At 42.4% G+C, this 72,089-nt stretch overlaps 3 protein-coding genes across 8 annotated transcripts; 1 reads left to right on the top strand and 2 right to left on the bottom strand.

Moving 5' to 3' along the window:
* Positions 1-7,298: 7,298 nt before the first annotated feature.
* LOC117740308 (retinol dehydrogenase 7-like) lies at positions 7,299-9,445 on the bottom strand. Its single transcript, XM_034546634.1, has 4 exons — positions 8,747-9,445; positions 8,265-8,417; positions 8,043-8,176; positions 7,299-7,664 (listed from the first exon to the last, which is right to left on the bottom strand). The coding sequence occupies exons 1-4, from the start codon at positions 9,102-9,104 to the stop codon at positions 7,299-7,301; spliced, it is 1,011 nt and encodes a 336-aa protein (XP_034402525.1). The 5' UTR covers positions 9,105-9,445.
* Positions 9,446-18,093: 8,648 nt separating this feature from the next.
* On the bottom strand, positions 18,094-47,838 carry LOC117740797 (inositol polyphosphate-4-phosphatase type I A-like). Of its 6 annotated transcripts, none has more exons than XM_034547389.1 (25): positions 47,719-47,838; positions 39,068-39,284; positions 38,269-38,313; positions 37,977-38,095; positions 37,428-37,544; positions 32,497-32,576; positions 32,058-32,169; positions 31,738-31,828; positions 31,259-31,406; positions 30,744-30,874; positions 30,536-30,640; positions 30,346-30,454; positions 29,400-29,586; positions 29,068-29,283; positions 28,228-28,369; positions 27,797-27,928; positions 27,269-27,301; positions 26,428-26,600; positions 25,515-25,638; positions 25,357-25,424; positions 24,634-24,833; positions 24,455-24,552; positions 24,240-24,352; positions 23,968-24,122; positions 18,804-19,047 (listed from the first exon to the last, which is right to left on the bottom strand). In XM_034547389.1, the coding sequence occupies exons 2-25, from the start codon at positions 39,171-39,173 to the stop codon at positions 18,915-18,917; spliced, it is 2,937 nt and encodes a 978-aa protein (XP_034403280.1). In that variant the 5' UTR covers positions 39,174-39,284; positions 47,719-47,838; the 3' UTR covers positions 18,804-18,914. The 6 variants fall into 6 exon arrangements, with proteins under 6 accessions (XP_034403289.1, XP_034403280.1, XP_034403298.1 ...); XM_034547407.1 differs by having other exon boundaries at positions 18,804-19,042; XM_034547361.1 differs by lacking the exon at positions 18,804-19,047 and adding an exon at positions 19,304-22,016.
* Positions 47,839-48,442: 604 nt separating this feature from the next.
* On the top strand, positions 48,443-55,806 carry LOC117743990 (sodium/hydrogen exchanger 2-like). Its single transcript, XM_034552032.1, has 13 exons — positions 48,443-48,978; positions 49,454-49,779; positions 50,119-50,256; positions 51,443-51,693; positions 52,406-52,623; positions 52,702-52,901; positions 53,123-53,212; positions 53,305-53,375; positions 53,472-53,639; positions 54,005-54,110; positions 54,581-54,697; positions 54,786-54,879; positions 54,951-55,806. The coding sequence occupies exons 1-13, from the start codon at positions 48,708-48,710 to the stop codon at positions 55,349-55,351; spliced, it is 2,451 nt and encodes an 816-aa protein (XP_034407923.1). The 5' UTR covers positions 48,443-48,707; the 3' UTR covers positions 55,352-55,806.
* Positions 55,807-72,089: the final 16,283 nt, after the last annotated feature.

Below are 72,089 nucleotides of genomic sequence, written 5' to 3'. Positions count from 1 at the left end.
GGAGCTGTAACAGTTTCTAATTTCGTTGCCACCATCTCGCTCTTGGGGACTGTTGTTGTGATGACGAGCTGCAGCGATGCGCTCGGCCGACCAGAGGGAGGTGATGGAAAGCGTGGAGTGATCAGGCCAGGAGCAAACAAACCCTCCGCGGGAGGCTCTGTGGATGCAACGGGGCCGACGAAGGAGTCCGAGCGCCCCGATGGCCGAGACGAACGGAGGAGCAGAGAAGCTGTTGAGCCCGAGTAGCTGCGAGGTGGAACACTGCAGAACCATGCCAGCCGGGGAGGATGCAATCGCCAACCATGGACCGGACCACCAGGACCGCTGAGAGGCGACCAGCCTCAGAGCAACAGCATGGAGCAGGGAGTCGGCCGGCTCGCCCGCAGCTGCCGGCCAGCAAGAGACCGTCGGCCAGTGTTGAGTTGTAGTGGATTTTATATATACTTGCACAGAGAAGTTTATGTTTTAAATTAATACGTAAAGAAAGTTATGATAATTAATTTGGGATATTATGAGGAATATTCTGGAGGAATGTATTATGAAACATAGGAGAGGATCACTGTTTTATTATTCTGTTTTAATGACAAATGTAATGATTAACTGTATGATGCATGAGAATGAATGAATGTTTTATTGTTTAGACAATAGTTAAAATGGATGCCGATTGAAACCTGATCTGTTGCTTTTATTCTGAAGGCAGGATAGTAGGTTTTATTCTGAAGGGGAACTTCCTGTCCTTGACCGGAAGTGTGAGCTTTGACCTCGCCAGCTTATCAATTGGCTAAGCCAACAGAACTGCGGCATCCTTTGAACTGACCAATAGAACTAACCTTTAGGTGTGAATTCATTTGCATGACCATACTAACGACCGAGCATTTGTTCTGGGGACATGGTTCTACTGGTCTGGAAGACTCGAGACAGCCCCGGTCTGTGGCTTCTTGGGAGCTGCAGTCCGTCTGTGGAGAGTTTCTCCTTTCTGGCCCCACGATCGTGAACGCTACATGAGTATTATCTTTGCCATTTAAATATTGTTAAACTTTAACTCATTGAATCCTGAATTTCCTGCGGCCACGGGACCCGGAGCTCTGAACACAAATCTTACAACTGCCAGCAAGAGACTGTCAGCTAGCCAGCCAACGCCAGTTGTCCAGGATTGTCCAGGCGGCAGCGGTGGAGAGCATCCAGCAGGGAGTCGGCTGGCTCATTGGTAGCCGCCGGCCAGCAAGAGACTGTCGGCTAGCCAGCCAACTTCAGTTGACCAGATCGCAGCGGTGGAGAGCAGGAGCCAACGGCAATCACAAAATAACAAATAATCCAAGATTAGCAGAATAATTATGTCAGAAGAATGGCTACACTGTTAAATAAAAATTTAAATAATTTAAATGAATGTTAAATTGTAAAAAAGGTAGAAAAATAAAAATAAAAACAGTCCAAGACGGAGCGGCGTTAAGTTTCGCCAGCGTCCCCGTTGCCAGGACTACTAAATGTAAGGCCTCGTTATCCCATTGCATGGTGGAGCACGCTGTCTCCAGTTGTTGGATGCGGAGGTCAGTGTCAATGGCATTGTCTTCCAAGGAAGATATTCGCTGCCCATGGTCAGCGACCTTTGTGTGCAGGGTGTCCAACGTTGAAGTCAACGAGTCGAATGATGTTTTAAAGTCGGCAGCAAGCGCACGCCTGTGCTCCTCCAGTAGTGAGCCAATCTCCGCCATGCTAATGCTAGCGCTAGCCGACGTAGAGGACGGTGCAGGATGACTTTGATCTACTTTGCCCTTAGTTTTGGACATTGTAAGGTTGCCTGTATGGTCAACGCTATTTCTAAAACTTGTTGCAAAAGAATATTATGAAAAAGGACTAGCATGAAAAGGTAGATGAAACGTCTAGATGTGGGACCGAGCAGCATACACGTCTACCCTGCTCGCTGCATTCTGGAAGACCCCGGCGTGGGACACTCCTAGCCCATCAGAAGCTATTGCTCTTCCCAGGAAGACAACTTCTCTTCTTCCACATTGTACTTTTTCTCTTTTGACTTTGTAGCCTTTGTCTGCCTCGACAGCCAATGTGGTGTCGAGGCATAGACTAGTTGTAGAGGCGGCCAGTAGAAGATCATCTACGTATTGGATCAGAACCAGATCTAGCAGATGTGTTTTCAGGGCTTTGTTGAAGAGTCCAGGTGAGCACCTGTAGCCTTGGGGTAGGCACGAGTAGGTGTATTGCTGTCCGTTGAACGTGAATGCGAACAGGTGTTGACTCTTTTCGTCAAGGGGAATGCTGAAAAAGGCATTTGCAAGACCAATCACTGTGAAATAGGTGAGACTTGGGGACAGATTGATCAGTGAGATGTGAGGATGTGGCACTGGATGAGTGTCTGGAACAGTCAGACTCTGTGGGATATATTACTCCTGCTGATAATAATCCCTCGATGGTGGGAGAGATCCCTTCCACTTGTTCTAGTTTCAGACGGTATTGTGGGCGGAATATGGGCCTCATCTGTGGGTCTGTCAGGGTGATCGTGATGGGTTCAATTTTGAGTCTTCCTATGTGATATGGAGATGTGGTCCATATGGATGATGGGACTGAATCCAGCATTCGTTTTGTGTCTGGGTGATCCGTGCATGAGAGACCATGATGTCTGGGCAGGGGCAGATGTTCAGGAATGGTGGTGTCTTCTGTGTTGACGTTAGTGAATCTCCACATTTCTTCTTCTTTCGTTCTTTGTAAGGCAGGGTCTTTTTATCATGGGGCCAAGACTTCTAGCTTCATGGCCAAATCCCATGGCGAGTGTGACATGGGGTGCAGAATCTTCGGACAGTTTATACCAGTCTTGGAGGAAAGGGGTTAGTTGGACGCTTGCAGCTACACCTTCTTTTCCACAACACAAGTGTTGACATGTCAGTTTTGGTTTCAAGTGGGACATGTTTTCATCACAATCTTCTTGATATGGCTCATCAGGGTTTGAGACAACATTGAGGGTACAGTGTACATGATCAAGGGGTGTCTTGTATGGGTGGAGAGAGAAGATCTTTGATTTCAGAGTGTTGAAACAATATTGAATGGCAGGTGTCAGTGGTCCTGTGGGGATGAGTCTTAACCAGAACACTTCTTGGTCAGTCTGCAGTGGAGGGGCGGACATGTATAGCATGCGGACTGGTCTTTGTAGAGTGGAGGACGGAACTTGCAATGAGACATGGACACCATCTTCATCTAGGTATATGCGCATGCGTAGTTTACACATCAGGTCTCTGCCTAGGAGGTTGACTGGGCAGGATTTGGCTGAGAGGAATGAATGAGTGACTGATGTGTTTTGCCATATGACTGGCAATGGGACTGTAAAAGTTTGTCGGACTGGAGACCCTGAGACCCCTACCACCATTGTTGAGTCTGTGGACAGTGGTTGTGGCGTTCGGAGACAAGAGAAGGTTGCACCAGAATCTGCAAGTAGCACATGGGTCTTTTCTCCAATAGTGCATTCAATCAGTGGTTATGTGGATATTGAGAACTGCATGGTCTGTGTCTCTGACGTCATCTGTGGCGGGCCCCGTCAATACTGCTGCTGATCGTACCACTGTCTTTGAGGGGCTTGAAGGGCATGTTCTCCGGTGGCAGGGTCAAAGGCTTGTGGTGGGGGAAAATTACGACCAAGAAACACTCCCAGATGGTGACATGGTCCCCAACTGCAGAAGAAGCGTTTGGCAACCTGAAGAGGCCCTGTGTTCAAAACCGGTCCTTACTGCCCCCGACTTCAGCAAGGAGTTTGTGTTCCAGGCAGACGCCTCTGAGGTGGGTCTGGACGCTGCGCTAGCCCAGATCAAGGAAGGTGAGGAACAGCCCATTCTTTATTTGAGTCGGAAGTTGCTTCCCAGAGAGAAGAACTATGCCACCGAGTGCCTAGCCTTAAAATGGGCCCTGGAAACCCTAAAATATTACCTGCTAGGAAGGAGGCTCACTCTGGTGACAGATCATTCACCTTTGCAATGGATGGCAAAAAACAAAGACAAACAGCAGGGTAACTGGGTGGTTCTTAAGCCTCCAGCCTTTTAATTTCTGTTGTTCACAGGCCAGGACGGTGCCATGGAAACATAGATGTCCTTCCCCCGAGAAAAGGACAGCCCTGAGGAGGAGGTCCCCGTAATTCGGACATGGACTTGCTAAGTTTTTTGTTTAAGGAAATACTTTCTCCTCCGGGACACTTTATGTTTAATTATGGACTCTTTTTGATTTTGGAATAAATTAACCTTTGGCAGGGAACAATAAACCTGACCCTTTAATTTAAACCTTCTGATTGTGACTGTTTCTAACGCTCTCTTGCACTGCTCCACCCTGGGCAGCCCTAGGGACAGCCCGTGACACAACAATATTAATATACTGAATTATATGAATAAGATGTCCTTATGTCAGTGTTGGAATAAATGTTAAATATTTAACTACAAAGTAGAAATGCGTGTTTGATACTTTTTTTTGCATTGAATCATACTGGGATGTTTGCTGAAATTGTTTGGATGGCCCTACCAAAAAAAATTCCACCCGCTGCCACTGGATTTAGGTCAAATCTCTGTTTTTGGTCTCCACCAACTCCTAAGGAAAATATCTCTCTTTTTAGCTGCTAAACGCTCTACTGTTCACCAGCTAGACTCTAACTGCCGTCTAGTGAGTTTGTTTAAAAAAAGGTCACAGAGAAAGTATCATGTTGGCACTAATGTCTACTGTTGCCTCAGGCGGTGCCACCTGACCAATAGACTCCTCCATCTCCGGACCCCAGGCCTCGCCCACAGCTCGTCCACCTGGACTCAGGAGTCTGACATCGATCTCCACGGTTACCAGGAGGACGATGACAACGGCTGCCACAGCAGCCACCGTCTCGACAACTTGGACGGCGGAGACGAGACGTGCTACTGCGATCTGCGAGGTTTGGGGTGGTTTGGGGTGGAGGTAGCTGGCCGGCCGAGGATCTCTCCTCTCTCTCCTCATCTCCATCCATCTCTGGGCTACATCCTCCTCCCACAGAGGCTCCCTGCCCTCAGCCTGGACTGGGACACCCCTCCCGTGGGAATTGGTTCGACCCAGAGCCCGTCGGCCTCCGCTCTGTCTCCTGCGGTGGTGGCGGCCCTGGAGGGGGTGACCTGCATCTCAGAGCTGAGGACGCAGACTTCTCAGTGAGTGCTGACGTGGCCGCAGGAAGTGATTTATTTCAACTCCCGTCATCTTTTTTTTCCGTCTTCTTCGTCTCTGCAGGTGAAGGAGGACTGGAAGTATGTCGCCATGGTTGTTGATCTGATCTTCCTGTGGATGTTCATTATAGTGTGTCTGCTGGGGACCGTCGGACTCTTCCTGTCTCCGTGGCTCTGGGGGATGTTTTAAAAACCAAACTGGAAATCAGAAAGAATCAATACCGCAAGATTAAGAAATAGATTAGAACAAGATCAATCAGTCACAGACGTTTTAGTTGTTTCTAGTACAAAAATCGTAAAAAAAATAAAGTAACTCCCCTGAAAAAAGTTGATTAAAAGGTGCTTTCTGTACTTTTTTATACTGTGATACATCTTTAGATTTGATTCTTACTCCTGTGACATTGGAAGGCTAAATCGATGATGCCAAAGTCAATCAGCACTCAAAACTGTCAAAAGGTCTGTGTGGAAGACTGATAAGGATGAAGTATTTCATGTTTTAGGACAGAAATCTAAATTGTGAAGGCTTTTTAGCTCTTTCCTCTGCACACCTCAATTCAAACATACAAAAACAGCAATACAAAATCGCGATTCATCCCAAAACGTGCACCTTTAAACATGCACGTGAGGATTATCTTAACTCATTTTGTTTTGTTGCTGACTAGTGTAAGAAAAAATGTCATTGCTGTACTGAAAAGGTGCAGTCATATTGTGGAAATGCGGAGTATGTATATAATTATATTCCAGGAGCACATTATTATAATGTGTTTTCTCAACTAATTTAACTGTAAAAATTTGAGCCAACATTTCAGTATTAATTCATTTTACAGTACGTGGCTCAAAAAGGATGTGCAGGATTGTTATGTTTCCAGACTGACGGCAGAGGCACCAAGTCACAAGATTTAGTTTATTCAGCCTCTTCCGATCAATATTTGAAATAAGCGTTTTTATTCAGAAAAGGAAAAGACACCCTCTCAGTTTTAAAAGGCAGACATGTGAGCAATGATCAAATAGAGCACCCTCAAGTGTAGTTTAGTGCCTGTTAAAAAACAATAACAATTTAAATAAATTATACCTTTGTCACATTTTCTTTGAATGGACAAAACAGAGTCGGTTTCTCTTTACACCTTTTGTCCTGCACTAAAGTAACTAAAACAAGAGAACGCTCCTCTTGTCTCCAACCCCATAAATCATTGTCTCACCTCATTACACGCTTTTGTATTAAAGTAGCATTTAAAAAAAAAAATTGTGACAACAGATGCCCTCATTGTGCAGTTTAGAGCGTCGGTATGCGAAAATGTGGAGAGTGAGACTTCAAAGATCACTCATTACGCAACAGATGGAAGCAACTCAAACACAGCGGCGCATTCCTGTTGTGCATATCTGGACGTTGCACAACGGGTCGATAAAGCTGTCTGGACTCTCCACACAGTGGATGTAAGAGAAAAAAGGACTTGAATGAAGTGAAACTAAAGCCAAATAAACAGATAATTTCATGTAAAGTGCCCAAAATCCATGAATGTATAAGACGTCATTAACAGAATAAATCTTCCTCCACCTTGACCCCAAACTACTGGCCACCGCGTGACCGGTTTGAATTTCACCGTTGTCTCTTGTATCTTCAGTGCATCGATGATTCACAGTGAACAGTTTCCCATTAACCCAAATCCTGATTTCATTGGACAGGGCGTCTTCATTCACACTAAGGACGTAACCTTCATCACGCTTCATGACGTCGTATACTGAGGCATACTTGTAGTACAGTGGTTTCTTTCTTTTTAAAGATTCTAGTCGTAATATGTATGCAATGGCTCAAATTGATTTTCTTTTCTGTCCTTCTGAAACACTTTGTTGTTGTTTTTCAATGTTTGAACAATCGACAGGAAGCAGCAGAGCAACAATAAACACCGGTCACATGTTCAGTCACGTGTTTTCTTAAGTATTCTAATCTAATGTTTCATGTTCATCCTTCGATAATAAAATAAGAAATAAGCTCAAAAGATGAATCGTGATAAAAGTAATTTTATTTTATTACAAGAGAGAGAGAGAATAAGACTTTTTTTTAACAAATGTGCACCATGTTCCTAAAAAAAAAAAGGGACAGAAAACACTGAACGCGGATTCTTGCGCAACCTATTTGGCGTAAAGCATGTCTACTCTTTTGGCGTACATGGAGCTGAAGGACATCACGGCGTCGGTGAGCACGGTGGGGAGGTACGGGAATAGCATGAAGAAAAAGGTGTCCGTGGCCGAGGCCAGCAGGTATCGGTATTTGGGCCGAGCGGCCGTGACCGCGTGCAGCATTGCGTCGATGACCATGTCGGCGTTCTTGAACCCGCTCTGGCACGTGGCCGTATAGTACTGGTTGGCCAGGTCGATGTACTGTCGGTTAAAGATTTGCTTACGTTCCTCGTCCAATTTCTCCCAAATTTCCAAACTGGTTTTAATCTTCAGGATGTTGGTGGCTTGGCCGAAATTACCCGGCTGGATGATGCTGACCTGACAGCGGAAAGGAAAGAGTTATTAACTCCGCCATGTTTTCTGATTTTCAGCCTAATCGTGAGAATTATTTATACTGTTGGGACTCAAAGGTATCCCACAATGCATAGCGACAGGAAGTGTAGGACCATCATGCATTGCACTGAAGAAAAAATGGTGGAGGTTCATAAAATAATTTTTTTAAACGACTCAAAATGCATGTTTTGAATGTTGCCTATAAGAGACAGCAGCCTGTTTTCAATCTTAATCTGATTTCTTGTAATCTTTAGATCATGTATAGTGTATTCTGTGCATTAAAAAGTGCCATAAAAAGCGCATTCATTAATTTCTTCATTAACGGTTGGTTTCATCCCAAATGTTATGGCAACATGACCGTACCTTCACACCAAAACTGGCCATTTCCACCCGGAGGCAGTCTGCGAACGCCTCCAGCCCTCTCTTTGACACGCTGTAGGCGCCCATGTTCAGGCAGGTGAAGAATGCAAATATGCTGGACATGTAGACCATGCGACCTGAAACATAAACCAGTCACTCTAAACATCCGCACGGTAAAGAAGGCGACCTGAAGCATAAAACCAGTCACTCTAAACATCACCACACCTCTGGAGGCACGAATCAAAGGCAGGAACGCAGACGAGGTCCTGATGGCGCCAAACAGGTTGATATCCACCATGTTGCGAAAATCTCCGATAGAGCTCCACTCGATCTCGGCCCAGTCCGTGACGCCTGCGTTGTTCACGACCGCCCACAACCCTGGCGGAGCATAAAGGTTATTACGGAAAAATTTGTCAAAATTATTAGAGTAAATCTAATTTTAAGTTCTCGTCATGACTAAATATTGAAATATTTTCGACAAAATTTAAAATTACAAGATTTTTAAATCAAATAATTGAAATAATTGAGCTAAAACATTACTTAATATCTCAGAGTTTTAATTTAATAAGAAAATTAATTGAAATTCATAGATAGAAGTAAGAAATACTAACATTATTAATTGATTAGACTGATTTTGTTTTACCAAGAGTATTTTTCCCAGAGATCTGTGAAAGTGGGTAATTTTTTACAGTGTGCTAAACTCTCACCTTTATCGGGCAGGTTCTCCTGGACTATCTTCTTCGCCCGCTGCACATCTTCATCACTGGTGACGTCCAGCTTGAGGATTTTCAGATTACTGGAGCTCTCCGTGGCCAGAGTCTGAGCGCCGGCTCCTTCTGGAGACAAACACCCAGCGAAGACCACGAACCCTTTGTGGTCCAAACACTGAGCCAGCTCGTAGCCGAAGCCACTGTCACAGCCCGTTATCAGCACCGCGTAGCCGTAGCCGTCCTGCACATGGCCGCCGCCGCCGTGGCGGGAAAACAGCTTGGCGAGAGCGAAAAGGAACATGGCGGAGATGGTGACGATGCCGGTGATCAGGCCCACAAAGAAAATTGCATTCATGTTGATGAAGCGTCTGTGAACCACATCGTCTGAAGAGTGTCTGGTGATGCCGCCCACTGCACAATATATATCCTCATTCACAACACACCATTGTGGAGGCGGTTCTTTTTGTGAGGCTCAAACAATTTGTTCAGGTTTTCATGTGACTTACAAGGACACCTCTGTTGCTCAACATGCCGTTTTTTTTACTGGATGTGTCAACAATCAATATATGAGGAATGGAAAAATCAAGACCTTAACTAATCAGTTATGAAGGCTGAGACTTTTTGGAAGAGCACACGGTCATTTGTGGAAAGCCGACTGGGGCACTAATTCAGCATGGAGGCCAAAGATGCACTCCTGAATAGGGCTTTATGCTCTGTTTAATAAACATTTCTAAAGGTATCCGTGATATTTACTCTACAAACAGCTGGGATTGTTCCAGTTTCCTCAAAGTCGCTTTAAGCAAAGTTTTGAGGTACTTTAATTGATTTTATATACTTCTATTTCGCTTCACTTTGGAGGCAAATATTGTACTTTTTACTCCACTACATTTAGATAGCTAAAATAACTTATTAATTATATATACTTATAAAATATACATTCAGATACTCAGCGGTATAGTAAAGTATATTCAAATGTCTCCACCTTTACCAGCTGCATACCAGTGATGAATGCATCACTAATTATAATTTAATACATATGAATCTGAAATGGGCCCTTCTGCATTATATTTTCTAACGTATATTTCATTATAAATTGGCGCATTTTTTCTACTATGCAGGACTTTTGTAAGTCATGCTGAAAGTTATGGGTCAAAAGTGATAATCTGGCAACCTAATGTGATCAGCTGCTTTGGGTGGGGGGGAGTTACCACCGAATATTAAAGATCTTCCTTTGATTCCCCTGTAAATATAATGTCTCAGTGGTCACATATCATTTGACCTTTTCAGATGAATAACGCTCCATCATGTGAACACACAAGCAGGAGGTTATTATCCGTCCTCTTCCTCCACATCATGTGATACAGACGCTCACTGGCGCTTTGGGATGGAGAGGCTGCATACTCTACATCTCATGCACACTTCCTTTGTAATTGTGCACAACACAACTCTCTTATGGTGGCAAACCACAGCTCCAAGTGGTCTGGATTTTGCAGGTCAGGGGACATCTTCTTGGGTCTCTATTCGTTGGCTTGGTCGGACCATCCTCAGCCCGATGCCAAGTCGCAGTCCTTCTTTCTTGGAGACCACTTACTCTTAATCTTCAAGCCACCACGGAACCAAATTTAATATACTTAGCACACCAATCAATAAAACATGCAAGAACTGTATTTAATATCATCAATCAATCATGCTTTTAGGCACATTTATATAAAATAACCAAATGAACAACCATTAGGATTGAGGCCTGGGAGGAAGGAGAGCATTGAGACTGTGTTTGTATGATGGTGTGAGAACAACTCTCTCTCTATATCTCTGTCTCTCTGTCTCTCTCTGGGACAAACAAGCCTCAGTGCTGTGAAAGACGTCACAGTGCAGTGGGTATGGTGTGACTTTGTGGCCGAGTTTTATTATTGTCATTCTATGAAAATACTCACATAACTCATGTGGCTCAGGGGAGAGATCATCAGTGTGGAAGTAAACTTTGTTTCTCTGAGACTAAGTCGTTGCTGCATTATATAAACACTAATGATACCGTCACTGGTCAGAGAAAACCTCACTTGAAATGAGAAGAATTGGTTTGGATGACAAGTTCCCTACTGAGGAGGAAAGAAAGATTTTAAACCAGTCTTCTATGAATGTTAAGAGAAGAAACGTATTAAGAGTACTCATGTCTACATACATACATGGTGTTGACAGCAATGATGATGGAAAAACACACTGTTCATCCCCAAAAATATGTAATTATCAGCAGAAATATTGCAATATTACTGCTTAGTAACTATTATTGTTTGAATTTACAGGCACAATGAACACACTGTGTGCTATGGACACATAGTGACTCTGCAGACAATTATTTAAATGAATATCTTCATTATTATTACTTGCTCCTGTCGCCATGCCAAACAAAGCTAAAATGAGCTAAAATGAGGCCGAAGTTCTTTTGAGATGCTAAGAAAGTAATACAATTTATAAATTAGCTTTTATATAGATACAAGTTTCTCCTTATTTCTTTTACCTAGATACATTTATTTTTATTTTATTTTCTAAATATTTAAAAAACTAAAATACATTTCATATTTATTTCAGCGTCATATATCGACAAGTAGCAGTATATAGCACGATTCAAACAGGGAATGACACAAACAGGGTTTAAATACACAGGGCTGGTGCAGGTGATTAAACACAGGAGGAAACAATCAGGGACATGGCAGACAATCACAGGGACAGGAAGTGCAGAGAAACAGAAGACACGAGAGACGGGGACTTCAAAATAAAACAAGAAACACGACACACAACTACAGATCCTGACAGGTTCACCAGGGCAGTGGCTCTCCCGTGTGGTTCAGACAGGTCATTGCAAATACATGTGGCAGTTAAATACACAGAAGTGATAGAACGCAAACTAATGTGCTCCTTTGTCCACCACCTCAGGTAGAAAATAGTATTTATTAATAACTCGGTTTAGCTGCTTCGGATTTTCTTATTTTTGTTGAAAATAAATCACATAAGCAGCAAATTGCATAGACACAACAGGTGGAATGAAGAGGTGCAACACCTTAATATTTAATCGATTTATGTATCATTTAATCGTAGTAAAGGAACCTATTGTATTTCGAGGAATTCTTATTAGGGTCCTTGTGGCGACTTCGTCGTAGAGGAACATATTGTTTTTCTAGAAATTATAATTATTTTCTCTAAGGAATGTTGCCCTTTTGGGGCCTTTATCATATCCCAAAAGTTGTTAAATTTGACATGCATATCAAGACTTGCGAAAAACACAACATTTTGGGGGCCTCGCATTTTGGGTATCAAACAAATTCTCTATAGCGCTCCCTTGAGGCAGAAAGCCCACGCTTTTTGCTAACAATGACCGATTGACTTCAAATTTGGTACACATGTCCACTTGGACCTGCTCTACAAAAGAAGTCAATGGTGGCCATTAAATGCGCCTACTTAGATCTTTAGCCATTTTGAATTTTGTAAAAAACACGTTTTTTCATTCTCTCCTAAACGCTGTGACCGATTGTTACGAACATTTCTGTGGTTCATTATTGGTTCAATGTCATCAGAAGTTAAAACGCTTGTTGATATCTCATTGCATTCAGAGGGTATGGGCCAATGAATCTCTAAGGGTTCATTGGCCCATTGGCCAACTATCTGGTAATGTGGTTTCTGTAGATGGCATTGCCCTGGCATCCAACACCACTGTAAAGAATCTCAGCGTTATCTTTGACTGGGACTTGTCGTTTAACTCCCATGTAAAGCAAATCTCAAGGACTGCACTTTTTCATCTACGTAATGTGGTGTTGGTCTGTGACGACGGACATGTAGCGTGTTTAGCCCGCGAGTAAAAGAGTGACTTGTACCGCATCCTCGTCTCCGTGCATTTGTGACTAACGGTGAGTTAGTTAACCCACGATTAGTACAGCTATAACAGTGTACTATACTAGTAGCATAAAGATACAACATGGTGTCAGAAGACGGAGTTACGGAATAATTCGAGGACGGTATTTTAGAAGTTAGCTTAAAAAAAAAAAAAAAGTGCTACCACGTGCGAACATGGAGCAGTTCAAGCCGCCACCACCGCTGATACTTACCGGGAATATAGCTGAAAACTGGAGAAGATGGGAACAACGTTTCCAGCTGTATATGACCGCTTCCGGTGCGTTGGATAAGGAAGAGACAGTTAAAATAGCCATTCTGCTCCACACTGTCGGCGAGGAGGCGCTGGAAGTGTACAACACACTTACCATCATCCCAGATGGAGACGACGTAATGATGGAGGAAGTTCTCCAAGCCTTCACGGACTACTGCAGCCCTCACAAGAACGTGGTTTTCGAACGCCATCAATTCTGGTCGCACGCGATATCAGCAGGAATATCGGTGGACAGGTTCATCACAGAGCTACGCCAGAAGAGCAAAGACTGTGAGTTTGGCAGAAATGAAGATGACATGATTAGGGATAAATTAGTGTTTAGCATAAACGATATTCGTCTGAAGGAGAGACTGTTGCGTGATAATGAGCTCACTTTGCGCAGAGCGATGGACACATGCAGATCAGCAGAGCTCGCTAAGTCACAAATACAAGCGATGCAGACGTCACAGGTTGTCCAAGACACCTCAGTAGATGCTTTAAGGAAAGCAACAGGGCAAACGCGCACGGGCAACTGGAATGTGAGCAAAACAAACAGCAAGAGGCATGTAACAACAACTGTCTGCCATAAATGTGGAAACAAGCATGAGCCTCGTCAATGCCCAGCTTATGGTGCAGTGTGCCATAAATGTGGTAAGAACAACCATTTTTCTAAGGTATGTAAAGCTGGCACTGAGAAAAGCAGCAACTACAAGACAAAGACAATAAATAATTTGGAGAGTGAAGTTGACTCCTTATACATAGGCATGATTGGAAAATACAAAAAGAAAGGAGCTCACCAAGCTAAAGGCACTGTATGGCATGAAACAGCCACAGTCAGAGGCGTAGCAATTGATTTCAAGCTGGACACCGGCGCCGATGCAAATGTACTTCCCATGCACATGTACCGGCAGCTACCTGGTCCCATTCAGCTACGGCCCACAGAGACTGTCCTAATTGCATTTGGTGGAGCCCGCCTACCCACAGATGGTGTTGCATCTCTAGAATGCAGGACGACCAAACATAAAGCTATGCTGGACTTTCACGTGTCAAGCCGGGCCAACAAGCCGATTCTGGGTGGAGATGCATGTGAGGAGCTGCAGCTGGTGAGAAGAGTTGAGGCACTCACAGCAAGATCCCCGCAACCAGGAAAAGCTCCAGCTACCAAAGAAGAGATGCTACAGAGGTATGCAGAAGTCTTCACTGGATTGGGCGAGTTCCCCGGTGTTCATCACATACACATTGACCCCAGCTTCACGCCTGTGATTCATGCATGCCGAAATGTGCCCCTCTCCATCATGGACCCACTGAGAGAGACACTCAAAGACTTACAGAACAGAAAAGTGATAACCCCTGTCAATGAACCGACAGAATGGGTGAACAGTCTTGTTGCCATAAAGAAAAAGAACGGCGCGCTAAGGGTATGTTTGGATCCTTGCAACCTGAACGAGGCCGTTAAGCGTCAGCACTATTCCATTCCTACACCGGAAGACATACGCAGCAGATTAGCAGGAAAATCCATCTTCTCCATCCTAGATGAGAAGGATGGATACTGGCAGATCAAGCTAGACGAGCCATCGTCTAAGCTATGCACCTTCAATACGCCGTGGGGCCGGTTCCGCTTCCTCAGACTCCCATTCGGGATCAGGTCTGCCAGCGAAGTGTTCCAACAGAAGAACTCTGAGACCTTCGGCGACATCCCAGGTGTGTATGTCATAGCAGACGACATGATCATCGCAGCGTCATCGGAGAGGGAACATGATGACATCCTGCACAAAGTGTTAGAGAGAGCAAAGACTGCACATGTGAAGTTTAACAAAGACAAGATCCAGTTCAAAATTGATACAGTAAAGTATATGGGACACATCATCACGGCAGCAGGACAAAGGGCTGACGACACAAAGATCGAAGCAATTGTCGAGATGCCAACCCCAGAAGACAAACAAAGTCTCCAACGTCTGCCGGGAATGACAAAATTCCTGGCGCAGTACATACCAAATGAAGCCTCACTCACAGCACCCCTCAGACAGCTGCTTAAGAAGGATATAGTGTGGCAGTGGTGCCCAAACCACAGCTCAGCACTACAGACACTGAAGACCACCCTCACACAAGCTCCAGTGCTGAGGTACTATGATCACAAGCAGCCGCTGACTCTACAAGCTGATTCCTCGAAAGACGGACTAGGAGCCTGTCTGCTGCAGGACGGCCGCCCAGTGTGCTATGCCTCACGGGCGCTCACCAACACAGAAAAGAGGTACGCGCAGATAGAGAAAGAGTTGCTGGCCATAGTGTTTGCTGCTAAGAGATTCCACCAGTATGTCTACGGTAGACCAGTAATCGTGCAGTCCGATCATAAGCCTCTGGAGGTCATCGTGTGCAAGCCGCTGAGCAAAGCACCTGCGCGGCTGCAAGGAATGCTTCTACAACTGCAGAGCTATGATCTACACGTAACATACACACCAGGCAAGCACATGTACATTGCCGACGCACTTTCACGCGCCACGGCAAGCAGAGAAGGTGAAAACATTAACGAAAACCCCTGTGATGAGAGAGTTGTGTATGCCTTGGAGGCCACTGATTCCTTGAGCGAGGAAACACTCAGCCAAATAAAAAAGGCAACAGCAGCAGATAGCGTGTTACAAGCTGTGTGTGAGAAACACAAGAATGGCTGGCCCATGAAAAAGAAAAGCTTGGACAAGAAACTACACGACTACTGGTCGGTCAAGGACAATATAAGCATCGATAATGACATTGTCATGGTCGGAGACAAAATCATCATTACCCACGATTTTGGAGAAGCTGCACCTTGCTCACCAAGGAGTGCAGCGCACAAAAGCCAAAGCAAGAAAATCCCTCTACTGGCCCGGCATGGCACGAGACATCAAGGCAATGGTGGAGAAGTGCATGCAGTGCCAGCAGCTACAGCCCAAACACCAGGCTGAGCCACTCATACCACATCAGATTCCAGAACTGCCATGGATGAAAGTCGGAGCCGACATCTTCGAGCTACATGGTCAATCATATCTGTTGTTAGTTGATTACCTGACCAAATATCCTGAAGTGCTTAACCTGTCTGATAAAACAGCCTACACAGTGATCCAAAAGATGAAGTCTGTTTTTGCCAGGCACGGGATTCCTAGGGAGATAGTGAGTGATCATGTCCCATTTGCCAGCTATGAGATGAAGTCATTTGCAGTGTCATGGGAATTCAAACTCGCACACCCCAGCCCAGGTTTTCCCTCTTCAAATGGAATGGCTGAGAGAGCCATAAAGACTGTAAAACATGCGCTGAAGAAGGCAACGCAGACCGGCACCGACCCACATCTAGTGTTGCTGTCACTGAGGAACACACCGGTGACGGGACTGAATGAGTCACCTGCACAGATGTTGATGGGAAGAGTTCTACGGAGCACACTTCCGTGTTCCAGTGCCGTGCTGACGCAGTCAGTCCCACAGCATCTTCACAGCAAAATACAGAACCTACAGTTCCGCCAAAAGCAACACTACAATCAGCGTGCAAAACCCCTGCCAGTGTTGACCTCGGGAGACACCGTACACATGCACACACGGCGCGGCTGGGAGCCTGCTGTTCTCATCCGACAGCGAGATGAACCACACTCCGACACTGTGCAGACGCCGGCAGGTAGGACGCAAAGGAGGAACCGGCGACATCTGAGGAAGATACACCCGAGTCTGTTCATAGACACTGACCGTGATGAACAGTTGGACTCGGAGGTACAACCCTCTCAAGTGCCTGTGTCAGTGGACTCACCACCACATGACCTGCCACCACACAACCCTCCTCCTGTGACTACGGGCAGTACACCCACATGCTACACAAGGAGTGGCAGAGCGGTTAGACGCCCTGCCAGATTCAATGACTGATTTCAGGAATGTTTATATACTCATTCACATGTTTGTTAATAAAAAAAAAAGAGAGAATGAGGACTGTTTAACCTGAAATGTTTCAAGAATGTTGAATGTTCTAAATGCTTAAATGTTTCTCCAGAATGCTTAGCAGGAAAGTGATTTGTAATGTTTAATGAAAGCCATTAGTATTGAGAACATGCTTTATTAATCATTGAAGTATGCAAGTAGAAAAGACAAGTTTAATGTTGATGCCATAGCGTTAATGGTAAGCAAAGAGTTAACTGTTGAGGTAACTGATACGTATGCCACTTCTCAGTCGGAAAAGAGGGATGTGGTATATTGGATCGAGCACTCGGTGCTCGATGGTGTTGGTCTGTGACGACGGACATAGCGTGTTTAGCCCGCGAGTAAAAGAGTGACTTGTACCGCATCCTCGTCTCCGTGCATTTGTAACTAACGGTGAGTTAGTTAACCCACGATTAGTACAGCTATAACAGTGTACTATACTAGTAGCATAAAGATACAACACGTAACATTTCAAAAATCGGACACATCTTGTCTCAAAAAGATGCAGAAAAGCTGGTTCACGCGTTTGTTACTTCTAGACTAGATTACTGCAACTCCTTATTATCAGGCTGCTCTAATAAGTATCTTAAGTCCCTTCAGTTGATCCAGAATGATGCAGCTCGTGTACTCACAAAAACTAAGAGAAGAGATCACATTACTCCTGTATTAGCTGCTCTGCACTCGCTCCCTGTAAAATCAAGAATCACATTTAAAATTCTTCTCCTCACCTACAAAGCCTTGATTGGTGATGCACCATCATATCTTAAGGAGCTTGTAGTACCATATTGCCCCACTAGAGAGCTGCGCTAAATGCGTGGCTACTTGTGGTTCCTAGAGTCCTAAAAAGTAGGATGCGAGCAAGAGCCTTCAGTTATCAAGCTCCTCTTTTATGGAACCAGCTTCCACTTTCAGTCCGGGAGGCAGACACAGTCACCTCATTTAAGAATAGACTTAAGACTTTCCTGTTTGATAGTGCTTATAGTTAGGGCTGAATCAGGTTTGCCCTGGTCGAGCCCCTAGATATGCTGCTATAGGCTTATAGGCTGCTGGGGGATGTTTTAGGAGACTGAGCACCTATCTCCTCTTCTCTCTCCATTGCACCTGGGGAGTTTTTCCTGATCCGATGTGAGGTCCTGGGACAGGGATGTTGTATGTGTACAGATTGTAAAGCCCTCTAAGGCAAATTTGTAATTTGTGATATTGGGCTATACAAAATAAACTGAATTGAGAGTTTCAGTCCAGTTTTCTTCACACAACATAGAGTTACAGTTCCTCATTGTCCTGAAACGAGCTGTAATGTTTTTATTGATCACAGCGGACGATATTAAACAGTGCATGAACAGAAATGTGAGCAGGAGAAAAGAGCTGGAAACATTTCAGTCTGTGAAGTGACACATTTTACATTTTCAAGAGCTTTGTTGACAAGAAATAAAACACAATCCTTCCCCTCAATATAAATATTATCCCCTGAATATTTCATCAAAGGCTTCAAGACATCCTAACTTCAAAATGTGTCCAAACACGGTGGGTTGGCAACAGATAATTGTCTGTTTTATTTGTATATAATTGGATTTAAAAGACTGGTAGGAGGCCCCGGGGGAAGACCGAGGACACGCTGGAGGGATTATATCTCCCGGCTGGCCTTGGAACGCCTCGGGATCCCCCAGAATGAGCTGGAAAGTGCTGCGGGTGAGAGGGAAGCCTGGGTCGGCCTGCTGAACCTGCTGCCACCGCGACCCGACCCCGGATAAGCGGGTGATAATGGATGGATGGATGGATGGATTTAAAAGATGTACTTAATGATTTTTCCCTTGATTTTCATCGTGGAGCATAAATATAAATGTGTGCGTGGTCGCTATTGATCAGCTCGATCATACATTTCCCCAATGAGAAATAAAAACATGAACATGCAGCGTGTTTGTTGTGCATAATATGGAACAAACAACTAATATTTTTTTTTAAAACTGCTGAGTTTTTTCAGGAAGGCCTTATTTATTCTAAACCCTCAAACAGAAACCCGGTGTCCGATCCCGGCCTTCACCAAAAACACAGCAGGCGTACGGTCCGATAATAAAGGCGGAGGTCCCGGTGGTCCCATCAGGTCTCCACCTTCCCGTAGGTGCCGTCGGGGGGGCGGTAGTGTTTGGGGAAGGCCTTGAGCTGCAGCGAGTTAAACGCGTACTTCCTGCAGCCGACGTTCTTCACAGTGTTTTCTCGTCTGCATCCTTCACTGAGGAGAGACAACGGGGAGCGGTGAGGACACAATAATAGAGGCGTGGTTGCCGTGCGTGACGCAGGAATGTGTGGTGTGTCTGTCCTTGAATGATACTCACTCTGCTGGGGGGGGGGGGGCTTGAACAGTCAACAAAAGACGACATTACGTAATGTGCTGAAAGTCTCAAATGACCAATGAACAAATTAATTATCACATTTAGTTTGTTAAAGAATGACCAGCAGACTTATCACACACACACACACACACACACTTAATTCTGCAGCCGGAGGCACAGGACGTTTATTACGGCGGGGTGTGGCGTTCAGGGACACACTGACTGGACGTTTATTACAGCAGGGTGTGGCGTTCAGGGACACACTGACTGGAGGTTTTCGCTCCAGTCTCAGAGAAGACGCACCGACTGCTAATTGATCGAATCGGGATCAAACTGATTACTTTTGACAGCAAAAAGCCAGATTTTAGAATAAAAAACGAATACATTCCACTTTGACAATAATGACATAATAAAACAGCTTTAGGTAATTAATTATTCTCAATGAACATAAATACCTGTTCACACAATATGATTTATATTGTAAACATGCGGTTTAGGGGAAGTGCAAATTGTTGTCATCTCAGTATGAAAAGTAAATTAAATCAACAGTAATTACACACAAAAACAAATACATCTGCATTTTAAACAAGACAAACTGAACTGTGATATAAAGTGACAGCGTGGCGGTGATGGCACAAGGAAAAATAAATAAATATATATATATATATATATTAAAAAAATCTGTTTTGGATTCATTTAAGATATAGCAAACAAATACAACTTATGTACAGCAATACAAATATATTCTCTGATACATCTGGATTCTTAAGAATAAACAAGGAAAAGAAAAATATGTTTTATCCATCAGTGATTTTAATTCAAATCTAAGGAAGCACTTTAGTGTAGTTACACATATGTATAAGTATTGAATTAAGGATAATTATATTAGAAATTTAACATATTACTTCATTTTAAAACAAAGTTTTATATATTTTACATAAAATAGTTCCCATTCTTTCACATCCCTGCTGCTAAGCAATTATGTAATTACATATTTCTATATTGGATGTATTCATATATTAATATCTACTTCTTTATATTCAACTCTAACGTATAACTTGTCTCACAGAGGTAGATCTAAACTGGAGCGACGAGATACACACATTTCCTGAAATAAAAAAGGTTAAAAATAACCTTTTTTTTTTTTTTTAGGAAATGTTCTTTTTCAATAAATTTTTTACATTTTTTTTTTAGGAAATATTATTTTTTAGTGTGTTTCTACTGGACGATAAACACAAAAACAAGCACTGCAAACTGGTTTGAGAAGTCAGAGATATTGAATCCCTCACTGGGAAGAAAAGACTCATCGCTGGCGGATTGGCGAGTTCAGGGGTCACGAGAGGGGGCCACGCTCCCAAAGGAGGCTATTTATGGTCCGATTCCTTCCCTTCCTGGGTCGATATTAATGAGACGCAGCCTAGAAACTCTGGAGAGGAGGCCGATGCTCTCCTTCAGCTTCACAGGCGAATATATCGATTTCTACACAGCCGGTTTCCAACGTGTAAAGAAGTTGTATAATAATTCAACAAACCTGGATTAATTCGTTAAAAGCCTAGTGATGCATTTTGGCACAATGCTACATTCCTCATTCGTTATAAATAAAATCAGTTACTTCACTCGACTCATTAAAGCTATATATGTATAACCTAACTTAAAATAAAAGCTTTCGTTTGAGGGGTGCAAAAAGCACATGGAAGACAATGATAAACCAAACAAATTGCACAAACAAAGATAAATAGATTTCCATTATAATAGTTAGCATCAACAATAACTCTTTCCTGAAAGCAATATTTATATATAAATCGGCATGTTTCTTTTATACATATTCACAACAAACTGGCCCTTTTGTGTTTTGTCGTCAGTGGATGAAGAATAAGGCAGAGCGGTCGCTGACAGTCACACAGACCTTAGATCTGTCCAGTAGAGGGCGCAATCCACCACATAGGTATCAGAGAGATTTAGATGCGAATGCACCTTTTAAAACCATTGGGGGGGGTAGGGGGGGGGGACCTCTGGAAGCGCCACCTTGACGTTATAGAACCGTCTGGGACAACACAGCATAAACATTAAGCAGCTTTTCTCACCCAGAAATGGACATAAATAGTCTCACACGGGGGTAAAGACATGGAGAATGAGTCGCTGCTCAATCGAGGCTGCGGTCTGTGTGACCTTTAAAACATGTAATCACCTCTGACCTCTCTCTGGTCACTCATTTTAAATGTCAATATGGCAAATGACAACACACAGGTGCGGTCATTAAGTTACGTTTAGTTGGACCACTTTCTGATCATAACGTTTAGATTTAATGGCATTTCAGTGACACAATTTAAGCTTGTTTGCTTGTCTGACAACAGGAACAGAAAGTACGTCAATGAAGACGGAAGAGGAACAGATTTCATCTTGAAAACACGAACGTGGTTCAGATTCATCTGGCTTATAGTGTGAACGTCATGAACTGTCTCAAAGAGTGCACCATAACGTCTGTGTTGTTATTTTTCCATATCAACACATGTACCTTTTTGCAGCTCAATAAAAAGGAAAAACACCAAACAGGAAGTGCTTACAAACAAAATAAAACAAAAACAAGGGAGGTGGGGTTTTGCTGCACCCTCAGGAGTCAGCGAGGAGCTTCCCAATGCCTCCACATATACGTCTGCAGCCAGAAGAGAGAGCGGCTCCGAGGCCCGTTCAGCTGCAGCGGAGCTTGGCCAGGAAATAGGCCATGCTGAGGAAGATCCACACCACCAGGAGGTTCGGGCTGAGGGCCAGCAGGGGCAGCGAGTACAGGAGGCTGGGGTCCAATCGGAAGTCACGCACCGGAAGCAAGCCGCTCAGGTTCTTCTGTATCACCCCCTCCCTCGTCCCAATTCTGCCGAGTCACGTGAAGGCGGGAGGAAGAGGAGGAGGTGGTGTGCAGCGGCAAACAAAAAAGGTTGGAGGAAGGTGGTGGAGGAGAGGGTTGAAAAGGAGGAGGAGGAGGAACAGATGAGGAAAAAACATAAGGGCAAAAAGAGATGGAGGAAGGAGGAGAGGAAATAGGAAAGGAAAGATGGCAAGAAGGAAGAAGAGAGAGCCAAAATAACCAGATGGCAGGTGAAATGTCAAAGTAACGGGTGACACCGGCGAGAAATCACAAAGAAGCCACGGCCACAGACAGCAGTTTTCACACAACAACAACAATAATAATAATAATAATAATACAAATCGTATAGAGGTCACAATAAATGGAAATGAATCAACCAGAATAAAAGAATCCCGCAAAAAAATTAGCCAAATCATGACGAAGTCAAACACGCGGGAAAACAGAGGAAGAAAGGGGGAGGGGGGGGGACGAGAAAGAGAAAGAGAAAAAAGAGAAAATTAAGAAAGATGTTTCTCCGTCTTTCGGAAAAGGAGAGAAGATAATAAAAAACAGCAACGGCTCACCATGTTTATATATTCTAAGACATGAGATGAGGGGAAAAGGCAAAAATACCCTTTAAATTTCAGGAGATTTGTCATCTGCACTCAAAATGTGGCCACATGCGTCACAGGAACGTGCTAACATGCAGATTTAACTGCCACTCGGTATGCAAGAGGGGAAAAAATGGCGTCATGGAGGAGAAGGGTACAATATCTCTAAGCTTTGTCCAACATGCATCCCAGTTTAAAACCACTAGGCAGCAATTTAAGCTCCAATAATGATCAAAAAGCAGATTTCATGCTCGTCGGCTGATGAGGGAGAGAGGCAGGAACGAGGGAGAGACATGAGGAGGAGAAAGAGGGGGAGGAGAAGGTGAAGAGATGTCGTTTCATGCAGCAGTGAAACTTTATTGAGCACAAGTACAACGCAGACAGCTGTTACATCCGTTTTACATGGGCTTAACAACAAAATAACACAAATGTTTTTGGACACAAAGAAACAAACACAGAGCTATCAGACCTTTTCTGTCCTCGTGAGCAAAACTAATAAAACTATTCTTTTCTATTGGTTATTTTTGTGAGTGGATGTCTTTTTCCAGAGAACAAAATATGGTTAATAAACAGAGTTAAATATGGTTCAGAAAGTATTTTAAACGAGACACTTTCTGGAAATGTGATGATTTCAGATGCTGGCATTCAGTTTTGCACACATAAAAGGTATATTTAAAACACTGTAAAACTGCACCTTTACCTATTTTTATTCCAACTTATCTGTTATTTCTGCAACATGCTGCAAGACACATTTCCCATGCGGAAAAAAAAACTAAAACAAAAAAGCCTTTTGACTTAAACCCTCTGCGGTGGAGAGGAAAACTAAATATTTCTTTATTCTCAACAGAATGTCAGACAAAATGTAAAAAATGAATGAAGAAAAAAAAAAGGACAACGACAAATCCAGTAAAATAAAAATACTCTGCAGCTCAGACTATAAGCAGCTTTAAGGAAATGACCCACAAGCGTTCCAGACACACAACCAAAAGAGGATCCTCCGCTCTCCTCCAGACCATAAAGAAGATCAACTGAACGCAAACCTTTTGGACAAGAGTCCGGTGAAGTCAGCAACGGACTGAATATCACAATATACGAGTATCCACTCCAAGATGAACCGGCCACTACGGACCGGTTTGTTTCAGTGAGGAAGCAGGCAGTGGTTCTTAAAGTCACACGTGGGCAAAACATCCTTTTCCATTAATTTGTTTCCCTTTACTTTATGTGTGTAAAAAGTACCATATGTGTCCATATTTAAAAGGTTTCTTAAACCCAATGTTGGAACCTTTGCAGACAGGAAGTGTTTTGCCCAGGTATGATTCTCAGGTGTGTGTGTTTCTCTCATTCAGGCACTGTGAGGGGCGTCCTACCTGCGCATGCAGTCGAGGGCCTGCGTGAAGACCTGCGGCGCCATGCCATGCTCGTGCTGCAGGATCAGGCACTGCTCCAGGGTCACCGACATGGCCGTGCGGTCTTTGGCGCTTTTGCAGCTGGTGAAGCGAACCCCGTTCAGTCGCCGGCAGATCTGAGAACGGAGAGGGGAAGAGACGCTCAGGATCTGCGGGTATATCTAACTTTAAAAATCATGGCAAACACATTACGAAGCTCGCTTTTCATGCACGCCAAAAGCAGAGAGCATCACCTCGGCTGACTGCCAGAGGACATCCACGTTCTTGTTTTTCCTGGCGTGGACGTTCTGCCCCAGAAACCTCAGCAGCTCAGGGAGACAAGTCTGAGAACGAGACCTTGGGAGACCTGAGGGGTCAATGAAGAGGGGGAAGATGGAGAATGTAGGTGAGGAGAAACAAAGGGGGATGGATGGTACTTGTGTACCGCTCAGGAACATTTTGTACTTACAGTCCTCAGGCAGGACTTCTTTGAACTGCTCGTAATACGAATTTAGCCTGGAGAGACTCTCCAAGTTGATGATCTCCTGCAGGGACGTGTCTCCAAACCTGCACAACAGAGAAAAAACATGAGTTCCTTCCTCTGCTCTGTCCGCGTCGCGTCTCCTTTTCAGTCTCCGGCTCTCTCACTTCTCCGCTAGCGTCTGCTGCTCGTTGATGCCCACGTTGAAGTGTACCGGCTGCACCCTCAGCAGCATGCCGCTCTGGATCTCCCGCGGCAGCGCATCGAACATGGTTCCCGGCAGCGGGATGCGGACGTTGAAGCCGTCCCGGTTCCCCGTGATGATCGGCAACATGTCGGGGGCGGAGCTGCCGGTGGCCTGGGTCACCTGAGAGGGAAGTGAAGGACGTGAGGGAACGTCTATATTTTGTAATAATATAACACATTTTTCACATCCAGCAGTTTCAAAGTATTTGCATTGTTAACACAATGTTATATACCCAGTATTTAACTTCTTTAACACAAACAAATATAGGGCTGCAATGGTCATTTTTATTATCGATTAATCTGCTGATTATATTTTTAAGGGTCAAAAAGTCCTTTCCCAAATAGATAATAGAAATAGATTAAAATTGTATTTAACAAATCAAAATGTAAACATATTCAGTTTTCTTTGTCATGGCAAAGCATCACATCTAGATCTGATGGGTGGAACAAGTCAATGTTTGTCATTTTTGCTTGAAAAATTACAAATAATTTAAATGATTTGATCATTGTTGCATTTCAATAGACGTAAAAATAGAGAAGAACCAAAAGGACCAACGTTAATTAAGGTCAGTGAAAAAATTCCAAGAAACTAATAGGCACAATTAACAGTTATTTCTCATCAGGATTATTAAAAGTCTTCCTACCTTAAAGGTGACGTTGCGGAGATCCATGATGCCGACACTCATGTCCTCCAGCATGGCCAGCTCCTCACCTTGGACCACACGGTTAACGGAGATAACGTCGTCAATCTCTAACTGTTGGGGGGGTTTAACAGTGCGTGTGTGTGTGCGTGTGTTCGTACCGTAGGTGCTGAGCAGGGACTCAAACTGAGCCAGCAGGCCGATGGTGTACAGCTGTCGGAGGAATCCGTTGTCACGGAGACAGTTCCTCAGTTTGATAATGAAGCCACAGATTAGAGCGGTGAGCTGCAACACACACTCACACATGAAGCGCTACAAAGTATCACAATTAAAAAAAATAGTTTTTAGGGCATAGAGTGGGACAAAGTTCTCTTTTTTAGAAGTTATTTTTTTCCTCATTTAATGCAAATTATTTCCAGTTAAATCATGTCTGATGTCATATCCCTCAACTCCGTTTAATATTTAAAGCTCAGCTGCTTCTTCATGTTGTTGGTTTCTGTGCATTCGGGTGTGAAGGGAAGCCTGAGTTATATATATATATAGATGGTTGTGTGCCATTATGCTCCTTTCTCAGTGTGTACTGAAGAAGACGAAGCTAATACAACTATTTACTCCCCTGGATTATGTATTTGTTTAATCTTCTGTACTTTTGACTTGTAACTACGTGGATTAGATACCAGAGTTTAAACTCAATGCTGTTGTACAGACAATAAACCTGCCGTGTAAGCGTTGTTGTAACCGAGGCAAATAAACTCCAGAAAGCTTATTCTTATTTTAACGTTGGGCCAAAGAGCAAAGCGTCTGGAGAGTAGGAGTATGTGGGTCTGCAGGTGAAGAAATCCCTTCTGCCGTCTCATTTTATGACATTTTCTTTTTACCGGCTCTTACCTCTCTACACAAAAGGTTCAGCCATGATGTAAATATTGCAGAGCCACTAAGCGTTGGACCTTTGCACCCTCCGGCTTTTGTAATATTTACAGATTTATGAACAATCGATTCCCTCGCTGGGTCGAGCTGATGTATGTGTGTGTGTGTGTGTGTGTGTGCCACGCCTCTCCGTGTGTCGGTCCTGACCGTCTGGCAGAAGACGACATCGCGGCGGTACTGCAGCGACAGGTCCATGGCTATCGTGGGGGCGCTGTCCTGCATCAGCAGGAACACCATGGACTTCTTGGCCTTGTCGCTCATCATGGCAACGCACTCGGTGAGCGTGGTGAGGAGAGGGTACAAGGCCTCGCTCCACTCGCCTGTAAGACAAGGAAGAGGTCGGACGACCCCGAGGTGAGGCCCCACACAACGCTGAAGTGATATTTAGTATGAATTATGCAACAGAAAGTTAATTTATTAGTTAATTAGTTAGTTAGTGGAACAGAGACCAGATGGAACAGAGAAGCAACAGGAAAAGCAGAAGCGCTGATGGAGATTATACTTCACTGGGTAAAGCTCCAGGACGTTTAGTCTCTTTCTCTACAGGAATACAATAAAGATAATAAAATAAAAAATACTTGATTTAAAACCAAAGATGCATTGCATTTCCTAACTGGACATTTTAGTAGTTACTTAATTATGTCAGCGACTTTATTCTGCTATAACGTGCTGTTACGTACATATTTACTCCAGTTTTGGCAATTCCCCCCACTTTAAAAATAAAATGCAAGTATTAACAAGAATTTATAGAAGTGTAGTTACATTATGCAAAAGAGTTCCCTGGGTTTCAATATGCGAGAGGAACACCTTCAAGCTAGAACAGTGTGTTAAGCTGCTCTTTATTAAAGATAATTTGCATTAAAATAAAGGAGTGACTTTTCTAGCAATCACACAAACATTTTATTTATTTATATATATATATATATATATATATATATATATATATATATAGTGTGTCCTGGAGCATGGGAGGGATAGCAGCTCTTACCCGGGTAGGCCTCCTCAGCACTGGGGCTCCCATCTGGAAGAGGGTGTGGAGGTGCAACATGCATAATTAGCGGGCGCTGTAAGCCACACGAGGCAGCAGAGACACACACAGAAAAGACTACAAAACCAGGGTCAGAGATTTATCAAAAAAAAACACCCAGCTTAGATTATAAATCTTGTTTCTTTGGCCTCGAGACCAAGTCTTTTTTCCCAGCTTATTCCTCCACGTTTCTGAACCGCCATCATTTTGAAGGTTTGGAGGGACGTGACCCTGGTCCATAAGCACAACGTCCTCAATACAAACCGCGTCGTTTCCTGCTGAAGAACGCTGCAACATTGTGGACTGACCCCAACACACAGCAACAAAGATAGCGCACGAGACAAAATGCTTTTACATGAGACGGTTTGTTTTGGTGAGTAATTTAAAAAAGGTACCAGCTTTCCTTTAAGTAAAGACAGTTATCAAAAAAGAGCCGATCTAAAAACACGAGGAGAAGCATTAGAAATATAAGAAATCAAGTAAACCTACAAAATTCCTGTGCAGAGGAAAGGGCAGGCAGAGAGGAAGAGGATGGTGGTGGTGATGATGATGATGGTAATGATGGAGATTCCTGTGGCATACTTTCTGGGTTGATCCAGAAAGCTCGTCTTTTTCCTTCACCTTTTCACAGCCACACAGCGCTGTTAATTCATACTCTTAAAACTGAAAATTAAACATATTTCATGTGCTACAGTTGTTTATTTATTGACGTTTGTTTATTAGTTACAGGGCTGTGGAAACTGGGTTTAGAAGCTGCATATTATACTTTTTATTGTTAAAGATAATTAAAACAAATTCAAAAAAATTCTGTGAAATTCACGCACAAATCATGTCACATTTATACCCTGAAAATTAAAATTACAATCCATGGTATGAAACACAAAGAACAGAAAAGTGTATTTTGAGTGTGCGTGCATCACCTTTCGTATTGGCGCCGCCCTGCAGGTCAGATTGGGTACTGTCCTGACTGCTGACGCTGGGCCTCCTCTCCTTCTGAAGTAGCTTGTCCACACGCTGGATGATGCACTCCAGAGACTTGTCCACGTTCACCCAGACCTTCTCCTGAAAGGACAAGAGCACAAGGCGCGATCAATGCGATCAATGCACCTCGGCAAAAAGGGCTAATGGACAAATTACAGCGGGGGAAAAGACCGGAGCCAGAGGGGAGAGAAGATGAGATGAATCACACCAGTATGCAAAGCAGAGAGCACCCCAACCTTTTGCTTGACGAAGGTTTTATGTAATGCTACGACTCCATTACATAACCCCAAACTCCTGTCTCAGACTGCCGGGGGATACGGAGGCTAAACATTGGTGGTTTAGACCAACTGAACTCTTCTGATATATAATCTGATAAATACACACGTTTTATAGGAAAATAACAATACAATGCGTTTAAATTAGAAGTTCAGTATTTGAATGCGTGTCCACGTCGTTTCCTTTGACCCATTGCAACATTTTTTTATGAAAAACAAACAAAAGCGTTTGTGTCATATTGTGTACAGCAGTTGTAAAGACTTCGTACGACATCCTGCTATTTTAAAAATAAAACCCATTACAGTGGAACATTTTCTGGCAATTCACAATGAGGATTATGAATAAATAAAATAACCGGATGGATATCAGCAATGGGGAATATGATATAACTCAAATATTGTGAATCGTAAAACTAAGCAGTTCCTGTCTAAATGGAGAACAACAATTGAATGACACCAGAAAAAACTCAAACCTCTTTGGTTATTCCTCACTAACTAACTCACCCACTCCTCTTCATGCCAGTCCACGTGCAGCGAGGATCGGCTGTTGGAGCCGCTCCACTTGGCGAGCAGCGTGTCCTGGTCATTGCGCAGGACTACTTGTTCCGAGTCAGCGGAAGGAGATGCCTCGGAGGCGACGTACTCGGGCCGCGCTGCGTTGAGGGCCTGAATAGCAGAAGCCAGCAGCTTGCAGTCGCACACCGTCACCAACTGACGAGTCTGGGAGAGAGAGGAGGCATCCGTCACATCTCACTCTCACGTGACCAAACTCACGTGAAAATACTTCCATTGAGTCCTGATGAATGATTTAGAGTGTGAAAGTAAGTAAAAGAAACCTTATCGGCCAGAATGGCGAGCGTCCGCTCCACTCCGCTGGCCGATCGGTCCTTGGCGGCTCGGGATAGCCTCTCCGCGTAGTAGCTGACTTGAGTCTTCAGCGTGTTGATGTGGGCGATGATCTCTTTGGCTCGGACGATGTCCTGAGGTATGTAGACGATGGATTGAGAGCTGGAGAGGGCGCTGCTGCAGAAAGCAAAGAGCCAAGAGGATGCTGAGGACACACTGTAAAGAACTGACATTGTTTTATGTCAACATCAGAGCGTTTGCATGCACATGCCTGTTCCCAACAACAGGTAAACACAGAGACAACAATACACTTCAATAAACAGGACTCAAATAGATCTTTAAGTCATCTTTAAAGTCGTCTTTGTTTTTACTGAATTGGTATGTCATCAAACGTTGTGTTCTGTGTTGTTAAATATCTGTGTGCTTGTTTTTTTAGGACAACATACATCTTAGTACAACACTGTTAAAGCATCTTGTGTCAACACAAGCGATGAGAAGTCTTGCAAACCGACTCACCTGCACATCCAAAACTCTTGAAAATCACGAGAAACAGTGGAAGTCATGTTGTTGTGGTGAGACACACAAATGAAGACAAGCAAAGCAGTGCAACAACTCACCATTCCTCCTCATATACGCTGATCAATAGAAAAGTAACAAAAACAAAATCAAGAGGAAGCCAGTTAATGCAATAGTTCAAGAAACAATGCATTCATCTTGTATGTAGAAACGACTCCTGAGCAGCCAGATACAGATACATCTTTCATGTGGAGTTAAAGTTAAAACAGCAGAAGGAAAAGAATGAATAAATCAACAAAAACAGAAATTATCACTGTGGCTGAGGGGAGAAAAACAAAACATGCAAATGCACTTTCTTTTTTCTTCTATTAAACCGGCATCGTGGATCTGTTTTCCACGCCCGTCCCCCTCTCGACTTACTGTTTCTTTGCCTCCTCAAACTTCTGAATGAGTTTCCTCAAACCGCTGTTTTTGAAGCCCTGGCAGTGAGCCGCTGGAGCCCCGATGGTAATCACGTCGTACGTGTGTTCTGGAGAGGAGGAAAACACCGGCATCAGCAGAGGGAAAAAGTTGTGTGTGCGTTCGTATCGGCGCGTTCTTGCGTTCTCACCGAAGCCCAGCTCGTCCTGAACCCTCATCCTCTGCACGTGCAGGTTGGTCGGCATGAACTCGAGCTTCCTCTCCGCCTTCAGGTTGCTGGCTTTGAACGATGGACCTGATGCGGATAATCAAAAATAACGGCACAACCAGAACAGACGTTGCTGCAGCTCGTTTTAAAATGATGCTTTTCTAAAGTAGAGGCGGAGGAAATCTCTAACCTCGGTAGTTGTTGAGGTCTGACAGCGTTTCCTGGTATGCAAGTATTATTGTCTGGTACTGAGAGACAATCTGTCGCCTCAGATTCTCCCAGCAGGGCGATAACTCTCCCAGTTCCTCCAGCTCACACACCCTGGAGAGTCGTGGGAGGAGAATATAATGCCGTCTCATTTTTTAATTTGCTGTTTTAATTTTTTCTCAAAAAAAAAAAAAAAAAAAGACCAAGCTCCGGTTGCAGCTTCTCAACTTCTTGTGTGACAGAAAATGGAAAAATCTTCAGCAAACTGGCAACCGGAGCCTTAATGGGACAGTTCTGATTGTTGGAAACAGTGTGTCTTGTGGCTTTGAAGAGGGACAGCTTCACTTCCCCGTCTTGAAAAGGTAAAGCGGTGAAAACAATACAAAATATACATTATTAAAGTACCTCACACAACCACGCTCCTAAACATGTGAACTATCCCTTTAAGGGAACCCTCAGAACGCATGTGCGTGTGTGTGCGTGTGTGTGTGCGTGTACCTGGCTGCGTCCTCCTCCAGCAGCAGTTTGACAAACTGTCTAGGGATGTTCAAAGAGAGGACGCTCTCGGCCATTTGCTCCAGCACCCGTAGGTGGTTCCCATCGGTGGTGGGGAAGCGGTACATCCGGGACATCGTGCCCCCGAACACTGACGACACAGGAAATGGAATTAGATTGTGATAGATCTGATCTAAAAAATAAAAATAAACTCTAAAGACACAAGCGTGTATAAATGTGAAGGTACCCTTCAAACGTTTGTGATATTTTTGGATCACCCGTCTGCCCCCAAGGTAAACAGATCAATACATTTCTGCCTTATAATGAGATTTATGGTCTGATGTATTGGTCAACATGGAGCCATAAAAGGTCTAAATGACCTAAACATTTTTTTAAATGATAAAACCAACAGTAGAAACAGTAAAAAGTAAAGCTTTGCAAACATGCTTTTAACTCATACAGTCAACAAGGAGCTGTCGCACCTGAGCGCAGCAGAGTGTCTTTGCATAGCGAGGCATACTTTATCCGGACTCCCATCGACTCTGTGAGGCTTTCGTCGACAGGCAGCATCGTCTGTAACACACACACACACACACTTCTGAGGCTGTGCGACATGTTTATTATGACTTATTGTTGAATTACAAAGCACAGTAAGCCACATTGAACTCATAAACAGTTGAGAGATGATGGCTGCCAACTGCAGGAAATGGGATGCGTGAACACTGTAACCACCTCCAGTACTTTGTTCATCTATCAACATTATGCAGAAATTACATTTGACAGTGGGTCCCACCCCTCTTACCCGTCCGGTGATGCGGTCTGGCAGGCGGCCGACCAACATCCTCTGATCCGCCCTCTCCTCCGTCTGCCAGGCAGCGACGGTGATGTTCCCCACCCGCTGGTTCTCTGCTGATCTGTCCACGGAGACACATTTACTGGATTTTCATATATATATATATATATATATATATATATATATATATATATATATATATATATATATATATATATATATATATATATATATATGCATGTTGTTTGTTCTTTTGATCTTTTGGTTGGAAGCTTAATACAGTAGATGCAAGTTTAAACTTATATTATAAACAAATATTATTAGGATGCAAAAGTCTCTCCAGAGGTATAAAAAAAAACTGAACAGAATGATTCACCAGGTTTTTAAGTCGCTAAAAGACAGGGTTTACATCTCAGTATCTGAAAATAATAATAAAACCTCAGATTACCTCAGTTCCAGCTGTAATCTGTGGCTCCTCTCCTGCAACAACTCTTTAACAGGAAAAAGAGCAGAGCCCAACATGTACATCTAAAAGGAACAGAAAGAGTGTATATAAGACAGTGTGTATGCATGTATACATACACTCAGCTGTTTGCATATCTCTTCTTATTACATTACATTACATGTCATTTAGCTGACGCTTTTATCCAAAGTGTCTTACATTCATACACCGTAGACACAGCTACAGGGAGCAATTCAGGGTTAAGTGTCTTGCTCAAGGACACAACGACTAGGGCGATCAAGGAGGTTCCTGAACGCATCGCTCTCTCTCTCTTTCCGGTAAGCGTATTGCATCACTTCCGGTTGCCATCTTAGCAGCTCGCGATGTCTTCCTCCTCTCCCCCTCGCTCAGAGTGTCTCATGTATAGCTATTCCTCTGCCTCCCTTAATGATAACGGTACATGCAAGTGTAGTTCATTTGCTAGGTTGGAGGCAGTTCTAAGTGGGTTAGATGCACGGCTCCGCACCATCGAAGCTCAGACAGTTAGCTCGCCCCCCCATAGCCGGTGTGGAGCCGCTAGCGTTAGCTTCTGTTAGCTGTTCGAAGGAGTTTTAAGTCTAAACAGAAGCCCACTAAGCACCACCAACCTCTTCACGTTTCAAACCAGTTTTCCCCACTCAGCGACGCACCCGCTGAGAAACCCACTCTGGTTATAACTAGCTCCATAGTCAGAAACGTGAAGATAGCGAAGCCAGGGACCAAAGTCATATGCATCCCGGGGGCCAGAGTGGGCGACATTGAATCTTGTTTAAAACTGCTGGCTAAAGATGAGCGTAGTTACAGTAAGATTATAATACACTAAAATTAATGTGGAATCTGTGTGTACTTATGCCAAGACAATGTCGGACACCGTAGTTTTCTCTGGCCCTCTCCCCCATCTGATCAATGATGACATGTATAGCCGCATGTCATCATTCAACCGCTGGTTGTCGAGGTGGTGCCCAGCAAACAATGTGGGCTACATAGATAACTGGCAGACTTTCTGGGGAAAGCCTGATCTGATGAGTCGAGACGGCATTCATCCCACTTGGGATGGAGCGCGTCTCATTTCTGCAAACATGGCCAAATTGATTAACGGACTTAATCCATGACCCAGAGTTCAGATCAGGAAGCAGAAGCAGAGTTGTAGTCTTCCACCCTTCTCTGCACTTTCATCCGAGCAGTTACCCACCCTTAACCTTAACTCTATAGAGACTGTGTCTGTCCCACGGCCACTTAAATTAATTAAATCAAAAGTAACCAGAAGAGGAGTCATACAAAATAACCTCATACATGTTAACATCACTACTGCAACAGTGCAACAAAACAGGATAATTAAATGTGGACTCCTAAATATTAGATCTCTGTCATCTAAAGCTGTATTAGTAAATGATTTAATATCAGACGATCATATTGATTTATTGTGTCTTACTGAAACCTGGCTGAGCCATGAAGAATATGTCACCCTAAATTAATCAACTCCTCCAAGTCATATTAATACTCACATTCCTCGAGGCACCGGCCGAGGAGGTGGAGTAGCAGCCATCTTTGACTCAAGCCTATTAATGAATCCTAAACCTAAAATAAACTACAACTCATTTGAAAGCCTTGTTCTTAGTCTTTCACATCCAACCTGGAAAACATTACAGCCAATCCTATTTGTTATACTGTACCGGCCTCCAGGTCCATATTCAGAATTTATATCAGAATTTTCAGAGTTTTTATCAAGTTTAGTCCTTAAAACTGATAAGGTTATTATTGTAGGATATTTTAATATTCATGTGGATATTGATAATTATTGCCTTAGTGCTGCATTTATTTTATTGTTGGACTCGATTGGCTTCTGTGAGAGTACAGAAACCCACTCACTGTTTTGGCCACACCCTCGACCTTGTTCTTGCATTGACATTGAGCATTTGGAGGTCTTCCCACAGAAGCCTCTTCTGTCAGACCATTACCTCATAACTTTTGAGTTTTGGAGTGTATACCGTTAGTCAAAAGTTTCTACACCAGATGTCTAACTGACAGTGCTGTAGCTAAATTTAAAGAAGCGATTCCTTCTGCATTTGATTCAATACCACGTCTCAATGTGACGGAGGACTTCTGTGCCAACTTTAGTCCGTCCCAGATTGATCATATTGTCGATAGTGCTACAGGCTCACTGAGAATGACACCAGACTCGATAGCCCCACTGAAGAAAGACAGTGAGGCATAGGAGGTTTGCTCCCTGGTATAACCCTCAGACCTGCGAACTAAAGCAAACTTCACGGAAGCTCGAAAGCATATGGCGTTCCACCAATCTGGAAGAATCACGGTTAGTTTGACGAGATAGCCTTAAAACATATAAAAAGGCTCTCCGTAAAGCCAAAGCAGCCTATTACTCATCAGTAATAGAGAAAAATAAGAACAACCCCAGGGTTCTCTTTAGCACTGTAGCCAGGCTGACAGAGTCACAGCTCTGTGGAGCCGTGTATTCCAATAGACCTTAGTAGTAACGACTTCATGAACTTCTTTAATGAAAAGATTTTAACTATTGGAGGCAAGATTGATGATCTCTTGCCCTCAACCACTGCCAAACCGTCATCAAGAGGAGTGGCCTTGGAAACGGCTGTATGCCCTGGTGTATATTTGGATAGCTTTTCTCCCATTAACCTAGACCAATTGTCCTCAACGGTTTCTACTTCTAAACCGTCTACCTGTCTCTTAGACCCCATCCCAACGAGGCTGCTTAAAGACGTGTTGCCTTTAATTGGCACCTCTCTGTTGGATATTGTTAATGTGTCTTTGCTAACAGGCCATGTACCACATTCCTTCAAAGTAGCTGTAATTAAACCTCTCCTGAAAAAGCCAGAGGTGTTGGCTAACTACAGACCAATCTCTAACCTTCCTTTCCTCTCTAAGGTCCTTGAGAAAGTAGTAGCAAATCAGTTGTGTGACTTTCTACATCAGAATAGTTTATTTGAAGAGTTTCAGTTAGGATTTAGAAAACACCACAGCACAGAGACAGCACTGGTGAAAATTACAAATGACCTCCTAATTGCATCAGATAGGGGACTCATCTCTGTGCTTGTTTTGTTAGACCTTAGTGCTGTGTTCGACACCATTGACCATGACATCCTATTACAGAGACTGGATCAGTCGATTGGCATTTCAGGTACAGCGCTAAGTTGGTTTAAATCCTATTTATCAGATCGATCTCAATTTGTATTTGAAAACGATGAAGCCTCATTGACCGCCAACGTTAAGTTCCACAAGGTTCTGTGCTTGGACCAATTTTATTTACCTTATACATGCTTCCTTTGGGCAACATTATCAGGAAACACTCCATAAACTTTCATTGCTTTGCAGATGATACTCAATTATATCTATCATTCAAACCAGACCAACCAGCTCGCTAAAATTCAAGAATGTCTTAAAGACATAAAAACATGGATGACCTGCAACTTCCTGATGTTAAACTCAGACAAAACGACCCTGAACACCTCAGAGATCAATTATCTGGTGATGTGGTTTCTGTAGATGGCATTGCCCTTGCATCCAACACCACTGTAAAGAATCTCGGCGTTATCTTTGACCGAGACTTGTCCTTTAACTCCCACGTTAAGCAAATCTCAAGGACTGCATTTTTTCATCTACGTAACATTTAAAAAATCAGGCACATCTTGTCCCAAAAAGATGCAGAAAAGCTGGTTCACGTGTTTGTTACTTCCAGACTAGATTACTGCAACTCCTTATTTTTGGGCTGCTCTAATAAATCTCTTAAATCCCTCCAGTTAATCTAGAATGCTGCAGCGTGTGTACTCACAAAAACTAAGAAAAGAGATCACATTACTCCTGTATTAGCTGCTCTGCACTGGCTCCCTGTAAAATCAAGAATCACATTTAAAATTCTTCTCCTCACCTCACCTTGATTGGTGAAGCACCATCATATCTTAAGGAGCTTGTAGTACCATATTGCCCCACTAGAGAGCTGCGCTCACTAAATGCGGGGCTACTTGTGGTTCCTAGAGTCCTAAAAAGTAGGATGGGAGCCAGAGCCTTCAGTTATCAAGCTCCTCTTTTATGGAACCAGCTTCCACTTTCAGTCTGGGAGACAGACAGTCACCTCATTTAAGAATAGACTTAAGACTTTCCTGTTTGATAGTGCTTATAGTTAGGGCTGAATCAGGTTTGCCCTGGTCGAGCCCTTGATATGCTGCTATAGGCTTATAGGCTGCTGGGGGATGTTTTAGGATACACTGAGCACCTATCTCCTCTTCTCTCTCTCTCCTTATGGATGAATTTACATCTCTCCATTGCACCTTATACTCTGCTTCCTCCCCGGAGTCTTTGTGACTTCACATCTCATAGGGTCCATTGGACCTGGCGGTGTCTGATGCCTGGTGAGCCGGCCTCCCGCGTTGGCCCTGCTGATCGCCCCGCCCCGCCTCCTCTCTACCTCCTTCTGTTTCATGGATCTGAGCTCCATTCATACATTGTCATATTCATGTAATGTGTTTATGCAACTCTTTAATGCTGTTCATTCTGTACACATGACATCTATTGCATCTGTCCATCCGGGGAGAGGGATCCTCCTCTGTTGCTCTCCTGAAGGTTTCTTCCCTTTTTTCCCTGTGAAAGGTTATTCTTGGGGAGTTTTTCCTGATTCGATGTGAGGTCCTGGGACAGGGATGTCGTATGTGTACAGATTGTAAAGCCAAATTTGTAATTTGTGATATTGGGCTATATAAAATAAACTGAATTAAATTGAACTGCCAACCCCCTGATTGAAAGACGGACCTGTCTTCCACTGACCCACAGTCGCCAGAGTTCTAATCAGACAACAAATCTTGCTGAGCCATTTACTTTAACTCAAGAGCGTAAATATAAAAACATTAAAAGCCTCCTCTGGGTCATACCGTGCCCTGCGAGCGGTCCTTGACATCGTAGACGGCGACCTTCACCTGCGTCTGCTGGTTGATGTTGGACTCCTGGAAGAAGGCGACGCTGCTGAGGAAGATGGGGTTACTGGTGCCCTGCGGACAAACCAGTCACATCAGCGTTACTCCAAGACCAGTTTGATTAAAAGTTAAATCACTTTGGTTTTCAACTTGTGCTACAATTATGTCAAGTTAAACCCTCAGGTAGTTTAAAAAGGGCCCTTTTTAAAAATTAGTTGGCAAAAAAAAAAACCTTTCCAAAAGCGTGTGTGGTTGCAGCTCAATGTATGTACTCCCGGGATGTCGTATGTGTACAGATTGTAAAGCCCTCTGAGGCAAATTTGTAATTTGTGATATTGGGCTATACAAAATAAACTGAATTGAATTGAACTCCCTCGTCCTCCGCCTCCTGATCTCCAATAACAATGTAGAGGAGGGAGACAAACAGTCAGAATTACCCATATTTAGCCTGTACATGTCACATGACTACCCTGTGACTCTAAGGGTCAGGAGTGCAGAGGGTCTGACCTCGATGACTTCGGTCTGGGCGTGTTTGGTCCAGAAGGCCTGCGGTGGTGTCGTGCAGCTCACTGCTACGAAGCTGTTGGGTTTCCGGTCCACAGCAGGAGTCAGCAACCCAGTGCAGGCTGGAGGAGAACAAAAGAAATGAGCTGCGAGGCACGAAAACAAGATTAAACGTGTGTCGTCTTTCCCTTTTCGACGATAAAATACGATAAATAGACAGACAGTCTCATCTGAACTGATGAGAGGACCAATAATCGATGAGTCCGAGTGCAAAAGCCTAAATTGTATGACTTACCCACGCTGAACTCCAGCACCGGCTCATCTGGGTCCTGACTGTTTCCTGGAAACCAGCAAAGTCACAAAAACATAAAAAAACTGCAACCAATCCCTCCACACTGAGCCTCTGATACGCACAATTCATTAGATATTAAAGCCGACACGAACATTTCTAAATACCACAAGGCAGTTTTATTAGAATTATTGGTTTAGAGGCTCAAAGCCTCTAAAATGGTATTTACATGCATTAGAGAAACATTTATTATTATTAGGCGCGAGCACAGAAGATGATCTGTCCTCAGGCTTCATTATGTGGAGTTTAATAGTAATAGTGATGCTTCTTTCATGCGTTTTTTTATTTGTTCATCTTAATTTTAGCTTATACACAATTTATTTGCTTTGTGATTATTATCTTTCAATCGTTGACAATGAACAGATTAGTTTCGACTTCTTGGATGTAAATCTAATACAAATATATATAATATTTACATATAATTAGAGACAATGAGGGACGGGAACGAATGAGACTACTAAGAAATTTAATGAGTACAAGTGAAATAACAGTATCATTGATGTTTTGATTTTCTATTGAGCATTACAATAGTAGGCAATTACAATAATTATGTCTTTTCTCAGTTTTGTTTTATTGTAAACTGAATCCGTCTGTGTTTTTAGAGATTTGAAGACGTCATCATGGAGCAAAATGATTAATTAATAAAGACGATAAGCTCTAGTCAAGATGCGTGTTTTACTTCACTTCAAGATGAATACAAGCTTTTTTTCGTCAGCTTCTATTTCACCTTTCCGATGTTTCTCACCTGCGAGAGCCAAGCCGATCATCTCGCTGGACAGCTCAAATGTGCTGGCCCGGTACACCGACCACGGCCTCTGTGCACGGGAGCCGCGCTCTCGGACCCCCGCCATGCCTGTCCGGGAAGAGCGGGTGATGGCCAGCGGCCTGAACACACACCCTCACGCGCGCGGTCACACACTCCCATGTGAGGCGACCCTCTATCGTGATGCTCGGGAAAAGCTCTAGAAGAGGAACGACAGGCCGGATTAAACTGACATGAAGTCAAACAGTCTTCATCTGTGCCGGGAAATTAGGCTTTTTAGTTAAGCTGTTTTTTTGTGTTTTTTTAGTTAACCAAAGTTTGTTTAATCCACTAATTATTAGTGTCAAAGGCAGTTTTTAGTTCAAAACTATTGTTTTTGATAATAAAGTTGAATGTTCTTTAAGCCGATATCAATACTTGTGTGAAAAAAAAAAAATCAGCAGCAGTTCATGTTTAATCTTTACAATTTTCTTAATTTTATATTTGTACACTTAAATCATAAAAAGGGAAAAAATAAATATACAAGTAGACCATAAAATGGCATCCAATACCTAAAATCATGTACACAAGTTCAACATGACGATGTTTGTGCTAGTTAGTTTATTTAAAGAGGTGAAAAGCCTTGTTTATGTTTATAAAGAGGAAATATAACAGCTGGAAAAAAAGGACACGCATGAATGAATGTTTGAGGAAAACAGGTGCTAAAGAAAAAATAAAGTTTTAAAATCAATCAGTAATGCAGCTAGTCTTCTACCTCGCTATCAGGGTGCAAAGATGCAAATATATATATATATATATTTATATTTATTGCTTGCGTCAACAGTGGGTAGATTTGCATTCGAGTGTGTCATCCCACATAGAAACTTATAAATTAGCATTTTATGTGCCTACTTATTCTTCCCATACGACCATGTTGCTAAGAGACTGAAGGTTTCTCTTTAGGTCCACCACATTGATTTTGTGTTTCTTCCTCCTCATTTCTTTTGCCCTTCTTTGTCTTTATATCCACGCGTCTCCTCCCCATCCTCCGTCTTGTTTTGGGAGTTGTATGCTTCTCACAAATCTAGTTTTCTTTGCTTCATTTCCCTCTAAATGTCTGAATCTTTTGGGATCAGTTTCATTGAAGGCTTTAGCCTGTAAAGAAACATCTGCTCCGCTCTTTGCGGTCTCTCCTCTGTCCCATTTCAGTGAAGAGCAATTAGCCCATTTGCAGCAAGGCAGCGAACGCAAGGGACAGCAGCTGGCTGTGGTCTACTTCAACAATGTGTTGGAGGCTATTCTAGTCGATTTGTACTCGATTTATGAGTATTTATGTGTGTCAATAACTCAGCTTTAGGTTATAGTTGAATACACTTGGTCATTATTGATCATTTGTATTGATTCTTTCTGCACCGACATTTGTTTTTTCTGAGATTAAACTCTGTTAGACGCTGGACTTTAATAATTCATCCGTTAAAAATAGGCCCAAAGAGTGATCTCAATTTAATTGTGGTTCTGGGTTACTAGTTGGTGACCTACTTCCTGAAACCGCCCCACTTGCAGCGGCCCTCCGTCGGTCAATGCAAACACCTGGAGTTCTTTCTGGATGGAGGAGAATCTACCGGATGAGCATTTTATTGTCCGTATTTAGCTCAAGTGTTGGACTTTTTCAATTTGTTTCATCATTTATATGTGTATATATTTAAAGAGGGAAAGACGAGGGATGCTAAAAGGATCCCCGCTGGATTTATAAAAGATACGGTTCAGTCGTTTTAGTGGTACAGAGAGACGTGAAGAAGATAAAGAACTTCCAGAGAATATTTCTCCCACGAACAGACTTGGGTCGTTGACAAAGAAGTTGTGCCAGTCAGCGTTAAATCTTGGTTATTAAATAACTTCACAATCGTGGTGACGACAGATAGAATACCTGAGTTGTAAGAGATTGTATTACAAGGTGTTAAGCCTTGAAACACATAAATCAATCACTCCAAGTGGACTCATCACAGCAACATAAAACCTTTGCCCCGTTTCAACACGGCTCAAAGCTCTGCAAACACTTTCTGCCACACCCAAACATCTCATTCCCATAACAGCAGCGAACAGACGAACCGGCGTGTCTGCTCCTGCAGGTGTTAAGAGCGCCATCGGATCTAAAACACAGCCGGCGTCTCACTCCAGATGTATGAATCCCAAGGATCAAAGACAACAGCTCTCAGTCGTCACGGCTACGGTTCCTCTAATGTTGATGTATAAGCTCCTAAAATAGGATTCCTTATGCAGATACTGAGACAGGTAAACCCATAGTTACAAAACAGCACAAGTACAGATTACCAGTCTCATTCATGGGAATGATTAACACTAATATGACCATCTGACCTTCAGAATAAAAGGCGTGGGCAGTTGAAAAGTTTCAGAAACAATGCAAAAAGGTGTTTATGATGAGTTATTTTACACACACACAACTCTATTGAGCTGAATAAACCCACATATTGTCCCTGTTAAGCCTCAGAAATCACTTTTATTTTTCCCGTGTATCCTCACACATTCAGCACGAACCCCTTTGTGTACGACCTGCAACAGATGACAGATTTAACACCTCAAATCAATTAAGGCCCGGGGTATTTACTATCTCTCCATAACAATCCAGGGGTGGCAAAAATAAAACATCACGAGCAGCAAACACGAGGAAGTCAGCACAGAAACTTGACTGAGGTGGAAAAGCCGCCATATAAGGGAGCGCCACATTTAGCCTGGTGTGTCAGTGAATCAATCAGACAGACAGACAGACAGACAGACGGGTCAGAGCTGACACATAAAACCCCGATCCAGGATTCACCAAGTGGATTCTGGCTTAATGTCAAGAGTATAAACAGGCTTAAAGGTCCACTGACACTAGCACTTACGGAGGTTCTTTAAAAAAGGTAAACTTGACACATTTTAGTCTAAAATTCCACAACAACAAAAACCTCTAAAATATAAAGAATTCAGTCACCAAAGGTCCAGAATCACAATCTTTCATGTTTGATTCAGTTAATAACTCTTGGTGGGGGACCAACTGGGAAAGCTCGAGTGTCAAGGTCACAAGTTTCGTACAGTTGCATCCTCATCCCCTTCTTCCACGTCTTTTACTGTTGCATGGACCACGTCTTCTTCTAAATTCGGTAGGTGACTTGGTCCATGCAACATTAGAAGAGGATGCGATTGTACGAATCTCGTGACTGACACTTGAGGTCCCTGTGATTAAAGTGCTCAGGAAATTGCTGCGATGCTGTAGAGAAAGCTCCGGCACGACCATTTTAATGGAAAATAGTTTTTCAAGGTCAAGAATAAACTTTTAATCTAGGCTCATGCGAGTGGTTTTTGGCCCCGAGACAAATGTCTTGTTTAGGTTGGAGGAGGAGAAGCAGCAGAGGTTTTCAAACAAGATTCATCATCCACAGCGTGTTGTGAAATTCAGAAGACGGGACGAGCTACACGAAAGGTGAGGCATTAATAGCGCAAGAGAGGCCATTAAATGGAAGTAGTGAGAGGATCGTAGAGCAGACCTGACGTATGTCTTCTGGTGAATGTGGGAGTGTGTGAAGCTTCTGTTTTGAGAGTGAGAGTCTGGTTGACCATACATGGTGAAACACCGTTTTACAGCTTCCCCTTTGCCAAGAGTCCTTTGAAGACACCGTGTGTGTGTGTGTGTGTGTGTGTGTGTGTGTGTGTGTGTGTGTGTCGGGTCGAATCGCTTTCTCAGACGGGATTTCTTCTAAATCCGGTTCTTCCTCAAGGCTTTTCATGCAATATGCAACAAAAGAACCCTGAAAACTTAATAAGCAGGCAGCAGACGGGACACTTTATTTGTGACGGGCATGGCCTGGTAATGTGATTCTTTCTGAGAGTGTTTATGGGCTCAATGATCATTTGCTTTATCTACACAGTCTATGAAGGAGAAGAGGAAGTAAGCAGATCCAGGTCCAGTGAGGAACGAGTAGTTGAAGTTCACAAAAAAGACATGAAACGGCAGGTGTTACTTCTGAAAGTACAACAATCTCCACAAAAAGAAATGTCCAGTTCCAGATTTCAACCAAAGGTTATTACTTAATTTTTTTTTACCATTTATTACACGCTTGTTAGTCCACATTACTTTATCTTTGACTGAATAAACAAGGACATTTGTTGGTCGGCCATTATTGCTCAATAAACAAAAATAAAGACGGAAGTCAGAAACAGATTTGCCCTTGTGGGGCTCTATAACAGAGGTCTTATCTGTCCCTGTAGGCTCGGCATTAACAAACACACACACACACACACACACACACACACACACACACACACACACACACACACACACACACACACACACACACACACACACACACACACACACACACACACACACACACACACACACACACACACACACACACACACACACACACACACACACACACACACACACACACACACACACACACACACACACACACACACACACACACACACACACACACACACACACACACACACACACACACACACACACACACACACACACACACACACACACACACACACACACACACACACACACACACACACACACACACACACACACACACACACACACACACACACACACACACACACACAGTCTTCAAAGGACTCTTGGCAAAGGGGACCTCTAAACTCCAACTGAAATCCTTCTTACCGCTAATCACGCCCTGCAGTAAAGATCATCAGTCAGAGAATCAAATGTGTTCACGCCAATGAAGCGCAAGAGAGTAAAAGCCTCACTCAGTGTGTGTGTCTTCTTGCTCAAGTGAGCGTTGCTTCCTTCTGTTGTTTGAGGAAGTATCAACGGTAACCTTCAGGCTGTTGGACACAAACTGTACCATTTGCCTTCTGAGATACTTGTATATCTCTGCACAGTGTGTGCATACATTGTCTTAAACTTTAACCCTAAAGCCAAGTCTTGACTTCCAGACAGTATGGACCACTCTCAAAGTCCATAAAAAACATATTGTTTAGAGGATTAACTCGTATAATTACATTATTACCAATCTCAACTGAAGAGGGACAAATGATTGAAACCAATTGTTGGATTTGCAGCAGTGCCTGCTGGCAGCTTTAAATGCCAGTGAAAAGCAACTAAACACAACTGTTCCTCCCCGCTGCTGCTCCCCACAGAGCTGGGGGATTTCCTGCCACGCACTGTACCTGGAAACCAAACCGAGGGTCGAATCAAAAAGAGATGAGAGATTTGAAGAAAAGAAACGGTCTGAAACAGTTTAAAGAGACGCGGCGGAAGCAGAAGAAAGGTGTGTATGGTCTTAATAAAGTATACATCTATCCATCCATGGAATTCAATTCAATTCAGTTTATTTTATATAGTAATATCACAAATTACAAATTTGCCTCAGAGGGCTTTAGATTCTGCACACATACGACATCCATGTCCCAGGACCTCACATCGGATCAGAAAAAAAACTCCCAAGAAAAAAGGGGAGAAACCTTCAGGAGAGCAACAGAGGAGGATCCCTCTCCCCGGATGGACAGAAGCAACAGAATGAACAGCATTACAGAGTTGCATAAACACATTCAATGAATATGACAGAATGTATGAATAATTTGTAGTAGGCATGGACCACGATCCAGACCTCCACAATCCATGAAACAGAAGGAGGTAGAGAGACGCATCAGCAGGGCCATGGCATCTATACATACATCTATACATCTATCTAAGTTGGGAGTCTCTCTTTGATTCGCTCCGACAGAAAACTGCAGGCACCACTTCCCACAATATGAGGGAAGCAATCAATAATATAGATGTTTGCCCTGTTAGCATGCTAAACATTAAAGCACAGCCAAAACTGATGGGGATGTCATTCAACTTAAAATGTTGTCCTCAAGATGAAAAGTCAGAAGATCCAACACTTATTTTACAATTGATCCTCAGGGACACGAATGTCTGCGATCAATATCATAGCAAAATGATCCCATTGCTGTTGAAACATGTCAGTCTACTCGGGAAAAAGTGATGACGTTTGCTGTATTTCACGGTGTTGTTACTCGAGTCCAACAAGGGAAAAGTTGAACTATTAAACCTCACTATTAGTGGCATTTTGTCTTTATGTATGTGAGCATCAGCTAATGTGACAGTCACAGTTTCTTTAGAAAAAGATGAGTTTCTCTTTGATTAAATGGATATTTAAACAGCTTTGCTTTACAGAGAGGAGCAAATGTTTCAGATTGCAAATGGTAGAAAGTTTGAAATGCTTCTTGGAAAGACAAAAACACCAATATACATCTCATATAATTCAGAAAAGGCTGCCCTTTAATAATGAAAGCGTGCTCTGCTTCATGTCTCTGGGTTGCATGAGAGCATCTGTGCAGACATTTGTTTACTAATGATTTCTTGGTTTTGTTTGTTTGTATGGCATGATTTTAGTTTTTTGTAAGGTTTTGATGAACAGTATAACTGAGACCTGATTTGATTGAGAAATAAAGACCCTAGACAATCAATCTCTCTGTTGCTCTCTCTCCTATCTCGCTCTCTAACAGCTCACACACACACACACACACACACACACACACACACACACACACACACACACACACACACACACACACACACACACACACACACACACACACACACACACACACACACACACACACACACACACACACACACACACACACACACACACACACACACACACACACACACACACACACACACACACACACACACACACACACACACACACACACACACACACACACACACACACACACACACACACACACACACACACACACACACACACACACACACACACACACACACACACACACACACACACACACACACACTAAAGCCAGTTACCTCTTTCTCTGCCTGATCAGCAGCAGCATCTCTTCTACCAGTGATTCCACAAACACTGAAGGCAGGTTTCATTGCAGGCCTGCTTAAGTTCTAAAATGTTAAATGTGGAAATGCAAGAAGACATTGCAGATCGTTTCCAGAGAGAAAGTCTCTAAAACTGGCAGAATATTTGTGTAAATCAAGAATTATGTAACCATCAAATCAGTTAACGAGAGTTAAGTTTATATCTGCTTAAGGCAACGCACACATACATGTTTCACTTTCCCTTTTGATGCTTCTCCATTTCCCCCCAGAGATCATCAATAATTGACTTGACTGTTACATGTGAGCATCAGCAGAGCGTCTATCTGTGGACTGTTGTAAATCCTCTCAGCCTTCTGTAAATATCCGCATTGCATCCGCCTTATTTTCATAATTAAGCATAACGTTTCTAAATTGTGTGGAGAAAGAAAACACACTAATTTGAGTCTTGCAGATTTATTCCTTCTTCTCAATTTAGGGGACCTTTTTTGGAATTTCTGAAATTATGTGGAAAGAACACAGATTAACCAGCTAATTTAGTAAGTGAATACTTATGTGAATATATGCATACTCTTATATGATAGTAAACTAAATATATAAAAGAGGCCACCTTGCTCCACCTCACTCATCTGCTTTCTCTTCCTCCGTCTCTTGAAAACCAGACGGGAAATGAGACCAGCGGCTGAAAAATGTCTCTATGTGCACGACGAGTGCAAGAAGAGCAGATGAGGTCAGCCCAACCCTCTTGAGCCGAGTGGGTTTGACGAGTCACCACACACACGGACACGCGTCTGGGTCAACGGTAAAATATGCTCCCCCTCCCATCTGAAACTGGCTCAATCAAGCCAATTAACCAGCAACTATTTCGATAACCAGTAAAAATGCCAAACATTTCCTGGTTCTGCGTGACGAAGATAGTTATTTATGCGGAGATGGCAGGGTTTTCCAGGACTACAGGGAGCACAAAACAGCTAAATGACATACAATCGTGCGCGTGACCTTTGACCTTTACTGTGCAAAACAGCTAGACGGTGCGAAGCAAAAGATGCAAACGGACTTTAGTTGCTTGAGCGGGTCCCTCTCTTCTTAAAAAGAGCATCATCGGCTCTTGGAAATTGACATCCAGATGACCTTGACTCTTGCAACATGAAACTCAAAACCACTCTGATGGGCAGAGAGAGACTACAGTGCAATGTGTGGACAACATGCAAACAGACTCAGAACATGTGTGTGTGTGTGTGTGCACATGCAGTCAGCTTCACACACATTGCACAGTGAAATGAAGTGTGTGTGTGTGTGTGTGTGTGTGTGCGTGTGTGTGTGTGTGTGTGTGTGTCTGCGTGTGTGTGTAATGCTTTGCAGGCTTAGGGTGTCGCATCATAAAATAAGGATGTCACATTCATGACATGGCAATAAATACACACACTTGCAAACCTTTCCTGTGACGTTATGTTACGTAATAATAGCGGCAGCTTGCCACACTCAAGGAAACACTTAATTGCACACGTCATACGTCATGACAGAGTATATTCTGCATATTAAATGGAGCTAAACCATAATTACAACCTATAGTCAGCCCTGTTAAGTTGTTGCCCCGTCCCGCTCTGGCGTCAGTCTGCTATTCTCAAAATGTTTCCGATGTTTATAAGTTACGTGCCAAACAATACGTGCACAAAAAAATCTCTTGTTTACCAACAATATCAAACCAGCCGACGCCCCGATGCCTTCAAACTAACCGTAATAACCCGTTACGTACCGGTCCGGCGGCGCGTTGTGCTGAAACGTCCGTGTTGTCGGAGGAAAAGTCAACAGTTTTGAGGAGTGTGCGTCCACAGAGTGCTGCACTGTTCTCTTTTTGGCCGCAGTCTCAACAGAAGCAGCGTTGGCCACGCCCCCTGCGTAGCACGTCGGTGACGTCATCACGCAGGCTCGCACGCACGACGTAGATATCTTTTCAAAACAATGACAAAAATACATTTAAAAAGTAAGAGTGTTTACTGCTCTTAAATATTAATTTGATTATACATTTATTTATAACAAATTATATTGCTGGTTTTAGGCAAAATATTGTACATTTTACATTTTAATATATAATTTAGTGTACTGCTATTGGCTGAATACTATTTACTACAAACAGAAAATATAATAGGAAATGTGATAATTATGATTATTTAACTTTTATGACGTCCAATGCAAAGTGTTGACGTCTATCGCCGTCATGTGGAATTAATGTGGTATTACAAGTTCCAACACTGGCACATAAACCTGCTGTGTCCATGGTTGTTATAGTGAATTTAAACATGGATTCACTCAAAATAAAAATAAAAAGGATTTGTCTAAATGCAACAATTGTTGCCCAGCTGTTTTTTTTGTCATGTCACAGAGGACGTGTGTTCCTAATGGGCGACACCCAGAAGGCAGGGCACATAGGTGAAATGACAAGCAGGTTCTGCAACAGTTGAAACCAGCATTGAGTTGCACCTCAAACAGGATCACGTTAAGATTGCTTCAAGAAAGAGGACTTTCATTTAAACTAAATGACTCCTTTTTCACGTGAGACTTTGCTATTTACCTGCTCTGGGCATGGATTGGAGAAAAGCAGTTGTTCATATTCAGTTGTCATATTCCTGAATGACAACTAGTTGTTTTTAATGGCAACGGCCTGCTGAAGCTGCACAATAGACTTCCAATGGGACTTCTATAAGACACACTGGAACTACCTGATATCTGCATTGACCAGTGGAAATGGGGACCGAGAGAGGAGGCTTCTCCGTGCTTCTCCTCATCGTGCTCTGCTGCTGCTTTGGAGGAAAATGCGAGCTCCAGGATTCGAAACCTTCGGCGCAGACGGAGGTCCCGACCGGTGTCGAACTTTTCCCCAACGAACTGGATGAGGCCCAGGCCTTCCCTGATGAGGAGAAGGCCCACCTCCCTGTGTTCACCATGGACTACGCTCGGATCCAGGTCCCCTTTGAGTTCACACTGTGGGTCCTGCTGGCCTCTTTTGCCAAGATTGGTAAGTGTGGATGCATCACTTTCTGGTAGAAAGTAACCATTCAAATACTCTACTGATTACACATTTTGAGATACTTGTACAATATTATACTGTATTTTAAGGGAAAATACTGAACTTTTAACTCCAGTTACGTACTCTGGAGATTCTGATCAATAATACAAAATACAATCAACAAATAAATTATGTTGTGACATTATTGATGAAGATAAACCTTTATTGATCCCCAAGGGGGGTTAAATGATGCATGATGATACATAAATTGGCCATTCTTCATGATCGTATACTTTCACTTTTGGTACTTTAAGTATATTTTGATCCTAATACTTTTCTACTTTTGGTAACTTTTTGAATGTGTTATTTTTACTCAAGTACAAGATCTGAGTGCTTCTTCCACCACAGCAGATGTTGCTTTGCATAGACTTTTGGGACGGAAGTCCAGAACATGAGTCCAGTCTTCTCACTGTCTTCTCTGCAGGTTTCCACATTTACCATAAAATCACCATTTGGATCCCAGAGTCCTGCCTCCTGATTTCCGTCGGTCTCGTTGTGGGCGCCATCATGCACGCGGTGAAAGAGGAACCCCCCGCTGTCCTCAACTCCGACGTCTTCTTCCTCTTCATGCTCCCGCTCATCGTCCTCGACAACGGCTACTTCATGCCCACGAGGCCGTTCTTCGAGAACATCGGCACGGTGCTGTGGTACGCCGTGGTGGGAACCCTGTGGAACAGCATCGGCATCGGGATGTCCCTCTTTGCCATCTGCCAGTTCGAGGTGTTTGGAGTTCAAGATATCAACCTGCAGGTCAGTTAAATGCACAGGAAAGGTCAAAGGTGGAATAAAAAGCATAAATGTGATGTAAATTGATCAAATGTAAAACTCTCAATGGGATGAACGGCAGTTGTGAAAACGATCTTGCCTAAAGATCCAGTTGGTAGCTGTTCATGAGCTTTTTATGTGATTTATTTTGTTGTTTCTCACGTCATAAGTAAATAATAAACAAGTGGGCAAACTGATCTGCTGCTGTGATCAAAAGCCTCCTCAATGTCTCAGAAAATTATGGTAGCGGAGGTGCATGCCCTGTGAGTGGGAGGTGATGGATCAAGTCTTCATCTTGTTTCTCCTCACTCTTCTTCACGGCAGGAGAACCTGCTGTTTGCCTCCATCATCTCCACCGTGGACCCCGTGGCGGCTCTGAATGTGTTCGAGGACATCGGAGTCAACGAGCAGACGTACATCGTCATATTTGGAGAGGGACTCTTCAACGACGCCGTCACTGTGGTGAGAACTGGAAATGTGCTCCATAAAAAAAATAGATAGCCATAAAAGACTAATGAGATGGGTGTTGTGGATATTGTTTCATTAATATAGTCTCCTCATGGTCTTAATGCTTCGCTATTGTGTATCAATATTTCCAGGGTGTAGGAACAGATTTGAACCGTGAAAACATACTTTATGATACAGGGATGTCATTTATTAGGCTACAATGTAGCAACTCAAAAGGGTGCAGAATTAGCTGCTATCAGTTATTGGTTCCAGTTAGAAAACTTTAAAAAATGTGATGATTTTCAGGTGAGTTCTGCGCTCTTTAAGTGGATTTATGGATGTTTATGAATGCTCAGTTCCAGAGATAATGATGTCCTCAGGAAGTTCATTGAATGGACTCAAAACCTCTGAATTAGAGGAATCCTTTGCAAGGCATCCCTGGGAAAATATGTCATGTGTAGCCACCGAGAGACAGGACCCAAACCCCGACAACGTTGAAAATAAACTTTAATCTTCATTTCACTCGTGAAATTATTTAAATTGAGGAATCACAAAAAATGACAGGTCTACCACAAGCAATCACTAGGGATCTAACCAGGACAGACCAACACAGGGGTAGGACACAAACAGGGTTTAAATACACAGGGATGGTGCAGGTGATTGGACACAGGAGGAAACAATCAGGGACATTGCAGACAATCACAGGGAAGTGCAGGGAAACAGAGGACACAAGAGACGGGGAAAGGAAACAAGACACAAAAACTCCAGATCCTGACAAAATAGATCACAAAATACTGGCAAATGCAACATTACACAGTATATCTCACATTTCTCTGCTTGCATATTGTCTCGCCTGAGGGAGTCAACCTGCAGGTTTCCCTCTCGTCGGCCTCTTTGTTGAGAGGAAACATCGACCATAACACGCCCGCTTTTGCTTTGGCTGGGTCGCAAATTGGGAGCCAAGTTTCACTTCACATTTTCTGGCACTGATTGTCTTCATGTCTCCAAAAGAAAAGCGTGTATTAAAAGTGTCTCATGTTGGCACATGACCGCCCAAATCAGTTTAACATTAGTTTAACTGGTTCAGATTCTTGACTGGTTGAACCTGCTTGACCAAAACCGCGTGAGAACTGTTTCCATGCAGTGACTTGATGACCAGGTGTGTTTGGCTCATTTTCTTTCTCTGTGTGTGTCCTTCCAGGTACTTTACAACATGTTCACCTATCTGGCCGCGTTGCCCGTTGTTGAACCCACGGATGTGTTCGTGGGCACGGCCCGGTTCTTCCTGGTGGCGCTCGGTGGCGTCCTCTTCGGCCTCCTGTTTGGGTTTGTGGCGGCGTTCACCACGCGCTTCACCCACAACGTCCGCCAGATCGAGCCCCTCTTCGTCTTCATGTACAGCTACCTGGCGTACCTGGTGGCAGAGTGTTTTGCTATCTCCAGCGTGATGGCGTGAGTTTAGGCCTGGCGCAAATATCTGCACAGGAAATGGCTGTGGAAGTATTCAGATCCTTTATTTACATAAAAGTATGAATACCGTAATGTGAAAAAACTCTAGCACAAGTAACTTTATTCAGACAAATCATAAAACAAGAGGACTTTAATTATTAAATAAATAGGGATTTTTTGCTTGATATTTTTCTAATTTGGGAGATACCAACCTGAGTTAACTGACGAAAGCGTTTCAGCCGAGAAAAGAGCTGATCAGATTCTCTACAAGCCAAGAAAACGCTTCACACTAAGATACTGATCTCCTGTTTGTGCATCTTGAAAGAACTTGCTTGTCTACCTTTCCAAAGCCTCCAGAGTTCAAAGTGACGTGTGTGGCATCATGTGACAGATCTGTGATTCACGTTCGCGGAGGTTGAAAAGGTGGTCGCTCGACTTTGCCTGCAGCCCGTAAATAGGAGTGCCGTGTGCACTGGAGCAGGAGGGGAAAGTCAAACGTTTCCATGAGCTCAGATTTAATATTGGGGTTTTTAAATGTTTTTTATAGTGTAAGAAGTAGTTTCAATCACTTTGTCAACACATATAACTCAACTAATACATGGAGGCCAGTGTATAAATAAATAGCTACTTAAAATATGTCATCATAGAAGTCATTATTGCTGACAAGTACATTTAAAAACCTCTGCTTATAGTATACTTTCCTTCCTCCCTGCAGCCTTTTAACGTGTGCCATCACCATGAAGTACTACGTGGAGGAGAACGTTTCCCAGAGGTCCTGCACCACGATCCGCCATGTTGTCAAGATGCTGGCCACCATCTCTGAAACCCTCATCTTCTTCTTCCTGGGCGTCGTGACCATAACGACCGAGCATGAGTGGAACTGGGCCTACATCCTGTTCACGTTGCTGTTTGCCTTCCTCTGGAGAGGGATTGGTGAGGGGGGGTCTTAATTTAACATTTTAAAGAGTTGTCTGTCAAGTGGTTCTGTTCTTAAATCCAATTGTCTTGCAGGCATCCTGGTCCTGACCCAGATCATCAATCCGTTCCGTACCATCTCGCTCAACTTCAAGGACCAGTTTGGCCTCGCCTACGGGGGCCTGCGAGGGGCAATCTGCTTCGCCCTGGTCTTCACCTTACCCGATAACATCAACAGGAAGAACCTGTTTGTCACGGCTTCTGTCGCCGTCATCATATTCACCGTTTTCATACAGGTGAGCCCTTGGCTGCTTAATAATATTAAGCTCATGGAATATTTAAAATGCACAATATATAATATTATAAGCATTTCCCCCTGTATGTGTGCATTTAATAATGTTAAAGGGACATTTATTCAGCTTAGACAGTTGATTGGTATTTAATTGTAATTTGGTCATACATTTAATTTAAACCACACTTATCACAAAATAAAAGCGCTAATAATAGGTCTTTTCAGGGCATCAGCATCCGTCCAATAGTAGAATATATGAACATCAGGAAAACCAACAAAGACGTGAACAACATCAATGTGGAGGTTCACACCAGGGCAAGTCTCCTCCTTATTCTTTCTTATTTTTATTTTTATTTTTGTCAAATAGTCCACGTGTGAGTTACACTAATCGTCTATGTTTTGTGCAGATGATGGAGCACGTCCTCAGTGGAATTGAGGACTTGTGTGGACAATGGAGCCACTATTACTGGAAAGACAAGTAGGACCTGTCTATCAGTGTTTTCTTTATTTGATATAGATTTGGGAAAGTTCCTGCAGATTCAGTAGACAGTCTCTATTTGTTTGTTTTCACCAGGTTCAAGAAGTTCAACGATCACGTTTTGAGGCGCATCCTGATCCGAGACAACAGGGCCGAGTCCAGCATTGTGGCTCTGTACAAGAAGCTGGAGCTGCAGGTCGCCATCGGGTTGCTGGACGGCCCGATGGGAGACCTCAGCGCGGCGCCGTCTATCGTTTCTTTGCAGTACGTTCATCATCACGTCCTTATTGTAAAATAAAAAGACATTATATCTTTTTGTCAAATGGAAGAAAAATAACTTTTCTACAAAAGATGCCGATAGTAAATGTACATTTTTTTACTCTGCAACCCTACCGCCCAACCTGGATACTCAAAAGTTGTACTGCATTATAAATGTTATTAGTGATGGACTAGTCTCTCTAAAACTGTATCTACCCCCTAACTGCATGAGTGCAAGCTAAATGCATGAAGCTAGATCTAATTCGGCTGCAGCTGATGATGCCATCTCGCCCATCTTTATGTCGATAGCAATAACTGAACGAGAGTGTTTACATTTCCATCTGTTTATTGCTCTCACTTCCTCCCGCCAGCGACGAGAGGAAGGAGGCGACTCGACCCAAGAAGAAGTTCCTGGCTGCTGACGTGAGGAAAATGCAAGACATCCTGTCAAAGAACATGTACAAGATCCGACAGAAGGTAACCAACAACGGCAGACAAACCTTTCTGTGGTCAATTATATATTTAATACGATTTAACACCCTTTTACCACTTAAATTGCCATTAACTTCAGGTTCTGTGATTAGTTTTTGGACATTATGACCTTAATATGTTTATTTCCCATGCTCTTGTATACACCTTGAATAAAACACTAAAAGAGTAGCGATGCATTTAATATGCTCAGATGCCTTTAGGTGGACTCTTTTGGTCCTTTTAAAGCAATAACATTGATTTTAAATTCAGAAAGTATTATTCTTTTTTATGTCTCTCAATACTTCCTTCCTACTCTTTTGCGCTCAGACCGAGGCCTATTTGTTGCTTGTGAAGATGTCAATCTTTTAGAAATAACAATGATATAGTTTCATTCTTAAAAAATGCTTTTTAATTAAGTCAAAAATAAACTACAGTGTGGGGATCAAGGAGGCAACAATGTCATTTATGTTTTCCAGACGATGAATTACACCAACAAATACAATCTGCCCGACGACAGCCGAACCAGGGAGATTCTGATCCGCCGCCACGCAAGCATCAGACACAGCCTCCGCGCTGAAAGTTTCCGCGAGTTGGTGGGTTTCCTGTTTCAGAGAGCATTAAGTGTACGTTACTTTCACCACCCCATCACCTGCCTGACCTTCACTCGTCCTCCTTTTCCAGCCTTCACAAAACATCCCCAAGTCTCAGAGGTACTACTCGCTCCAACCGGGAAGGGATCTGGAGACCGCCTTCGCCCTCAGAAGACGAAGTCATGGTGAGGACTTGTTTGAAGGAACCAGTTCAGAGATAAAACAAAACGAAACAATGATTAAATATTTGTGTTAGGTGGAAGCGGAGACGTGGAGCATCTCTCCAACCTGACGCCGCGCTCCTCATCCCGCTCTCACGTCCCCATGAGGAGGTTGAACACCATCAAGGAGACTGGAAATACAGCCACCTCCTCCCAACCACACTCGCCACCTCCTGGGGTGGATGCTCTGGACAGGGGTCCCGGAAGTCTGGAGGGTTCGAGCCCCCAAGGCAGGAAGGTGCTAGTTCCTGCACCCAAGAGGCGTCTCTTGGATCAGGTAGACTCTGGAGAGGAAGACCCCGCTGACTCTGAACCGGTGCAACCACCGCATCTACCTCCACCTGGCGGCTGGGCCCCCGAGAACCAGGACCCCCGAGCCAATGAGACACTGCTTAGGGACCCGTCACAGTGGTCCCGAGCCTCGGGGAGACCATGACGGACTTTTCCAAAAAAGGAAGAGAAGCACAAAAGCATCATCTTTTCTGGTGAGATGAATCTGAGGTTTACCTCAAGCAGTGACATTAATTCTCCCTCATTTGTCAGCTTTTATGTGTTTTTATGTTATGTTTGTGTGATTTTTTGTTGTTGTAGTATTGGCCAATAAATGGGAGTCAGCAGAGTTATTAGTTTATTTTTTAATATTCAAATATACATTTCTTTAACAAATGTTGCTAAAAGTACTGTAATGAGACTAAAAAGTGACTTTGCCTAATCTATTTACTCGAGTACTGTATTTAACATACAGACAACAAACTCATTAGCGGACTCTGGACACCAGGAAGTGAATCAAAACAAACTGTACACAATCGGGGTCAAGTAAAGTTTATTAATTTAAGTATATTCTACCTGGGTGAGACTGTCAGACTTATTTAAATGTAATTTTAACTGTGTTGCCACTGTGTCATAAAATGTTTCCCTGCTCCTCATCGTATCATTGTGTTGTGTTTGTTTAACCTTCAGTGTTACATTAAACAAAGCAAGACAGAGATTTCCTTCAGGATATGGATCCAGTTAGATCCCCTGATGCATTGGGACGTGGAGTTATATTTCAGTATTGTACTCTATCATTGAATCAGAGCATCTGAAACCAGGCGGAACACTATTAAACTCAGGAGAGATGACATGAGAGCACTCTCTCCCCTCGTTTGCTTCAATGCTTCTTTTATTAGTCCATCCGACTCTCTGACGGCATCATCTTTCAAAGTTTACATCTTTAAATCGGTTTATCTGCCGGGCACAAAGAGCTAAAGCTGGATAATATATATTCTTCCTTACAGTGCTTTGTTTCTTAAATGTGCTCAAAAAGAAGGCGTTCAAAGATGCTGAAAAATATCTGTATTTTTATATGAAACAAATTAAAACATCCACTTTTTTGCAGAATATTTGTAATATTATTATTATATTATATTATTATCTTAAAAAAAAAAAAATTAAAACAAATTATTATCTTGAATAACAAAATAAGGCTGGTTGCTGCACTAAATTAACAGGGATAATTGAAAATACAAGAAATTCTTGATAAAGAGATTTTTACAGCGTGCTCATGATTGTAGGAAATGTATTTATTGTGCAACGTGTGTACATTAGCTAACGAGGAACAAACGTTTTCATTAATTGAAGTTTAAACGCTCCCCGATGGCCTGAAGCCTCATTATACTCTCGCTGCTTCCTGCACAGTCACTCTCATCAAAGAGGTTCCACTGTGATTTAGTTGCATTTATTTATATTTCCTGTGTACAGACATTTTCCTTATGTCTGTTAATTTTTCCACAGTCATATTTGTAAGGGTTCAATCCATTTTAACAGAGGATTTCAACTAAATATCCACTCATTTACATGGGAAGGCCACATTACTTGTTCCTCTATTTGAGATAAATTAATCATGTAGAGTTTCATGTAAAGTTCTCCATTTTTACAGGATGAATAACTGAGCTATTACTTAAAATGTTATGTATAGGGCATCCATTCATCAGACTCATTCAAAGAAGGAATACAATTACTGTAAATGCTGTATTAGCAATGTTTTATTTCCACCAGTTCGTATATACATCTAATTAATAAAGCCTGATGTAAATATTAGAGAACCATAGTTAATGCCTTCATTTGAAGAAGTTGCTTGAACCATAACATATAACAAATTAGATTACAGAATAAACAATCTCCATGAAGATAAGCAGTAAATACACAACGTCTAGTAAATACATTAAAACACAGAAAACATGTCTTAATCAGTTTTTAAATCAGAAACACAACTTTACATTAATAATAATAATAATAATAATACATCAAATTTATATAGCGCTTTTCAAAACACGCAAAGACGCTACATTAGAGCAAACAACACAAGTTTGAGACATTAAAAACTGTGAAATTAGAAAATAATATTGTTGTTAAATGGAAATATATTGACCGAAAAGATCGTCACCAGAACATCCTAAATATAAATTTTTATGTGCAGCTATTTCCACATCTAAAATGACCCATATTATAAAAACGAGATTTTTGTATGTATTTCTATTGTGCTATTTATATACACACACAAATGTATATACAAATAACAACTGTTTCACAGTTTTTAAAGTGAACATTCTGTGTCACAGTTTATTTCCTGTTGCAGTGTTTGTCAATGAGGAATGATGATGATGAATCAGCAGACAGGAAGTAATGAGCAGACATGGACCCAAGCTGTTGCCTAGCAACGCAATTGCTTTCAAACAGAGCATAGAGCAGAGACAGTATGAGGACAAAACAATGTGTTTTTAAAAAAAAGCTCAATCAGCTCGATAAGAATCAATAAAGATGTGGAAATAGAATATTGGAAATCCAATAGAAACTAGGTTGTTGAGAGTCTCTAATGTTAAAAGTGCTAAATGAAAGCAATAAATATGATTAGTGGAATGGAAAATATAGCCAGCTCATCAAATATAAATCATGGCCATACATTTTTAATGGGGACAACATTTTACTTTAACAGATAACTATAATTCTGGGAAAGGGGATGAAGACTTAACATGCATGCACACATATGGATGAACAAATAAAGCTTAGTCACATTTTAAATGACATTTATTCTTACAAAAAGAAATTATGGCATCAAATTAGGTCCACGTTTTAAGTCATGTGAACAATATTAAATCGGCATTAAATAGACAATCAGAAAACATATTATCAGAGTCATAAAAGATAAATTAATTGTATTTTCCGCTTCTTTATAAGTCTCCACTGCATTTACTTGATAACGTGCTTACATTTATAACATTTTATAACATTTATAATGCAAAATATAATCAACAGATAACGTATGATGTATTATTAGAGGTTAAGATTAGTGCTGGGCAAAGATTAACAAATGTAATCGATTAATTGCATGATTTTTATGTGATTAACAGCGATTAATAGCATTATGCACAAAATTCAATAATGAATTAAAAACTAGTGTATTGCACGTACAGGTACCAGAAGAAACATTTGTCTTTTATGAGGGAACAGCATTAACAGTCTCTGTTCAGTAGTAAGGGTCCCTGTTAGAGTGAAGTTAAGTGGTCTAGCACAAACAAAAGTACACAGCTGTAATTTACTGTGCAGGGGACCTTTTAGTCTGCACAGCCTGTGGATTTCCAGTCAAAGAAAGACAAATGCAGGTTGAGCAGTTACACAGTTAGTTTAAGTGGCCCACAACCTTTCTGCATTTGGCCAGGACATTGTCAAACTCAATGCAATCATATTTCTTGTACTACTAAGTGTGCTGACTTTATTGTAAACGTTCCACTGCTGTACAACTTGAATAAAATGTTCCGCCCACGTTTCTGCAACATGTCTGTCTTCTGTTTTCATGACAGTCAAAGCATGTGAATGCAGCACCCACAGTTCATCAATATAATGAACTGTAACTCCGAGATAACTGTTACCCAGCGATGTCCAGTCGTCGCCAGTGAGAGCAAAAGTTGGTGCACGTTGTAATGCCTCCATTTTTGTAGTCCGCTCGGTTTCATACAAATCGAGGGTGCGTCTTGAGGGAGGCTCTTTCGTTGCGATTCTAAGGACGCTCCTCAGACTGACATCTTCCACGACGGTAATCGGCCTGCAGTCCGTTGCTCTCCACTTGGCCAAGGCATTTGTTAATTTTTTATCGACAGTTCTTCCACACGCCGCATCCGCAGTAGTCGGCCGAAGTTTCGCTCCACTGGTTGTTTGGGTAGCTATTGGCTGGCATCAATGCTGTGTAACGCCTGTAAGTGGTACTTCATGCTCGTAGTACTCCGGTGATAAGATCATTCCAGTTTAAGTGGTTACAAATAACTTTAAAATGAAAATGTCCTGCACGGTGGTGTAGTGGCTAGCACTGTCGCCTCACAGCAAGAGGGCCGCGGGTTCAATTCCCGGTCGGAGCAGTCCTTCTGTGTGGAGTTTGCATGTTCTCCCCGTGGCAGAGTGGGTTCTCTCTGGGCTCTCCGGCTTCCTCCCACAGTCCAAAGACATGCTGCAGGTTAATTGATCTCTAAATTGCCCATAGGTGTGAATGTGAGAGTGAATGGTTGTATGTCCCTACATGTGCCCTCGATGGACTGGCGGCCTGTCGAGGGTGTCCCCTGCCTTCGCCCTATGTCAGCTGGGATAGGCTCCAGCGCCCCCGCGACCCTAATGAGGATAAGCGGTATTGAAAATGGATGGATGGATGAAAATGTCCGTTTAAAAGTACCTTTCTACATGTTCTTGGTCAATGTGTGCATTAAAGTGATATATACATTAATGCATCAACTATAATCCCACAATCTAATAAATATTATTCCAGAATGGACCGTTATGCGCACTATTTACTTTTGGTACTTTAAGTATATTTAGACTCCACTACTTTCGTACTCTTACATAAGAAACATTTTGAATACAGCATACTTGTTTATTTAATTTAACGTTTATTTATCCAGGATCTAATAATATAAAATCTCTTTTACAGAGGGCAGCTTACAAAACAACATAAAGAGTATTTCTACACTGTTGTAATGCTACTTTATAAGTTATTTGAGTACTTCTCCTTCCATTAAATATGTAAAACATGTATTGTGTCTCTTACTCTTTTCCCATGAAGTGAATTCTCTTGATGCTATTTTAATGCAACAAACGGCAGCAGGTTCTTTAAGTTGAAGCTTAGCATCAGCGTGAACATCCTGTCAAAACATCTTTCATTCCAACACTAAACCTCCTTCTGCAAGACACTTTTTGAATAAGAACGTCGGCTTCAGATGTAAAAAAGCTTGAACCGAATGCCTGCAAATATCTTTTGCCTCGAGCGCATTTGCATGCTGATGAAGAAGCGTCTTGGTATGTGGGAGGCACTGGCAAACATCCTCGTTTATGAACTGTCTGTCAGCTGCATATGAAGCAGCACACACTCGCTGTAGTGGGGAAGAAGAAGAAGGAGCATTTATTGCCAGGAAAAACAAGATGGGTATTTGAATGCATCTGCTCTGCTGAAGCTTCTTCAATAGCAACGAGGAAGAGCAGCTCTCTGCAGCCTTCAGCATCATCAGCATCATTTTCTGCTTTGGTCGGCTCGGAGCCGAGAAGTCGGGAGGAAAACTTTACGCAGCTGGAGGGATTTTATTTAATCAGATTCAAAGGAGGATTTTTGTGAAACTGAGACGCAAAGATGAACCAAACTGTGTCCGTTTCTCACCAGATTGACTGTCAGCCCATGAAGGATGCTAAGGTAAGATGGATTTGGTCATGTTGCGCTTCCTTTCTCACACTTATTATAAACGCTGCACCACAAACATATAACAGTTGCCAACATTTTGACTTTATTCCTTTTTTTTTGGGACCGAGCTTTAAATCAGTTGTTCCATTCGTAGTTATACAGTTGTTGATCACTCGGGGGCCTCGATAGGCCGGTTGAGAGGAGTGAGGAGTCAACACTATTAAACAGACAATAAAATGTGCTTTTCAAAGGTTTGGATCATTTCAAACCATGAGAAGTCCTTAAGCATTCAGTCGTAAATAAGCACAACAAATATTATGCCGATGGGTCCAGTAGTATGTGAAATTAGCCGTGGACACACAAGCACAAACTCACACACATCATCTCCTGGTTTTTTATAATGCAAAACAGTTATTTGTGTCTTTATTTGGACAAAATAAAAACACTGTCAAACCAGATCATCCACACATCAACCACATCAACGTGCATTCACGTATTGGTGAGCTCTTGTTTCTTTGTGGGTAATATTAACAGTAAAACGCAGAGACGCAGTGACGGCATGAAGGCTTGCATGTTCAAGCCCTTTGTTGTTGCTCAAGAGTTTATGCAAAGCTGCCAAACAGAAAGTCGACCAGCCAAAGTTTAATCCAGTACAATCCTGTGCTTCAGCATGGAAATAATCTGTCAGGTAGGTGTTAAGGAACTGGGAACCACAGGGAGCAGGACTCAAAAGCTGACACAAGGCTCGGTATTCTGGTACATGGGGAATCCAAAACAGGCAGAGATATCCAGATCGAAGGGCAAAAACTAGTCGAAGAATGGAAAAGGCACACTTGAGAAATCAATGGTAAACTCATAGGTAAGAACAACCCAGAAGGTCTGGACGGTTAATTTATGCAAAGAAAACATTGCACTTTGGTGCACGTTTTCGTTTTATTTATTGCCTTTTTGAAGAACGGAAAGGGCATAAAAAATACCCCAAAACAGCAATACACACTTTAAAATGAACAGAGGTGCTTTTCATGTGCATTATTTAGCCTGAGTGGTTTCAATTGTGTCATAAATCACAGCTCCACCGTCTGGTTTTAGCTGCTTCATAAATAAGCCGCTGCCTCTTGAGATGCATTAGCTCGGAGAATTTACCCACCACGGGGCTGCAGTTGCGGATGGAGAGATCTTCATTTTGTAATTTTCAGTATTTTCATGGCTCAATTTGCTAACATGACCATTGAGAGTATTCAGGATTAGCCTATGGTTCAAGTCCTTTGAATCCCCACCCATATCTCCAATTAAATTATGTAAAACACATTTTTGGGACATTACATATCCCCTCCAGACACGTAACACCTGGGAATTGTCACTGATGAAATATAAAGTCAAAGAAATTGAAAGAAAAGCTTTTGGAAGCGATATAAAAGTGTCCATTCAGAAGCAACAAGTAGAAACGGATTGACGTTCAAAAAGAGGCACTAAATATGCATCGCTAACATCTTTTTTTAATCTGAAACAGTGCTTCACTCCACAAAATGAGCATTTGATTGTGTTGCGATAACTCATCCCCGTGATAAACTTTTTCTTGCATTTTCGCAAATCCCATTTGCAAAGTCGTTGCAGTGAGTCTCGTGAGCGTCGTTTTACAATTACAAGACACATCTTCTTTCATCTTTACAGTGTTTAAATCGTGGTGATCTGTTGACATTCTAAAGTATGCCTCTTGTGATCAGTAGCACACATTTTTCTTTTTAGGAGTTTGACCTTGAATTTAAAGAGACATTAGGCTTGACTTAATGCATGTTATTTACAGATCGGACACAGGAAAATATGGAATATTGGGGGAAAAACTACATATATTTTCTGGGAATGTCACCATAGTAGTACCACAACTATATAAATACAGCAATATATTCATCATAGGGCAATAAGAGAAATCTCCATTGGGTCGTCATCTCGATAAATAGTGACGTATTTATTGAAATGCAAAGGCTAATGATCTCTACATTCTCCACACAAGAAGCTCAACATGGAGACAGGCTGAGGACATTAGAAAGACATAGTGGCTCTTCATTTTAAGAAAACCCAAATGTATGTAACAGAAATAACGTAAACTTATGGTAAATAAAGTTTATACATTTTTATTTTTTGATTAGAGGTTTCTCCTTTTATTCTTTTCAAAGAAAACAACTGAACCCTCGACCCTAAAACCTGTGAAACTGAACAGATTGTCATCACAACAGCCTGTTTGCAGTAAGAAATTCACTGAATATTATCATTAACCCGGTGTCATCGCTGCCATCTGTTACTGCGGAGTAAAGGACTATTAGCAGGTTAGCCTTTGAGTATTTCTGTGCCTCATTTACAAATGTAACCCCTTCCCACAGCCTGAATAATATTATGATCCATATATTGAATGGTTGTCACTTCAAAGGATTTGTTGTGTAGAAATCCTAAATGCAGAGTTGAGCTGGTTGCATTTGCACATCCTACACTGTTCTGGTGTGAAAGCAGGCCGTGTGTGAGTAGAGAAGCAACGCTGCCAAGCTCCTGACTTGCACACGACAGTGTTGAAAGAAGTATTCAGATGCTTCAGTAAAAGTAGAGAGTACAATTATCATACACTTCAATCAATCAAAGGTAACTCATTCTGAAGACAAATGTTTCCCTGTGTGTTTCACTATTAAATATATATTTACGTCCGTAGAATTTAGGGTGACCTATTGGTAGATATGAAAATTTATATGAATATAAGTATGGATTTGTTGTGTTTAGAATGAGGCATTTATATCTATATGAATGAATGCTAATGCTATTTTTTGGTCCATAGAGAGCGGCCTTTAGCACGACCAATCTGCACTACTGTATAAGCTTGTGGATTGGAGCTTTTATTTATTTGATGTTAGTATTTAGTTTTTTTTATTCACAAGTAGTATTGTTTATTATTCTAGATGTTTGCTCATTTAGGTTAGATTTTTATATATTAATAGTGTTTTCATAGGGTCAGCTGTAACTCATGTAGAGTGGTCACAAGGTAGCCGGTTCGATCATGTTGAAGTGTCCTTGAGTTGCTCCCCGGGCGCTTCACTGCAGCCCACTGCTCCTTAGTAACTAAGGATGGGTCAAATGCAGAGAACAATTTCCCCACTAGGGATTATTAAAAGTGTACATTATTATTCTTTTGTTTAGTTTAATTTTTTTTTTTGTTGATTTGTTTGTTTGTTTATGAAGTGTGTAAACACTGTGGGCACCTGGGGTTATTTAGAGGAGTAGGTAGGTACAGGACCTTTTTTAACCAGAGCGGGAAAGGCAGCAATACAAGTTCCTTTGTTATTTTCATTTATTTGATTTGTTTATTATTTTAGTTTAATTATTATGATTATTATTTTGGTTGTTTATGTTTGCTTTGTTAAATAAATTCTGAGAAACAGAGAAACACGATATCCTGTAATACAATAAAGGTTTGTAAAAAAATTATTGTATTAAAAAAAAAGTTAATATTTCCCTCTATAATATCTATTTAATTATATACATACATTAATTATATAAATAAATATAATCACAACTGCTGTCACAACTGCTTTTGCCTTAGCAGGTCTTATATATAGGAGCTTTGTACAAAGGCATTTTGAAACCTCCATTTGACAAGAGACACAGACTTCAACAACATTTAACTTACTTCCAACCTAGAAGCATGTTATGACATTCTGACAATTTACTTGTTACAGAAGGCAGATGGAGAACATAATTAACAGAAAATTCAACTTTGAAAGGATTAACCTTGACATGGAGAATCAGCTGCTGATTGAGTTAAAGAAAAATAAACAAAAGATGGATGAAGAGGAAGAAAAGTGTAAGACTGTGATGAAGGGGCAGAGTACATGGGAAAAGATCCAGGGACAAGATCAGGAGAGGAACCTTCAGATCCAGCTCCGCAGAAATGCTTTAGCAGGAGAACACCTCCTGCAAGTTAAAGAAAATGCACTACAGAAAGCCCGAGAGAAACAGGAGAGCAAGAAAGATTTGGAAATGCCGAAACACCTGGATGAACTCCATGCACAGGAACTAAGACGGCAGGAAGAGCAAAAACCTGTGCTCAAGAAAATAGAACGTTTTGAGGATATCTCCAGAATGAACTCCTACAGAGAGGAAGAGATAATTAAGACAGTGGAAGAGCGAACCAAAGTTGTTCGTATTGAATTGGAAGGGGAACTCCTCAAAAGAGAAGCTGAAGCAACAGTCAGGTTCACGAGGCACAGGTTGTCTTCACAGACTGTTTGTAAAAATCTGGAAAAAAAAAAAAAAAAAACTCGAAATGGCAGAACATACACTCGGTGGAGGAGTGAGTTTGAGTTGTGGTGAGGGGAGCAGTTGCATCACTACAGATATCAGCGCCACCCCGTTGATCCATTACGGCAGAGCTAACAGGAAGCCGCGATGGGAGCTCAAACATGAAGACATGACCAAGATTGGACAGACCAGCCTGTCTGCTTACACCAGGCTTCCCCCCATCTTGAATAAGTGCAGTTTCTTTGAGGCTGAGTAATGCTGCTGGTGAGATGGGCGTGAGAAACAGGTGAAAGGAATAAAGGTTGATCAGGTGTGAATGGCCGGGTCTCAAATGACTTGAGAGTTAATTAAACTAGCAAACAGAATGAAAACAACTAATATGACAGGGAATTCGTATCCTGTATGGAAAATGCATTATTTTGCATTCGTAAACCACAAACCAATGGCTCCTCAGTACATTACATTACATTACATGTCATTTAGCTGACGCTTTTATCCAAAGCGACTTACAATAAGTGCATAAAACCGTGAGTCCAAACTCAGAACAACAAGAATCAAGCAAGTACAATTTCTTCAATAAAGTTAAACTACAAAGTACTATCCGTAAGTGCCATTTAAGTGCTACTAAAGTGCTATCGGTAAGGGACATTTAAGTGCTACTACGGCATTTAAGTGCTACCTATTCAAGGTATAGTCGAAAAAGATGTGTTTTTAGTTTGCGCCGGAAGATGTAGAGACTTTCTGCTGTCCTGATGTCAATGGGGAGCTCGTTCCACCAATGAGGAGCCAGCACAGAAAACAGTCGTGATTTAGCTCGAAATGAAGGAGCTACAAGCAGATTGGCAGAAGCCGAGCGAAGTGAACGGGCTGGGGTGTACGGTTTGACCATGTCCTGGATGTAGACTGGACCCAATCTGTTCGCAGCACGGTACGCAAGTACCAATGTTTTGAAGCGGATGCGGGCGGCCACTGGTAACCAGTGAAGGTCGCGGAGGAGCGGAGTAGTGTGGGTAAATTTCGGTCGGTTGAAGACCAGTCGAGCAGCTGCATTCTGGATGAGCTGTAGAGGTCGAATGGCATTAGCAGGTAGCCCTTTGATTTAGGTTTGTTTTTGATTTATAGACAAATGGCCACTACTTTACTTGTATAAAGATTCAAACTTATATGTAAAATGTATTTAAGTATTATATATTATATGTTTGCATAACTAATCAAAATCTGTAAGGTTACCACAGCTGTGAAATAAATGTTGTGGTGTGAAATTATTATTTTCCCTCAGAGATGTAACGGAGTCGAGGTCTCAAGTATCATAAAACAGAAATACAAAAGTTTAGTAAAAATTTTGTGGTAATGTGCTCTTATTTCACTGTAAAAAAAATTGTTAATGGTTAGTGTTTTTATTCTGCCATGGCTTTCTTTATTTCCACTGAGTTAATCCTTCTCCTATTTTTCTCAAACCGACTACTTCTTTATTGATTGAACCTTGGTGGGTGTACTAATTAAAGCAGCGGTCCCCAACCTTTTTTGAGCCACGGACCGGTTTCGTGTCAGACAATATTTTCACGGACCGGCCTTCACAGTGTGGGCTATAAATATGACGTAATAAATATCACACGACCGGCATAAAGTGCATAAAAATACAACTCACCATGACGCCGAATTAGTGGGAGCCCTGAGCTTGTTTATCTGCAACGAGCCGGTGCCATCTCGGAGTGATGGGAGACAACGACACCCAAAGTGTGTTCGTTATGTCCAGTCTGCTCCGTAACTTAGTTTTCGTCGCTGTCATTGCAGAAAATCCGCTTCACAAAGAAGCTCTCCAAAGACGTTTGTTTTTTTGACTAATTTTCTCTAACTTGCTTCTAACTATAGCTCACTAGCTTTTCTCAAGAGGTTACTTATACGTAATACGTGACCTCTTGAGACGTGTGACGTATTTTGTGACCTCGTGAGCGGCTCAGATGCACAGACGGATGTATCCGGTCCTTTTTCATTCACTCTTTCTGTGCGATCTGGTACCAACCGACCCGCAGACGGGTACCGGGTCCGTTGTCCGTTGATTTAATGGCGTTAAACTAAACTTTATTATACGCCAGGATGGTGATGTGGTACCTGGTTCCCTGGGCCTGCCTGTAAGCATGTTTAGTCCACCGGGGCACGATGCCTTTTCTTCTTGTTGAGTCCAGCCGTGTCATCGAAGTTAGTTACCTGACGGGGTTTCTCCCGCAACCTGTGCTCCTCCAGGGTGGTGGTAAGAAGCTCAAAGTACTCCTCAATTAGCCCCCTCTTGGCACAGGATGTCTATATGTACTTACTAAATTTGACACGTAGATTCTTTGATATGTATAATTAATACTACTTACACTTTGATGGCAATCGCCAAAGAAAATAACAGCAAAAAGACCCTAAAGTTTCAAACCAGGCCAACACCGACTAACGCGGTACGAACTAGGCCAACGCAGTCCGAACCAGGCCAACAGAGCGGCTAACGCAATATGAACCAGGCCAACAGCGGCTAACACAGTATGAACCAAGGCAACATCGGCTAACACAGTACGAACAAGGGCAACATCGGCTAACGTGGAACAAACTAGGCCAACACAGTACGAACCAGGCCAACAACGGCTAACGTGGTCCGAAACAGGCCAACAACGGCTAATGCAATATGAACCATGCCAACAGCAGCAGTCCAAACCAGGCCAATAGCAGCTAACGCAGTCTGGACCAGGCCTCCTGTCCTGATGTGACTGTGGTTTCCAATATGTTGGTGTAGATGTTCATTTACTTTTAAGGAAAGGTTGTTTGTCAATGCCTCCTAAGAAAATATATATGACCGTTATAATTAATTTTGTGAAATAGAACTTGGTAAATTTAGGGATGCAACTCTTTTTTTTGTCACTAGAGAGCGGTCTTACACAAGACTATAGTATGCACTGCTCTCAAGGCTTGTGGGAGGGAATTTGTGACTATTTAGAAACAGAAATGAAACAGATTAGAAGTATAAAATACCATATAATAGAAATACCTAGTACCTTAAACTGCACTTGAATACATTACTTAAATGAATGTACTTACTGAGTTACCACTAAAATAAAGTAACCAGTCGCATTAAAACCCAAACAATATATATTGTTTTAGACCTACTTCACATGGGTTTGTGGCGTTCTCGGCATTTGTGCAAGAGGACAAAGGTCCGAGTCTTTAGGTCGCTGGTTTTGCCTGTCTTACTCTATGGGTGTGAGACTTGGACGCTAACCAGTGACCTGAGGCGAAGACTGAACTCCTTTGGTACCATGTCTCTCCAAAGGATCCACGGGTATCGCTGGTCGGATTTTGTACCTAATGAGCGATTACTCCGGGAGACTCGGATGAGGTATGTTACCTGCATTATACGAGAGCGCCAGCTGCGGCACTACGGGATTGTGGCACGATTCCCTGAGGCTGACCCGGCCCACAGGATTCTCTCTTTGAGAGACCCTGTTGGGTGGAGGAGACATAGGGGTCGCCCATGTGCCTCATGGCTTCGTCAGGTTGATCGTTACTTTGGTGGGATGGGGCTGGGACGAGTGTCCGCCTGGAGGATGGCCATACGGAGACCCCGGGAGTACCGTCGGAAGGTGGACGCAGCAACGCGCTGCCTTGGCGCATGCCCCCATACCTGACCTGACCTGACCTACTGCATACTATCCACTGTTATTCAGCATTTTAATTGCATCAGCTGGTTCTTAGTTTCTGTGTGTTTTTATTTTGTCTCAGGTTAGACTGCTTTGAAATACAATTTTCCAAACCAAGGTTACTGCTGTGGAGGCAGCAGCGCCCGAGGCTCTCACATCCCTGCACGAGAAGAATTATTCTGTATTCAGAAACAGCTGCAACACTGACATATAAGAGAATATCTGGTCTCAGATACGCTACGTAGCATTCAAGGTAAGGTTGCTTTTATTATCCACTTAGGACTGAATCGTAATAAAAAAGATGACCTGAAACACACGATTTTGCTTCAGACAATGAATCATTTTGCAAGTATAACAAAACACAGAATTGAAGGTAAAAGAAAGTAAAATCAACACAAAAGTAGGAATATAAAAATACAATAACATACTGTAAAATGCACAGTATATTGTAATGTGAACTTCATGCATTTTCCTCCTACATGCAAAATAAACGGTACGATAAATCAGATTTACACCTCAAAATCTGTTTTTGCCAGTAAAGGTGTGAAGAATGAACAAGCAGATGTTCAGTAAATGTTGGCCAGTCTGTCCGGCATGCAGCTGAACAAATAGCACTGAAACAGAGATAAGGGAGGGTTGGCCAGCTGCATAGCGCATCCGACTAATAAAATCTTTCCTCTTAATCAGTAATGAACTCAGTGATCCATGGCTTCGCTCCAAGTGGTAATATGTGATGATGTAAGAGAGACAAAAGAGTGAATGTGGGGACTGTAAAGAGCTCTTACTGTGAGAAAATAATTTTTAATCCCCACCCTCAAAACTTAATTGGACTTTAAATCTACTCTGTTACCTCAAAGGAATTTTAAATTTCTTTTAGTTATAAAGTGATGATACAACTGTTTTTCTTGGCAAACACATTCAATAGTATATATTTATTATATAAAAATAAACAACACAATTTCTTCTTTTAAACCCACTTTAACCTGATTGTCCATTCAACATCAGCTTAATGAGCCTCAAATTCCCCCCCGACACAGAATTAGATTATCAGAGTAACGACGCCAAGTGAAACTGGGTTGGCAGATTTTTTTATAACTTATATTAATGACACCATTTTTTTGAAGCGGTAACATCAGAACAGAGGGGCTTTTGTGAGTGTGTGCAAGTGTGTCAGACGTCTGTTTACACTGAAGAGAAAAGTCAGACAGAAAAGACGCTGCTGGCAAGTGCAGGAGTGGAGGTTATCTTTTCCTCGCTTGTGGTTTTGCTGGAGGAATGAATTTTCATTTACTTTTTTTACAATACTGGCCACTTTTGAGGCTGCTGCTCACCCTTTCAGTGTTTTGACTGGCGAGACGTCGACACGATGGACGCAGAGCTCAGGTACCCAGAGGTGAGGCATCAGTGCACTTATATTTATAGAAACCGCAACACTGCTTCTGAAGTATGGCGTTGAGTGAGTTTTGACATGCGGGCCTTCAGCATGTGGCTGAATATGTTAATCCAGAAGAAAGAGTGACACCTGTGTTTTATCGTCAAGTCCCAGGAGTGTTGGCTGCCTCCTGGGAGAGTCGAGGTTCGGAGAAACAGAAACGCATCCTCTGAGATTTAAAGTCAGCCGGTTGTGTGTGTGTTGATTGAGTGTTGACTGTGAGATTTGAACACAGCACGTAGAGGTTGCGCAGTGCACAGATCAGCCAATGGAGAAACAGGAAGTGCTCGTCTCAGCTAAAGAGACGCTTTATTTGAGGACATGTGGGCGTTCGTATTGCACGATGAAGCAAAGACGACTGTAAATGAGAGTAAAGATTGTGTTTAAAAACCATGACATGTTCATCTCGGTCTGTTTGGGCTGTAACTTATTTCATCATTTAGTAATTTTCAAACCTCCAGAACTCAATTTTAATATCATTAGAGAGAGGCAAGCAGCAAATCGTCGAAATTATAAAGCTGCAAATGTGCAATGCTTGTTTGTTTTTTTGCATTAAAATAGTTTCCAACCATAACATTTGTTTTTATTCATGGTTGGTTGGATCCTGGAGGTCTTTGTGTCTGATGAAGACATCTGCACCCAAGCTTTTAAAACCAATGTGACTCAGGAGTCTCTGCAGGCCAAGGGCTCGGCTGGTTGAAGCCCCATCGCGTCCTGCCTGCTGGTTAATGGGTCAGTTAGGAAATCCTGACCAACTTTTTTCTGGGTCAAGGTAGTGGATCTTTTCACTCTGCGTTCCATCGCCTGATTTGGTTTGTCTTTTGGTCATGGCAGCTTCTATTAGCAGTCGTGTTAGTTATTTCATTTTCATCTAGAAAGTTTACATTTGGTTTGTTTTGGAAACCTGCGTATGAATTAAAGTATGCGTGTGTATTGTATTTTCGTGGTGATGATTAATCTGTTTCACAGCTACCTGCTTTCATGTGCCAGCTGCACTACTCCCACACACAGCTTATTGTCTGCGCCTGGGCTGTTTGCATTTCGGCCTTGAGCAGATTTAAAGCATTCCCGCAGTTCAGTGTCTGAGGCCACGCCCCTTCTGCTGCAAAACACATGGAATATGAATTAAGTGCTGTTTCTTTTATTAGGATTATTTGCAGTTTGGTCCTTGAGTGTCTCGATAATGTCAAAGCTATATATATATATATATATATATATATATATATATATATATATATATATATTTTAATATGTATATTTATTTATATATATTTACATATATTGGACTTTTTATCACACTGAAAAATTTACATAATAACAGTCACAACAGAGAAATGGTTTCATGAGTTTTAAAATGTGGTACTAGAGAGAAATCTGCTCCAAACATGTAAAAGTATCACATCTAAATATTACAAGACTAACAGCGAGGGTAACCCCTTTGGAATAAAGTCAGAATATAAATCTTCGGTCTGAAGAGCTCTTAAGAAGACAATCACGTCCAACTGACTAACATCAGGATAATTAAGTGACGACGCACTGAAACACTTTCCTCAGTATTTCCAGACTTTAACCGGCTCTTATCAGGACTTCACCTCAGATCCTTCTGGGTCAATTAACCCACTTAAGAACCTTCCTTATCTAAAACACACAATTAAACCACACGTTGGGATTTCAGACTCGGAGCCCTGCAGGTTAATTACATTCACCTGGCGTCCCAGGTGTCCGTCAGACCCTGATTAGGCAGCAGAAATGGTTTGGAGATCTGAGGAAGAGGACTCTTCACTGTGAAAATGGATGGATGGACTCCACTGTTTTGCCTATAAAAACATTTAAAAGCAAAAATGTGCCCACAAAAGTGCTGACTGCTTGCTGCCTCTGCTACAGGCTGCACATCTTGGCAAAAAATAAAAGTACAAAAATTTAAAGGTTAAAAGTAAAACTGCTGTTGAAAATGAAAACATCTTCATGGGGTTGCGTTTGATTTTTTGAGGAGGCCAAGAGGCTCAAAACTACCAGATATGTTACAAGAAAAATGCACTCGCTAGTTTGTTGTCTGAAGATTTCGGCCTCTGGGACGTTAGTGAACTTCCCA

Source organism: Cyclopterus lumpus, chromosome 2 (assembly GCF_009769545.1).
Source record: "Cyclopterus lumpus isolate fCycLum1 chromosome 2, fCycLum1.pri, whole genome shotgun sequence".
NCBI lineage: Eukaryota > Metazoa > Chordata > Actinopteri > Perciformes > Cyclopteridae > Cyclopterus > Cyclopterus lumpus.
This window is presented reverse-complemented; position numbering and strand designations above follow the sequence as displayed.

Bases quoted from the DNA above. Each gene is read 5' to 3' on its own strand.
- LOC117740308 (XM_034546634.1), bottom strand. From the start codon at position 9,104: ATGAATGCAATTTTCTTTGTGGGCCTGATCACCGGCATCGTCACCATC. The intron at 8,177-8,264 runs GTGTGGTGATGT...TTTATGTTTCAG, and splicing joins TTTGATTCGTGCCTCCAGAG to GTCGCATGGTCTACATGTCC. The intron at 7,665-8,042 runs GTACGGTCATGT...TTCCGCTGTCAG, and splicing joins TGGCCAGTTTTGGTGTGAAG to GTCAGCATCATCCAGCCGGG.
- LOC117743990 (XM_034552032.1), top strand. From the start codon at position 48,708: ATGGGGACCGAGAGAGGAGGCTTCTCCGTGCTTCTCCTCATCGTGCTC. The intron at 52,624-52,701 runs GTGAGGGGGGGT...ATTGTCTTGCAG, and splicing joins CTTCCTCTGGAGAGGGATTG to GCATCCTGGTCCTGACCCAG. The intron at 54,111-54,580 runs GTAACCAACAAC...TATGTTTTCCAG, and splicing joins TGTACAAGATCCGACAGAAG to ACGATGAATTACACCAACAA.
- LOC117740797 (XM_034547361.1), bottom strand. From the start codon at position 39,173: ATGGCGGGGGTCCGAGAGCGCGGCTCCCGTGCACAGAGGCCGTGGTCG. The intron at 38,096-38,268 runs GTAAGTCATACA...GTTCTCCTCCAG, and splicing joins GGTGCTGGAGTTCAGCGTGG to CCTGCACTGGGTTGCTGACT. The intron at 30,875-31,258 runs GTACACGCACAC...ACGACTCTCCAG, and splicing joins CTGGAGGAGGACGCAGCCAG to GGTGTGTGAGCTGGAGGAAC.